This window comes from Pyrus communis, chromosome 5, assembly GCF_963583255.1.
Source record: "Pyrus communis chromosome 5, drPyrComm1.1, whole genome shotgun sequence".
Classification (NCBI taxonomy): Eukaryota; Viridiplantae; Streptophyta; class Magnoliopsida; order Rosales; family Rosaceae; genus Pyrus; species Pyrus communis.
In genome coordinates, this window is record NC_084807.1 from 24,407,855 (window position 1) to 24,475,755 (window position 67,901).

The 67,901-nt window shown below is 38.0% G+C and overlaps 11 protein-coding genes across 16 annotated transcripts; 7 read left to right on the plus strand and 4 right to left on the minus strand.

Annotated features, from left to right (window-relative positions):
* Positions 1–7,769: 7,769 nt before the first annotated feature.
* LOC137733747 (3beta,22alpha-dihydroxysteroid 3-dehydrogenase-like) lies at positions 7,770–13,213 on the plus strand. Of its 2 annotated transcripts, XM_068472921.1 has the most exons (8): positions 7,777–8,648; positions 9,937–10,086; positions 10,240–10,485; positions 11,992–12,078; positions 12,279–12,357; positions 12,444–12,550; positions 12,655–12,788; positions 13,029–13,213. In XM_068472921.1, the coding sequence occupies exons 1-8, from the start codon at positions 8,130–8,132 to the stop codon at positions 13,144–13,146; spliced, it is 1,440 nt and encodes a 479-aa protein (XP_068329022.1). In that variant the 5' UTR covers positions 7,777–8,129; the 3' UTR covers positions 13,147–13,213. The 2 variants fall into 2 exon arrangements, with proteins under 2 accessions (XP_068329023.1, XP_068329022.1); XM_068472922.1 differs by lacking the exon at positions 12,655–12,788 and having other exon boundaries at positions 7,770–8,648.
* A 1,142-nt stretch (positions 13,214–14,355) lies between these two features.
* Positions 14,356–15,349, minus strand: LOC137734461 (nuclear pore complex protein NUP88-like). The gene is made up of 2 exons (XM_068473722.1): positions 14,548–15,349; positions 14,356–14,400 (listed from the first exon to the last, which is right to left on the minus strand). Exons 1-2 carry the CDS (start codon positions 15,223–15,225, stop codon positions 14,356–14,358), a joined length of 723 nt encoding a protein of 240 aa, XP_068329823.1. The 5' UTR covers positions 15,226–15,349.
* A 2,237-nt stretch (positions 15,350–17,586) lies between these two features.
* On the minus strand, positions 17,587–20,866 carry LOC137735330 (uncharacterized). The gene is made up of 4 exons (XM_068474749.1): positions 20,395–20,866; positions 19,544–19,818; positions 18,123–18,250; positions 17,587–17,930 (listed from the first exon to the last, which is right to left on the minus strand). The coding sequence occupies exons 1-3, from the start codon at positions 20,669–20,671 to the stop codon at positions 18,185–18,187; spliced, it is 618 nt and encodes a 205-aa protein (XP_068330850.1). The 5' UTR covers positions 20,672–20,866; the 3' UTR covers positions 17,587–17,930; positions 18,123–18,184.
* Positions 20,867–29,536: 8,670 nt separating this feature from the next.
* Positions 29,537–34,649, plus strand: LOC137735123 (putative ABC1 protein At2g40090). Its single transcript, XM_068474504.1, has 12 exons — positions 29,537–29,779; positions 29,992–30,146; positions 30,262–30,387; positions 30,493–30,588; positions 30,725–30,825; positions 30,951–30,987; positions 31,275–31,493; positions 31,916–32,027; positions 32,416–32,507; positions 32,598–32,777; positions 33,029–33,142; positions 33,466–34,649. The coding sequence occupies exons 1-12, from the start codon at positions 29,599–29,601 to the stop codon at positions 33,670–33,672; spliced, it is 1,620 nt and encodes a 539-aa protein (XP_068330605.1). The 5' UTR covers positions 29,537–29,598; the 3' UTR covers positions 33,673–34,649.
* Positions 34,650–38,030: 3,381 nt separating this feature from the next.
* On the plus strand, positions 38,031–41,183 carry LOC137733286 (GDSL esterase/lipase CPRD49-like). The gene is made up of 6 exons (XM_068472440.1): positions 38,031–38,151; positions 38,292–38,369; positions 39,513–39,653; positions 39,997–40,073; positions 40,165–40,314; positions 40,877–41,183. The coding sequence occupies exons 1-6, from the start codon at positions 38,041–38,043 to the stop codon at positions 41,088–41,090; spliced, it is 771 nt and encodes a 256-aa protein (XP_068328541.1). The 5' UTR covers positions 38,031–38,040; the 3' UTR covers positions 41,091–41,183.
* Positions 41,184–43,110: 1,927 nt separating this feature from the next.
* On the plus strand, positions 43,111–43,506 carry LOC137734462 (protein EARLY FLOWERING 4-like). The gene has a single exon (XM_068473723.1). It carries the CDS (start codon positions 43,111–43,113, stop codon positions 43,504–43,506), a length of 396 nt encoding a protein of 131 aa, XP_068329824.1.
* Positions 43,507–43,736: 230 nt separating this feature from the next.
* On the minus strand, positions 43,737–45,996 carry LOC137734648 (peptidyl-prolyl cis-trans isomerase CYP20-1-like). Of its 2 annotated transcripts, none has more exons than XM_068473902.1 (8): positions 45,838–45,996; positions 45,672–45,734; positions 45,520–45,586; positions 45,131–45,178; positions 45,004–45,027; positions 44,717–44,899; positions 44,543–44,614; positions 43,737–44,069 (listed from the first exon to the last, which is right to left on the minus strand). In XM_068473902.1, exons 1-8 carry the CDS (start codon positions 45,916–45,918, stop codon positions 44,017–44,019), a joined length of 591 nt encoding a protein of 196 aa, XP_068330003.1. In that variant the 5' UTR covers positions 45,919–45,996; the 3' UTR covers positions 43,737–44,016. The 2 variants fall into 2 exon arrangements, with proteins under 2 accessions (XP_068330003.1, XP_068330002.1); XM_068473901.1 differs by having other exon boundaries at positions 44,539–44,614.
* A 709-nt stretch (positions 45,997–46,705) lies between these two features.
* Positions 46,706–50,519, plus strand: LOC137735440 (phosphoinositide phospholipase C 6-like). The gene is made up of 9 exons (XM_068474864.1): positions 46,706–47,440; positions 48,183–48,379; positions 48,491–48,626; positions 48,743–48,922; positions 49,006–49,232; positions 49,327–49,444; positions 49,569–49,721; positions 49,809–49,895; positions 49,995–50,519. The coding sequence occupies exons 1-9, from the start codon at positions 47,090–47,092 to the stop codon at positions 50,307–50,309; spliced, it is 1,764 nt and encodes a 587-aa protein (XP_068330965.1). The 5' UTR covers positions 46,706–47,089; the 3' UTR covers positions 50,310–50,519.
* Positions 50,520–53,458: 2,939 nt separating this feature from the next.
* LOC137733664 (phosphoinositide phospholipase C 2-like) lies at positions 53,459–57,468 on the plus strand. Of its 2 annotated transcripts, none has more exons than XM_068472811.1 (9): positions 53,459–53,919; positions 54,047–54,243; positions 54,735–54,870; positions 54,949–55,194; positions 55,264–55,499; positions 55,920–56,037; positions 56,423–56,575; positions 56,653–56,739; positions 56,978–57,468. In XM_068472811.1, the coding sequence occupies exons 1-9, from the start codon at positions 53,599–53,601 to the stop codon at positions 57,269–57,271; spliced, it is 1,788 nt and encodes a 595-aa protein (XP_068328912.1). In that variant the 5' UTR covers positions 53,459–53,598; the 3' UTR covers positions 57,272–57,468. The 2 variants fall into 2 exon arrangements, with proteins under 2 accessions (XP_068328912.1, XP_068328913.1); XM_068472812.1 differs by having other exon boundaries at positions 55,267–55,499.
* Positions 57,469–57,582: 114 nt separating this feature from the next.
* Positions 57,583–62,520, plus strand: LOC137734661 (NF-X1-type zinc finger protein NFXL2). Of its 3 annotated transcripts, XM_068473919.1 has the most exons (14): positions 57,584–58,793; positions 58,905–59,018; positions 59,121–59,176; positions 59,390–59,456; positions 59,754–59,846; positions 60,172–60,257; positions 60,374–60,536; positions 60,643–60,816; positions 60,986–61,176; positions 61,304–61,385; positions 61,534–61,740; positions 61,822–61,911; positions 61,998–62,174; positions 62,270–62,520. In XM_068473919.1, exons 1-13 carry the CDS (start codon positions 57,675–57,677, stop codon positions 62,151–62,153), a joined length of 2,598 nt encoding a protein of 865 aa, XP_068330020.1. In that variant the 5' UTR covers positions 57,584–57,674; the 3' UTR covers positions 62,154–62,174; positions 62,270–62,520. The 3 variants fall into 3 exon arrangements, with proteins under 3 accessions (XP_068330021.1, XP_068330020.1, XP_068330019.1); XM_068473920.1 differs by having other exon boundaries at positions 57,583–58,793; positions 61,558–61,740; positions 61,998–62,520; XM_068473918.1 differs by having other exon boundaries at positions 61,998–62,520.
* Positions 62,521–64,807: 2,287 nt separating this feature from the next.
* LOC137735109 (putative serine/threonine-protein kinase-like protein CCR3) lies at positions 64,808–67,518 on the minus strand. Its single transcript, XM_068474486.1, has one exon. The coding sequence runs from the start codon at positions 67,369–67,371 to the stop codon at positions 64,939–64,941; it is 2,433 nt and encodes an 810-aa protein (XP_068330587.1). The 5' UTR covers positions 67,372–67,518; the 3' UTR covers positions 64,808–64,938.
* Between the last annotated feature and the right edge of the window lie 383 nt (positions 67,519–67,901).

A 67,901-nucleotide genomic window follows, 5' to 3' on the forward strand; every position in this document is an offset into this window, starting at 1 on the left:
GATCACATCGTGACATTTGATTTGCAAATGGTTTGCATGGATAAGACAGCATGAAAAAAGAGCTTTTTATGGTCTCCACGTGGAAGTTTAATGAAGATTATCTGGAATGGTAATTCCAAATGCATGCATTTGGATGTGAATATAGGTCTAAACATTGCACGGTTATTTAAAATGCTATAGAAGAGTTCCATGTTCTTGTAAATTGATATGATTGCATGGTTATCATAGGTGGACGACAGTTATCAACGTGTGTTGCTCATTTGGAATAATATTCATAGGAATATTATTTATTCCGAGTGGATACTCCTAAGTTATGACAACAAATTCACAGCGTGTTCATCAAGGCACGTCCCTATAAATACAAAGCGACAGAGGACATTCGAGGAACCTCCAATTCAACACACAATTGCCCTGCGCAAACCTCTCAAACAACTTGAGATTTTTTTTATTTTCTTTTTCCGCCAACACACTTTCAGTTTGGATAAACAACATTATGAAGGCAACCGGCGAACATCTTCAGTTTGGATAAACATCATTGTTGTCGTAGAATCAGCCGACCGTGAAACACCTTCAGTTTGGATAAACAGCACTGCGTCGAGGCCGACTGGTTATTTATCCAAGTCTCGGTCGAGAAGGATTTTCGAATCCTTATTGGCAAAGGTCTTCTCATTAGCTTTCTCGGTGAAGTGAGGTGTTACCAGGTTACTACATTCGGCACCCTAAGAGCCGAATTTGATATTGAACTTCGCAGAACTAGCAGCCTTATCTTCAGGCTCAAGAATCCAAAGGCCGAGATTTGTTCCTTCCTCGACCACAGTCGTAAGATAAAGAAGTTAGCAACGCGCTCAACGCAACATCAACAAATTTTACTCCTCAGTCGAGCTCGGCCGACGAGTTGGCACGCCCCACATTCAACCGAATGACATAGTTAGCTTATTAGTTACTCGGCCTGCGTGACACATAGATTTTGTAATTTTTAGAGTCAACATTTTGGCACGCCCAATGGGACACAGTGCTAAAACTACGAAGTTCACATGATATATCAAGATTCCAATCTGGCTCAACGTAGCCTATTTTACGAGCGCCTAGAGGAATTGAAAAAACACAATGAGGAACAAAAAAGATCTTTAGAAGTGGAAAAAGTTCTTCGTGGCCATAGAGAGATGCAAAAGTCATTCGCTTACATGTTGAGAATAAAAGCTCATGTTACCCTGCAAGAGTAATGGGTAAATGAAGATAGGGCTCAATTTAAGGCATGTCTAGATGGAGAATATTTTCCTTACGTTTTCGACTGCAAATCGATTCCATTTGAGGAATGGTTGGTTGAAAAGACCGAGGGCCAATTTTCCGCTCCGGCCATAATCAGACATCGGCCTAAGAAAATTGTTAATTTGGCCAAAGAACAAAGGCCACCTATTTTTCGGTCGAGACTGATAGTGTGGTAGGACTGGAAGAAAATGTTCAAGTTTCTAAGCCAAAAATTGACTCAGAAAATGATTCGTCAGAGGAGTGTTCCATTGATAAACAAAAGCAATACACGACTTCAGACCATAAAATCACATCAATTGATATGGTAATTGGAGACATGGTTTTAGATGCCGAAACTACGCCAATTGACATGATTATTGGTGATAAAGCCGATATAGAGAAATCCCATTCGGCTAAGTTGTTTGAATTAAAAGCTGAAATTATGCATGTGGGGCATAATAATTGTTCAACACATTCGGCGGCCGAAAATGAAAAAATTTTCGCCAAGTTACAAATATTTGGAGAAAATTCTTTATTCGGCCTAGAGCGAAATCAATTTGAAAATTTTGATATAAAAAGATCTCGGCTTGGAATAAAGCATCATTGACCTCCTCCTGATTATGGTTCGGCCACTTTTATTTTCATTTGCTACTAAAATATATATATATATATATATATAATGAATAAATTATTTTCTTCAACATATGGCTATGCAAGCCGATGTAAAGAAATAAGGGAGCATTAAGTGGTGTACTCGGCTTAATCATTTAATGCATTCGCCGAGAAAAGATAGTGTGCCTACATTTTCATGGGTTTATGGCACATGAGCATGTAGGCATATCAAAACAAAAAGGTCATTCGGCCATTAAACCTTTTGGCCATGGTGCTCGGTCATGGGATTGACGTGGTAATGGTGCTCGGCCATGGGGGTTCAGTTTTTCCACTCGGCCGTACACACATTCAAGAAATCTCCTTGGAAAAAGAGACAAGTCGAAAAAAAAAAAGATATTCGTTCGTCATGGCCGAGGATTGATGTTTCAACAGGATGGATTCGACGGTTGGAGTTATTACAAAGCCTTTAGGTGAAGTGTTTGCCGAGCCTGGTATAGAAATAACGGTACCCGAATGATGGTAAGAAAGCCTAAGGGCGTCTGAAGGTACTTCTTCGCCATGGTTATTGCGTTAATGGTGTTCTAAGTCGGCTATAGAGCCGACGGTGATGTCAGCCATATAGCCGATGGTGATGTTAGTCGAAAGCTTATATGTATTAGCCCCATTCAAAGTTCCTCGTGTTGCTGAGCTACCAAGGAAAATTCGCTCTACTATAAGTGCATTCATGCTTGGAGTTAGAACTAAAAGTCGATCATAGAGGGTGCATGCATTATGGGAAACCACATATAGTTTTGCTCTGGGCCAGTTCTCAAGTCCAAGGAAATTCTACTTCGACCGAAAGAAAAGTTGTGAGTTCGACATCAGTTCAATGACCGATGGTTGTATGTCGAGGTCGATGACAGATTTCTCGGCCATGTTTTCTCGACCGATAAACTTGAAAAAGTAGGCCATCCTAATAATTTGGAAATTATTCGGCCCAGGTGAAAACTTAAGCAAGACTTACCTGGGTGTCTTCAGTGAGGAGGCTTCGGTAGTCATTTGAATTCAATATATTTTTCGATGCCGTTATGCTCGTGATCAGTTGGAGAAATTAATTTCCTTGAACATTCGGCTTACAAGCCGAAGGTCAAGGAAACTGGGGGGCAATGTTTGGATCTGATTTTACATCATCGGCCTGAGCAATCGTGGTCATTGGATGAGTAGAGTTTTAGACTGTTGGATGATAAAGTGGTTGAGATGATTTTCAATTATTATTGAGGGATAATATTGTGGTTTTAATCATAATATTATCTCTTAATATATATTAGATTATCTAAGCCTAATATTAGCTATATCTAGCTAGTTGTTTAAAGATAAGTGATGAGGCAAATCATATTTCCAACTTGGAGGTACAATTCAAACGGGTTTGGGATGTTTGTACGACTCATGCGACAATACAAATTACGAATGAATTAATTTCATTTAAAATCAATGCTTGCATTGGATAAAGGTGAAATGATGCAGTAGGTGGATGATGGTGATCAGGATCACATCGTGACATTTGATTTGCAAATGGTTTGCATGGATGAGACGGCATGAAAAAATGAGCTTTTTACGGAGTCCACATGGAAGTTTAATGAAGATTATCTGGAATGGTAATTCCAAATGCATGCACTTGGACGTGAATATGGGTCTAAACATTGCACGGTTATTTAAAATGCTATGGAAAAGTTCCATGTGCTTGTAAATTGATCTGATTGCATGGTTATCATAGGTGGACGACAGTTATCAAAGTGTGTTGCTCCTTTGGAATAATATTCATAGGAATATTATTTATTCCGATTGGATACTCCTAAGTCACGGCAACAAATTCACAGCGTGTTCATCAAGGCACGTCCCTATAAATACAAAGCGGCAGAGGACATTCGAGGGATCTCCAATTCAACACACAATTGCCCTGCGCAAACCTCTCAAACAACTTGAGATTTTTTTTATTTTCTTTTTCCGCCAACACACCTTCAGTTTGAATAAACAACACTGTGAAGGCAACCAACGAACATCTTCAGTTTGGATAAACAGCACTGTTGCTGTAGAATCAACCTACTGCGAACCACCTTCAGTTTGGATAAACAGCACTGCGTCGAGGCCGACTTGTTATCTATCCAAGTCTCGGTCGAGAAGGATTTTCGAATCCTTAATGGCAGAGGTCATCTCATTAGCCTTCTCAGCGAAGTGAGGTGTTACCAGGTTACTACATTCGGCACCCTAAAAGCCGAATTTGATGTTGAACTTCGTAGAACTAGCAGCCTTGGCTTCAGGCTTGAGAATCCAAAGGCCAAGCTTTGTTCCTTCCTCGGCCGTAGTCGCAAGATAAAGAAGTCAGCAACGCGCTCAACGCAACATCAACAAATTTTACTCCTCGGCCGAGCTCGACCGACGAGTTGGCAAGCCCTGCATTCAACCAAATGACGTAATTAGCTTATTAGTTACTCGGCATGCGCGCCACATATGTTTTGTAATTTTTAAAGTCAACAAATATATACACACTAATCAAGCTATCTATGCAGAAGATTTTGATGAGAACATGGAGAAGGTGGATCGAATTTTATTATTGAAGCACACAAATTCAACAACAAAATCCACGTTTTGCATATTTGCGCTCTGCCGTCCAATTTAGACCATCACCCACCATTTCAAAGAAAACTGCGTCACAAGTACAATTCATTGCTTTGCGGTGAAATATTGGGCTTTTATACCAGATTATGTGGTTTACTAAGTTTTATCATCATTTTATGTTTTAAGAATAATTTTGGTATTTTATTTTTCTTTATGTGAACTCCTAAAAAGTCAAGAGATAAGAGACATCATATAAGCATACTTTAGAGTGCTATGTTTAGTTATTTTTCATATTATTCAATCAATAAACCTGGAATAGGATCCTCTCCAGATCCATCTTGTGGGGATCCTAGGGATTCCCATATTCTAGTCGTTCATCGTATATCGTGCAATCAGTTTTCGTCAGGTACTATTTGTGTTTAATTTTAAATAAAAAAGGTTAAATGATTTCTGACCACACAATACACGATGAATGACTAAGATGTGAGGGTTCCTAAGATCCCCATAATTTGGATCCGGATGGGATCCCATTCCAATAAACTTTGAGGTCTTCTCGTATTTTTTAGTGGAAACCAGTTCTGTTATCCATTATATCCATTATAAGGTTATCCCTTGATACCATTTGTTTGTTATGAATTAATTACAAAACCACAATCATATAATTCAAATGTAATAATAATAGTTAAGACGTTAATCAAAATTAACATGTTGATGCACCCTCTAATATAACTATATAAGTAACTTTGTATGACCTATCAACAAATATGCCTATTTTTTAAATAGCAGTACTCATCCAATGTGATTCCATCTAGTTAATAATTGTGATCCATACAAATATTCTAAAACAACAATGATGACGATATATAGTTCATAAGGAATGACAGACGATCTCTGGAAAAGAAAGAACTGCCATGGATCTGACTACAAATATTTAAGATATATTTAAAAGTGAGAGAGCTTGCTTTGACATCGATCAAACCAATGAATTAATGGGGATTGAAGAATGTGTGTGTTGTATGGGTTCGTACAGTTGAAGTGATCACCAAAAAGAGTAGGGAAGCTGGCACAACACAAACACATGCATGATGGGATTCTGTCATGAAAATCTTGACATATACCAATATATAAAATCAGTGGTTTTGTGAGTGCTTCATAGGGATCATTATCTCATGAGTCTGTGACTTGTCCACTGGGTAAAGATCGATCGAGCCAAATGTTCCTTATGGGGACCATGTGGATTGAGTGATGTGTTATCATCACCTCATTTTTATTAAAGTCCAAACCCTATAATTGCATCATACTGATCATTATTTGTATGCACGTGTCCGCTTTATCTTTTTAGAAGCTTCATTGTGGGGTTCACACCCACCGTGGCTGCAGTCTGCCGGGAGGAGAGTTCAGATCAACTTAGTAGAGGTTTAGTATGTGTCAAACATTTGGAAGGGGTGGGACAATTAGCGTTTAGTATGATGACATCCAATTTGACAACATTAAACCTCAACTTAAGCAAATTATTAACTGATTATTTATTGCCGCATTCTATCTTCTCAGAAACTCATGTTAGTATATTACTTTAAAGATGAATAACTTTAGCAGATAAGTTCGAATCTCTTTTCTTGTAAATTAATTATAATTGCTATACAAGTAAAGGAATTTATCAAACATTTATGATAAGAATCAAGCTTGATTAATTTGGTTTCAACGTCGTCCAGTCCATCAACCCCTTGAATCTTACTATCCCTCAATCCTTTTTTTTTTTCCTACAAAAATTAGTGGCAAAACCTAAATTAAATAATATTTAATGAGAATATAATTCAATTTATTAAGTGCTATATATATATGTACTTTAATATCCTTCCTTACTTGATGTAGTATGTGTGTGTGTCTATATATATATATATATATATATATATATATATATATGGGTTGTGTAGTAAGATATGAATCAGAAAATGGTACAAACTTATTTTTGGGTAGAGAGGAGTGTTGTTCTTACACCACGGCATATGTTTGAACCTCGTTGATTCCTTAATCTAACATCTAATCTAACAAATCTATCGTTTAACGAAAAAAAAAAAAAATTGGTACAAACTTCGGATGGAGTTGGTATACTCGCAACTTGCTTATCTTCCCAACTCATAATTAGAAATAGAGTCATGCTAGGTAGATAAAATTTGCAAATCAAATGATCAATTACCAATAAAAACTAAGCAGGTTAAGCAACACTTAAGTAATAATTCAATCATTAACTTTCATGTCATTTTGTTTATAAAATTTGATCTACAAATTTAATTTTCCCAGCATTACCTTTAGAAATATTAAAAAAAATTTGCACCACATGAAAAATGATTAATGGCTAAATTAAACAAATTGAATTTGGTTTAGGAATCATACTGATGTTCAAGAAATGTTTTCTTATGTTTTATGTGCGTTGGTTTATTATTATTAGCTAGCCTTCCACATGGTTAGGAGGGTTTCTTTAACAAGCTTAATGAAAACCATTAATTTATTATTGTTTGCGAGTATATACTATGATGAGGAAGGTTTTGCGCTTAATAATTCCAAGCAGCACGCTGTGTAAATTGAAACCAATATACTTTATAGTAGAACAAATAATGTATTTTTGTGATGAGATTGATATTAGTTACGACTAGCTTCATTTTTATGGATTTTTTATTATTTCTCAACAATAAAGTGTATTTAAATTTACGTTTGGGTGATCCTGAAAACTTATAAGTCTATAATTTTAATTGGGTAGCTATATCAAAACACTCCTTTTTATTTCTCACACAATCCTTTCAAATTTTGGCATTCGAATCAAATGAACTTAAAGAGATTAATGAAAAAAAATTTTAACAAAAATATGTAGAAGGTAAAAATAGATGAATAGAACTATCCTTTTAATTTTTCTCCTAATACTTAATAGACAAGGATTGTCTGCCCTCCACTTCCGGTGCCCTCCCGTTCTCTCTTGTTTGTGTGGTCACAATTAAACCACGTTAACATTTTATATTACTATTCATTTTTATCTTATTATATCTATAAGAAAAACAATATAAAATATTGATATAACTTAACAATAACCACATAAAACAGAAGGGCACGGAAAATAAAAGGCAGACAATCCTTGTCCATACTTAATCCTTAGATCACCTTCTTTTGTCGCTAATCCATTCTCCCAATCAAACGGCCAAGACAAGACATGGACACTGCAACGCGTTCACACCGTACCGATCACCACATGAAGCACGCTGCAACTAACAACCCTCTCCTTTTCCCACCCCATACTTTCCCCAACAAAGTCTCGCGACTCTTATCCCGCAGAGACACAGAAGGGGAACGATATCGTTTTATGAAGAAAAAAAGGAAATAAACTGTAAAAAGCTGTCAGATGCTAAAATATCCTACATTAATTTCTTTCTCTCCTCTCTTCCCCTCCTTTAGATTCTTATTTCGAAATCAGATCCATCGATCCATTTGTCGATTCTCGAAACCATCCGTGTGCTTCCGCCACCACCCTCCATCTCTTTCCATACCCCCCACTCTTTCCTTTTTCTATATATGCCCGCCTCCCATTCCCAAATATATACATACAAATATATATACACACAATTTGAGCTTGTAGAGAGAGATAGAGAGCGACTGTGTGTGTCTACCCAAGTATTAAAAACTCCATGGATTTCCTCTTCTCATTTTTCTTGGTTTTCTCTCTCCTTTCAACCCTAGTTTTTATATTTCTCAGAAAGTCTAGGTGCCGGAGGCTGAGGCTGCCTCCGGGGAATCTAGGGTTACCATTTATAGGGGAGACTCTGCAGCTCATCTCAGCCTACAAGACTGAGAACCCCGAACCGTTCATCGACGAGCGCGTGAACCGGTTCGGACCCTTATTCACAACTCACGTGTTTGGAGAGCCGACCGTGTTCTCCACCGACCCGGAGACCAATCGGTTCATCTTGCAGAACGAAGGGAAGCTGTTCGAGTGCAGCTACCCGGGCTCCATAACCAACCTTATGGGGAAGCACTCTTTGCTGCTGATGAAGGGCAGCCTCCATAAACGGATGCATTCTCTGACCATGAGCTTTGCAAACTCTTCGATCATTAGGGACCACCTTTTGGACGACATAGACCGGTTGATCCGGCTCAACATGGATTCCTGGGCCGACCGGATCTTTCTCATGGAGGAGGCCAAAAAGGTAGGGTACAAGCTTTTCTTTTTAAGATAGGATTAGGGCATGTTCGGAATTCGAAATTAAGACCTTAAAAGATAAAGGATTAATTTTCTTCACCAAGTTAGAAATAGAAAATGGTGTTTTCTTTTTACATGTTAAATATGGGAGGTATTTCAGTTCAGAACAGAGACACATATGTTCATGGTCTAAACGAATAGCGTACAGCTTAGTATTCTGGACGATTAAAAAAAATCTCCCGTTAAATAGCGGAGTTGGTGAACTTTTCTTGCTTTTGTTCTTGTTGTCGTTTATTGAGTTAAATACAAAGATGATATCTGGACACTTAAAATCGATACACTTATTAATTAATTAGTATAGATGGAGATCACGTATAATTATATGAGGAAAATCCTTTTTCTAGGAATTTCGTGATCTGACCGTTCATCGTACATCGTGCAATTAATTTTCATTAGATATTATTTATATTTAATTTTAAATTTTAAAATAATTTCTGATTGCAAGATGTACGATAAAAAATCCCGATCACGGGATTCCTAGGATCCGTAGTAAAAGGATCCGGTGAGAATCCATTTTCATTATATGATATGAGTGATTCATACTAGAGAATTTTTTAGATTAAAGAAGCAACAGTTCGAACTTACTCGTAGTGCAAGAGCAACATTTTTCTTTACCACTATAATAGAAGGATACTTGCAGATAATTTGTTTGAGAATTTGTCAATTTCGTGCATCCGAATAGTTTTATTATAAATGCAAAAGTGATATTTGACGAACTTGTTTTTTTCTTATTCCTCAAAAAGTAAAGGACAAAGGTAAAGTTTGTTTAGAATGTTTTAATAAAAAGTGATTTTCAGAACTAATTGTATCACATTGGTTGGTTTAATTTGATTAATTAATTTATAATGGTTATGCTTGGGTTCACCGTTCATGTCAAAGAGAAATGGAGGTAACCAGATCCAATGAAGAGATTTTTCATTATGCTCAGAACACAAAGCGCTACACCATATGTTATTATATAATTAGAGAAATACTTGGAAAAAAAAAATTGAATCGGATGATGACATTTAGTATACCGTTCGTGTTCCGAACACATTAAAAAATTTCTCGATCCCTTAGATTGGGTTAGATACATGCAAGTGAAATTAAGTAAACGGCTGCGAAGAAAAATAAAACCGTTCCCTTGAGCCATCATTTTCATGCTAGCTCATATACTTCTTGATTTATATTTTTTATATCCTTTATTAATTATAGTTTACGTTAGTTAATTAATTATTTAATTAAATTACGTGCAGATAACTTTTGAACTAGCAGTGAAGCAACTCATGAGCTTTGATCCAAATGAATGGACCGAGAGTCTAAGAAAGGAGTACGTCCTACTAATCGAAGGCTTCTTCTCCGTTCCTTTGCCTCTAGTTTCCACCACCTACCGCCGGGCCATTACTGTAATTTCCTCTCTTTTTCTTGCGCGTTGATTTATTGCGTAAATAGAGTAATGCTATTTGAAAACACATTTAGAGTATGTTAGCAAGTGCATCAAATTAATATTATTGTAATTAATACTAATTAGTTAATCAAATGGGAATTTGAACTTGAAGGCTAGGACAAAGGTGGCGGAAGCGTTGAGCTTGATAGTGAGGCAGAGGAGGGAGGAGAGCGAAGCCGGGAAGAGAAAAGAGGACATGTTAGGCGCACTTTTGGGCGGAGACACCGCATTCTCCGACGAGGAGATTGTGGATTTCTTGCTTGCTTTGCTGGTGGCCGGCTACGAAACCACTTCAACAATCATGACACTTGCCGTCAAGTTCTTAACGGAGACACCTCTGGCCCATGCTCAACTCAAGGTGCCATTCTACCCACATCCTTTTTCTTTCTTCACTTTATTTGCCTAGTGGGGACTGCCAGTCTTGCAACTCCTATCATATGTTCGTGTTACTATGTTAGGCATTTCAACATCCACATTTTTCTTATCTAAATCCTTAACCATTCACATTGTTTGGATTAGTTATTTTAGATAACTATGGATGTGTAATTGATTAGATCCGTATTTACGTACTTATAATTATGTAACTTAATAACGTATCCTCGTAGTCACTTAGTACTACAGTCTAGTCGTATTCTTCTTCACTTGTAAGTAAGAGGTCTTATATTTGAATCTCGCCAAATGTGAGTTTAAACCATATCATTGCTAACCTATTGTGAGACTAAATTCACTCCCTTCCCTTTAGTATAAATAATATTATTTGTTAAAAAAATAAAACATATCCTCGTAAATATTTAAACTAAAAAGATTGTCGCATGTGATGTGTATTATTTGTTAAAAAAATAAAACATATTCTCGTAAATATGTAAACTAAAAAGATTGTCGCATGTGATGTGTGTGCATAAAATTAACAGATGAACCTTAGTCAGTCGCTCTACTACCAATGCATGTATTACTCATTTCTTACATAATGTACCATAAATTCAGGATGGTGAAATATTTACTCTCGTTTTCTACTTCAGCATTCTTCCTCATGTTGGTATCTATTCAATTTATTCAATCTCAGGACAACGAATTAAAAAAAAGTGTCCGACCGTGAGGAGAAGTTCAAAAATTACTTTCCTAATTTTAATCCTATAATGACGAGATTGCCCTAGCGAAATGAAGGAAAATGTAGCGTAAAGTGTTGGTAGGTTGTCAAAAAATAAAGTAAAAGTAGAGAATGTAAAAGTCAGACAACATTCTGATAAAACCAACGGACAAAATGATGGCATGTCCTTTCCCTTCCCTCCCTTACAAACTGCACACTTCACTGTGCTGTAAATATTGTCGGATTCTCGTCAGATTCGGTCTTTTGACCACATCGCCTCTTTGCTTCAGGTGCACCAGGTTTGGGAGGGTGTTTCGTCATTTTACTTTCTCCTACCTTATGGCTTTTAGACCCTAGGGTCCCAAAGCTGGGCCATTGGGAATCGGGTGGTTCTGATTTCTAGGACCTCAAAAATCCAACGGTGTAAAGAGTGGTAGGGGGTTGGTAGTAATGGAGTCAGCACACTAGCTTTGTTACCATTTTTCGATTCCTAGGATTGTTTTGGTGTCTCTGCACTCGTGTGATGTTCCAAGCTCCACCTTCGGATTGTGTCCTTACCCGAAAGTTCTAGTGTGGACCGGCTCATAGTCTGGACTAAGATCTAGAACAGTGACAAAAAATTTAACGTTGAAGTATCTTAATTCGTGCTATGCGCCGGTCCATACTAGATAAACTGGTCATTATCTTTCTTGAATAGACGAAGTATTTTTATTTCATTATATATTTTCGGTGAAAAGTATGTTAAATTGCTAATGAAGTTTTGAATCCACGTTGCAGGAAGAACATGAGCAAATTAGGGCGAAAAAGTTGTTGTCAAAGCCTCTGGAATGGAGTGATTATAAGGCAATGCCATTCACTCAATGTGTAAGTACTGTTAATTCTAATATCTAGAAATTACGCTTCGTTTAAACTCTTCAGTAAGTTGAGGTACAACGTCGGATTTTAATAACGAACTATTAAATCGCATGAGGTTGTTGTTTAGATCCATACAATGTGCCAAACGTATTTATGACTTGCGGGACTCTAATTCTTCAAAGTTGATCGACTTTTTTGTCTATGTTTAGGTTGTCAACGAGACATTGCGAGTTGCAAACATAATTAGCGGGATATTTAGGCGGGCAATGACGGACGTTCACATTAAAGGTAACAACCTTCGTACCACGTAAACAACTTGCATTCGAAACTAAATATTTTACAAGTTCTTAATCGGTGGAAAATACTAAAAACAGGATACACAATCCCTAAAGGATGGAAGGTATTTGCATCGTTTCGTGCTGTACATCTAGACCAAGATCACTTCAAGGACGCTCGAACTTTTAATCCATGGAGGTGGCAGGTACTTAATTATACATCTTTGCCTCTAATAATTATGTTTACTCATGCTTTTATTTATTTACTTTTTTCAATTTCTAATTAATTATCATAAACATGATTTTGTAGAACAAATCTGGTCCGACCACAAGCCCACCAAATGTGTTCACACCATTTGGAGGAGGGCCAAGGCTGTGCCCCGGCTATGAGCTTGCTAGAGTAGAAATCTCCGTCTTCCTTCATCACTTAGTCACTCGTTTTAGGTATGCAAAGTACAACGTAAACCACATAAATAGAATCAGTAACAAATTTTTACTCAGAAGTAAAACTTCAGGGACACTAAAATGGTAATAAAGCGGCATGAAACAGTGTTTTTTTGTATACGGGTTATTGTCTGTTTAGTTTTCCCGGTTCTAGTTTTGAGTAAACATTTGCAGCTAGTTGTATTTGCGCATATTTCCCGTCAAACTAACTATGCTAATTGTTCATGTTAATTTTGGCAGTTGGGTTCCTGCCGAGGAAGATAAGCTGGTGTTTTTTCCGACGACGAGGACGCAGAAGAGGTACCCGATCAATGTGCAGCGGAGGAACAATGTGTCATATGGGCAATGTAAAGAGTAAAGTAGTAGTAGAGCTGTAATAACCCTTGATCTCCAACCCAATAAAATTTAGAGAGTTTTAACGAAAAGCCACGGTACTGTTTACTTTAACGAAAAACCACATTTTTACACTAAAAAGTCAAACCTGATGCTATTCATTTTACCCTTTATTTTGCCCTTATCATTAAAACTCAAAATTTTCAAGTTCTTTTCATTAGTTTTTCTTAAAATTTATTTAATTAATTAATTTATGGATTAGTTTGTAATAACCTTTAGGTTTAGTAGGTGTTGATTGGAGAATTTGCAGGTCTTTTAGGTTTTAGCCTATCTTAACGCGCTTTAATTATTAAAAAGGAAAAAGATAATCGACACAAAAACTATCCATGAATAAGTGTAAAATCCACGCGAACTTTCCTCTTCGATCCCTTCTTCTGCTTGTGCCTGGCACACCAGCGAGAGATTTTTTCAAGCTTCAAAATTATTACACTTGGCGTGCCGAGCAATACCGTTCAAAATGGCACCGTCTTTAATAAAAGGACATACCGTGCACCGCCATAGGTTCAAAACGTACATCCGGGTTACCATAGCTTAATCACAGATTCAGAAACAAAGTAGGTCTCAGCATCTTTTCGAATTTTCAATTGAGCAGTGAAAGTTTCTCAAGTGAGGATTTCAGATGGGAGACTTGAGATTCTTGCACAGGATCTTTCCTCCTTGCTATCGGCCGACGTTGGTTTGATGCATTGCTTTTCGGCGATTGTGTGTGCCTTCTCAACCTTGCAGTTACAGCGTTGATGGAAGAACGTAATTCATCCAATTCAACTCCTGAGAAGTGGTTTGCTTAGCAACAAAAAATGTATGTTAAAAGTGAACAAGTAGTGCTGGCCATGCAAGATATGAAACCACCAGAACCAAAAATGTATAGGCTAATAACTTAAACAGGAGTGAATCATGACGATTTGGGGAACCTGTAAAATGGGAAAACAGAAAATTACTGACTACGAACTAGTGCATAACTCCTAAGCTCATTTGTTATGGAAAAAGCTATATCAGTACAGTAATTGTTGAAGAACAGGTGATTACCAAGCTCCGACTTCAACTCCCGCTCAGCTCTCGATGGTGGTTTCTTATGAGGCCCAGGCAAGTTCCTCAAACGTTTCAAGTGCTCCTCCAGAAGATTGTGCATCTGGATTGCACTATCAATTCTGTCCTTCAGTTTTGATTGTTTCTCCTAAACTTGCGAAAGCCTCTGTTGTGCATCACCTAGGCGAGCATGCTGGTCATCAATTATCGTCTTCAAGATGGGTCCAGAAAATTGGAGGAAAAGTTCATAAAGCAACAAAAAAGGAACCATTTCCCGAAAGAAGGTAGTTTTGACACAACTAAACATGGTTTGTATGTGTGTTGCTTGGCATCTTCTTACCTTATGTGCATACTCTGCATAATATTCATGAAAGCTTCTGAAGTACTCATGAAGCTTTGGTCGACCTTCAATAGAATCAGCAGAAAGAGAACGCAACCTTGGTGAGCTCTGAGGAAGAAGAACCACCTTAAGTCCAACTAGGAGTTCTTTGCTTATAAGATTTGGCATATATTTCTCGTTTGGTCCTTCAAGGCAAAGAAAATTGTTCTCCATATCGACTTGAAGAGGAAGCAATAGGTACCAAGCCTTCACCTCCAGCACTATAAATTCTTGCAAAACAGTGAGTCCCACAATCCATGAACAGCCAAATGAATCTGATAATGACACAAAACCTGATAGCGGAGATTGCGAGGGGTCGTCTCCCTGGCATGTGCTTAGAACAGGATGCACTGAAGGAGTTCTCATGGTCTGGTTCTTGCCACTAATATGACTTGTAAACGGAAGATAATGCAACACTATTGAATCTAACCCTCCATCATGAAGGGTGTTAATTCTTTCCAACATCAGGGGATAAGTAAACATCCTAATAAGAGAACCACTCTTTGCTTTCCTAGGCAGAGCCAGATCCACAGTAGCCAATCTCGACAGAAGGGGAGGAAGCCCCAACCAAAGAGTACTATCAAGAGGTTGATCAAGTTCACAGGTGATAGCAAGGGAAGGGGGAGATAACTTTGACATCGAGGGAAGGGAACACAGGCTAGCACATGAATTTCCAGAGCAAGTACTCGGATAAAAGGCACAAACTTGTCATCAAAATCTAAAATAAAAAATCAGGATGATAACTTTGATAGCGAGGGAAGGGGAGATGGGAACAAAATAAATAATATTGTGTTCCAAGAGAAAGATCAGAAAGAGGACTCCCAATATTTTGCGCCTTACTATATTTTTTTTCTTTCTTTCTAAAAGTTTCCATACTCTCTAAGTGCAGGTATTGCAAAAGAAGTTAATACATAAATTAAGCATGATTGAACATGTCAATATATAGTCTAAACCACCATGACAATTTATTCCTAGCTAAAGCTGCTTTCTAAGACAACCCAAAGAACGTGTTTTAAGATGAAAATGAAAAATAATAACGTATTGCCATCTTCCGATAATACCTGCAAATGGTTGCAATGCCTTTGTTGGAAGTCCGCCCATAAGGGTACATAACTGATAGACCACTCGAACCAGAAAGGAGCAATGCTGATTCATCCCTATTGATCGATATTTTATGAACCGCAAAGTCGAGGTTTACATCCGGTTGCAGTACCTATCAAATTACGAGCATCATCAACAATGCATTTAAAAATAAGTAAGAAACATATCTCGCAATCATCTTTAAGAGCAATTCCACCTCCTAAAGATTTTGCGCCAGCACCCAGCCCATTTATCCACTCAGTGAACAGTAATATACCCCAATGAACAATAATAGGCTAAAACATCTTCACCCCTAAAAAAAATGCGCTGGCACAAACAATCTTCACACCTAGAAAATGAGCTGGCACCCAACCCATTTAAAATATTTTAAATTTTTTTATAAAAGAATAAATAAATAAAATAGTTTTAATTTCGGATAAGATTTGGGGGAAAAACCTGGACCGTTAATCTGTGATCGAATGGTACAAATCAAAACTGAAATTCAATTTTTTTACCGTTGGAAATCCAACGGTCTAGAAAAACTAGCCGTTGGAAATCCAACGGCAAACAGTGGGCCACATCGCCACCCAGGGTGAGATGTGAGTGCGCCTCCGCCACGAGCCCCCCCTCTGAACAGCTGTCAGGTACTCGCGGCCGCGTGAACGCCACGCGCCAGGCGCAAAACAAAAAAGGGGCCAGTCCCTCGGTCAGTCAAGTTTGGGTTGGGCCTGGAGACCCGCTTGGGCTGGGTGCCAGGCAAGTTTGTGGGTTGGAGTGGATTGACTGAGTCCAGCCTGGTTTTTTATCTGGGTGCCGGCCTAATGTGCCTCCGATGGAAGTGCTCTAAAAGAATTCTCTTTTCAACTATTTTTCAATTCTTATACAAAATATAGGTTCAAAATCATCACTTTCTGTTATCATCAAATCCAAGCAAGGAAAGTAATTGCAATTGCTTTCTTATCCTTCAATTTTCTCAGTAACCAAACAGAATATAATAAATTGAAGTTTAAAAAAAATGAGGGAAATAGAGGAAACCTTGGAAGGCGAAGCAGCGCTGACGGAAGTCGGGTCTGGTTCGCCGAATGGATATCCGATGAAGGCATAGCTTATCGGTGTCCCAGAAGTAAAGCCGAGACGCTCCGTCCCAGGCCAAGAGATTTCTGGGCGCCCGAGCCGCGGTCGAGTCGTGGACCGGAGAGGATGAGCAGACCGGGTGGTTCTGCAGCGGGACCCACTCCACTTCGTCTCTTCGGGGCGTCGGAGACCGGCCCGTCTCCGGTTCCGTCGCCCGCAGGTCGAAGTTGTACCTCATTTTCTATCAGTCCCTTTCTTTCGAGCTCTGGAGTCGCGGAGGCTCTTTTCGCACTGGTTTTGCTTCAAAAAACTACGACACGGGGTTAAACAGAGAGAAAGACGTCGTTTGTTTTGCAGTGCACGCCCGGGTGGGGGTGGGGGTGGGGTGGGGGGCGGGCAATATAGAAGGACGTCGTTTGTTTTGCAGTGCACGCCCGGGTGGGTTGCCCGGGGGGGGGGGGGGGGGGGGGGGGCAATATAGAAGCACGCTCTTCATTTATAACGCGCCACCCGCCACACGAGCCGCGCGCGGCACTAATAAAAAAACACAAACACACTATACATTTTGGAATTTGAATTTAAAATCTATCTCAACGTTGAGAAGAAAAATATCATTAAGTCGAGTTTTAATAAAAAAAATTTAGATTGTCAAATATTAGAATTGGAGAAATGCAAGAGACTCTCTGCTATTTTATAATTTAACGTCAATTCTCATGTCAACATTATAAAACATAGTACTAAAAACATAATGTAACAAAGAGTTTTACTTTTGAAATAGTCTCCTTAACATTTCTCTTAGAATTGATATCCATAGTAGATTTTGAGAACGATAAATGATTGGGGCTTCTTCAAAACCCATGTTTGTAGAGAAACATATGTATTGATAACTTATGTTTTAAAGACGATTTTTCGAAACCATGCTGAAAATTCATAGGCCAATTCATGATTTGGGTATGCTACGGTTAGGCACTTGCACGAACATCACAAACTTCGGCTAGTTTCATAAATATTATGTCTTTTACATACAAATGTAACTGTACAATTGTTGAATGTAAAGAACAAAAAAAAAATGATGTATTTGCTGCGGTGGAAACCACCTCTATACTCTCTCTACGCACAACCTCCATTTGCACAACATGATGTTGATTGAAGGGGCTGCTTCTATACCTTCTCCTATTTAATTAACAAATCTGCACCAAAACAAAAGCCACATAGATGAGAAGAGAACATAACACAGGGAAACGGAAAGGAAAACGTCACGAGAACCACCTCTGGTCACACGTGTTTTTATTATAAGCGTTTTTTGTTATCTCGGAAGTTCAAAACTCTTTTAGCCGTTATAAAACACTTTCGAAAATTAACCGCTGCAAAGTGAAATTTACCTGTAGCTGAATGACCCGTAAGATTGGGATTGGCTAAAAATAACTTCACATGTCGTGTGAATTTACTTCACCCTTTCTTCTTTCAGAAGCTTCTGGTACCTTGGGAACCCATTTTTGCAAGCTGAAACCTGCAAACACATGGCAATTTTCACATCAGCATGTGATAAATCATGAACGTTTAATACTTAATCATGTTTAATTATGGATTAATTGGCGATTAGCAGAAAGCACATGAATTAGGGAAGATTCTGATGGCCGAAAGTAGTTTATTCTGATGAGACAAAATATTTGGCAGAGTTGCTGCAAATGGCATGTGGTCAACAATTCAAATACAAAGGCAAAGCTGCCCATCTGTGTAAACGGCCACCCATCACGGATTCTTCCTCGAATACAGGACTCACTAATATATTTTAACAATTCGCAGAGAAAACTTAAAAAAATTTCTGTTTTGCAAGGGTTGGGGAACGTTTATTGTAAGCAGCTTTATTTTTATTTTGTGAAAAGACTTTTTACGATTAGAATTTGTAACGTTTTGGGTACAAATGAGCAACATTTCCTTCACCTCATGTCTCGCCCGTAAGAATAGTAAAATTAAAAAAGAAAAAATGGAAAATACAGGGATTATGGACAAAGATTAGTATTAATATGGTAACAGGGAAGTATCCTAAACGTTTTCAATGCTGCCTTGAGGAAAAAGAACATGAATATTGACCTTTCCAGAAGATTAGAAATTTAAAATTCAAAGTATTCAACCCTTTCATTATCATTAATTAAATTATTGGTCAAAACAATCAAATTGAAACTTTTAAGCGAATTTCTATGGTAGTGGTTGAACCACAAACATCCCAATTGACTCAAAGGCTTATGCCCAAATAACTCAATTAAAAATGCTATTTTATAATAAAAATACTTAAAACTTCGTTTTTGTAATACAATATTTTTCATAAAGGGGTGGGCGAATAATATGATGGCAAAATCGTCATTTTAGAAATTTGATCATAATACCTTTTATTTACACATAAAAAAAAACATCACTAGATCGATTGTTATTGCCCTACGAGTGAAGGTTTTTAATGTGAACTTTGAAAGGGATGGAGAGAATTTGAACTCAAGGCGAAAGGGACGGAGAAATAAAACTAACCCACCCAACTTTTCGTCTGCTTTTTTTATTTAAGCATTCCATATCTTCCAATTAAAGTGCAAACTTATAGCCCTAAAATTGATATGATTTCATTTGAGAAAACAGAAAACTAACGAAAAATTCAAATTTTTTTTAATTTTAATGAAAAATAACAAATAAATGTGTAGTAAATAGTATCAAGGAAAGGTAAAAATATGATTTTTCGTTAAAAATGAATAGTATTGGAAGTGTTTCGTTAAAAACCCCTTGAGAAAATGGAGATTAGAGAGCAAGGACTTACAGCTTCAATGTCAATTTTGTACACCCAAAGCTTCCTTCTTTCTCTGCAACTTGTTCTATACGCCACCACAATATGCCCAACAGCCAAAGCCAGAGAGCAGATGAACAGAGCAATATCTGTTGCTCTCACATACTCCGCCCTCTCCACACCAGAAGCCCCAAACACATACGAAGCCTTCAATGAAACAAACACCAGGGACAGCACAGAACACATGGTGGTGATCCCCAAATACGGTCCGTGTGATAGCCTTGGTCCATCACAGAAGCTGTAAACGCCTGCAGATCAAAAAATAAAAAATAAAAACCAATTCAAATTAATTTCAACATAATCAGATTAGTCGCGAAATCTAATCTACGAGGAGGTGATTCAAACTCGGGCTGCGGTAAAACTCGTTATCTTGCCCAGTTGACCTGACTCATGTTTACCATCCTAAAACATATCTCAGGTGACATGACATGCTGACCTTACCAACTAACTTACCTTATGTCTAAAAGCATACGCTTTTTGAACTAGGATTTAAACTCCGGTGTAACGCAACAGGATCAACTGCTATGGTTAATTTACCTAACTGACGCCTGCAATCTCGAAGCATATGCTTTTTGAGATTCAAACCCGGGTGAAAAGCAACAGGACTGTCCTGGCCGTCCTACCTAGCTATCCTAACTCATTTCTGCAATCCCAATACAAACGTGATCGGTTGGACGGCAGACCAACCGACCTAACTCACGTCTCAAAGCATGCTACCTAACTCACTTCTGTTGTCCAAAGACATAGTTTTGTGCTAGAAATTGAAAGAAAAACAAGTAGTTCCAAAAAAATAAGCAACAAAAAGAGTAAGGATTAAGACTTACAGAATATGACAGCTGATCTGATGATAGAAATCAACGGAATATCGACGAGGGAGGATCGAAAATCGTAGTTATTGAAATGGGACGACAGCGCTTCAAGAGAAATCAAAGAAGAAGACGAAGAGGCAGAAAGTATAGCCGAAGGGAGAAGCGTATCGGCAATCACAAGCAGAATCGGAGCCGAAAACAGCAGCAGAGAAATCAACATAGTAATCAAGAAAAACACAGTCTTAACCCCCCTCAGAACCCTCTTGGACTTCTCCTCCTTCAAAAAACCCATGTCTTGATTTTCGACTTCGAGTTCTGGGTACGAAGAATAATCGGAGGCTCTTCGACCGACACCGAGAGAGGGAGAAAGAAGGTAATAAAAAGGGGTGGGAAGGAGGGGAAGGTGCGCAGCGTAGGCGTTGGGCGTAATGTTTTGACTGGACTCGTTTCTTGCTTGATGACAAAGATTGGAACTTGGTTGGGACGTAGCCGGTTAAATGGACGAGTCCTCTCTTCTCTTTCTCGGTATTTATCTCGTCGCAAGGTTAACGGCAATACCTAAATGCCCCAAAAACGACAAGCAATGACATATTTCCTTTCTTTTTTATTAAGAAAATGGGTCCATTGGGAAATCATCATGTGTGCCTGCATGTAATTTGCCACAGATAGTTTTTTTTACGCATGTTAGCGAATTTTGACTGTTGATCCATCGAAAATCTTAAATTATTTGAAATTACATAGATGTATGTGCATTACACGATAATTTTATCACTGACGGTCTCTTACTCACGTGAACAAATTGTGATCATTGATAATTGCAGGTCTCAAATTTTTCACGTGCACAATAACTTTCGTTTACGTTCGTGATTGAGTATTGATCCTTTAGGCATTGTGAGTCTTTAATCATTCGAATTTGTGTTTATGCATATTTAATAAACTTGTCATAATCTGTTTCACATGCGTGCATAATTCTTGTTACATTATAAGCTCTATATAAATCAATCATCAAGAATCGATAATACTCGCGTGAACGATTAGCTGTAACATACTTTGTACTCACGATTTTAAACTTTATTGCTATAGGGTTTTGCCACGTGTCTCATTTGTGGGTCAGTTGTCTAGAAGGATTTAGGCTGTACAATGTGGATAAATCTTATCAAATGGGGAAAAGCCGCCTAACCGAAAGTTTTTCTATTTTTTATTTTTTCAAAAAATTTGTTCACTTCACTATTTAAAGAACTGCCAATCAATTGAACCGGGTATGGTGGAACCGACCGATTCGAGACCATGTGACCACATGGAACAATTTGCCATTGCGAATCGAGGGTTTTTAATAATTTTTTGGTTTGTGTATATTTGGGGTTAAATATATTTTTTTAACAAACAATATAATCTACACTAAATGGTAAGAATTGGCTAAATCTTATAATGATCTAATAATAATGTAGTTTAAATTTGTTTTCGACAAAAATCGAACCTAAAATACAAATGAAAAAGAATACCATTAAACTTTAATATTAAATAACTGAGAGCAAAATACTTTACAATTGTATAATAATTTTCTAATGACCCATAAAATATGGGATTGTTACTTTGGCATTGGAAACTTTGGTGAAGAAATTAAAAATCCATGGGACTGACCCAGATAATCCATCGGCAGCAATCATGCACCTAATCTGTATGTAGTCAGCAGTGATACGACGTCCCTATGTGGCCTGGCACGTTGGTGATACTAATGGGAGATGGATTATCTGCCCTCTCATTTTCATACTTTCTTTATACTCTTCTATGATGTGTGATCACGATTAAGTTATGTCAATATTTTATATTAATTTTTTATAGAAATAATAAAACAAAAAGTAATAGGAATATAAAATGTTGACATGGTTTAACCGTGACCATACAAGCAGGAGGGTATGGGGAGAGTATGGAAATGGAAGGGTTGACAATCCACCTCAGATACTAATGAGATTTTTCATACAACGGCCGCAATGATACGTGGCGTTCAATTATTATCTATGTGGGCGTCAAGTCACGCGTTTGGAAGTTTTGAGAGAAAACCTAACATAAGCATGAAAATATCCTATATTTAATTGGGTGTTACATAACTTCATGAGCTGGATAATAAGAGATTATATGTGTTGTTTGAGAAAATTTAGGGTAGGATTGTCTTATTATGACAATATTCTCATCCAATAAGACCAAAACACGTACTCTCATATTATTGCATGATATGTCTTTTCTATATTCTCGTGTAAATGGTGATATTCTCTTGTAGAACTTTAATCAAATGATAAGAGTTGTAGACATGTATAATTATATTTCAAGTTGTATGTAATCATCTTTTTCTAAAGGAGCGTATATATGGCCTGCAAAGTTGGAGAAGACACCGAGATCAATTGAAGTTTTGTCCTCCAGCTGTTTGTAAAGATGCTAACGTGCTTCTCCGGCAGATTTGTGTTATCAAACACACCACATATGCCAGGCTATGCCAGCTTTGAGCTTTGTTTATCAACGGGATCCAAAATGTGCGTGAGAGCAACCTAACAACACCACCAAACTACAAATACAACAACAACGTGCTTAATTGTTTCGAATCGGTGGCTTAATCGTAATTAGTGGTTAAAATACTACTGTAATAGCTAGTGAGTGGTGAGTCATGAGTCCTATTTGTAGGTTCATTTTGTTGACTGGTGTTTTACCGCATGCAGAAAGTTCTTCCTAACTTGACGTCAGTGACGGTTTCGGACATGTGCAATAGGTGTCTTTGCACGGGACCCCAATCTTAAAGGGTTCCTCAAACAGTGTGTATAAACCAACTATATCTTACATCAAAATGCAATATTGAAAACTAAAACCAAGGCTTGACTTGTAATCTGGCACAAAACGTACATAAAACCAAAGGAACGAGACATTGCTAAAAAAACACAATCGAATGTAATTATAATACAGTTAAATATTTAGGTCTGTTGGAATAAACAAAAACTTATATGCAACCTGTTTCACACCATCTTTTCACACGTTAGAATTTATGCATGGTAAAAAAAGTGCAAAACAAGTCGCATGCAAAATTCTAGTTCGATTGAAGATAACCATGGCAAAAGAAGTTAAAGAACGTTACGCTTTCACTTTTAATCTTGACGTCCACATATCTAGGTGACAGAACATTTCTTTCATGGCCTTTTGAATGCGTGGAATCACGTCGGATTCCACTCTCACGGCGCAGTCTGCTCCCAGCCTCCCAATATAGTCAAAAGAAAATCATATCAAAGTCATTACCTTTTGACATAGATGGGATGGTGATTATATTTACAAAATATATAATCGTATGTGTGAAACTGTGAATCTTGACCAAAGCTCTTTTACGTAATAAGCCAAATTAAAATTGTCTGTCTTCAGCTTGGAAGACTAGCCAAAGCGGCCTCAATTTTGTTTTTCTGTCAAATGCTTAAGAAGTTGGTTCAAATTTAATAAAATCGAATCCGTTTTTCTCACTTCCTAACCCAAGGTAATCATTATCCCATTCAAATTATAGAGATATTTTTTAATGTGACTGGAATACAAGACAAAACACAACATGTCATTATGCAGTTGGCGAGACATTTGAAAAAAAAAAACAAAAACATTTCTCCGATTATATAATAACATATGGTTTATCGCCTCGTGTCTTGAACATATTGAAATCTCTCCAAACTATGGTTAGTCTATACTCATTTTTTTTTTTTAAACAAACGATATTATCTACACTAAAAGGGATGATGTGGACTTAGCCTCAAAATGAGTTAGTAATAATATGGTTCAAATTCGCATTTGGCGAGAATCGAATCTCAAAGCTCTCACTTACAAGTGAAGAGGAATACCACTAGAAGTAATACTAAGTAGCTGATTATATTAGTACCCCACAAAATGTTGAATGTACCCCACATTAAAATTTAATATTAAATAACTTAATTATCCTATTATGCAATGGCAATTTTGACTTTATAAGGTTAAAAAAAATAAAAAATTCTATATACACCCCAATTCACTTTTTAGGTATTATTTATCTTCTTCAACTATCAAAACCCCTTCAACCCTCCATTATTGAACAAAACCCTAACCAATGAAACTACAAACATGTTAATTGAGAAAAATTATTTTTGACGAATGAAATACGAAATCGATGTTTCAGAAACTTCACATAAGGTCAGACTTCATATTATTTATTGTTTTAGTAATTTTGACGACATCGATAATTATTTAATCTTGCTTTTGATGCGTTATTCAAGCTTCTATGTTCGTATTGATCTTTTAAGGATCACAAGGATCACATGAAGAATTAAACACTTAAAATTACCACAAAATATTAAAAACAAACGACATGAGTTTTAATAATGGAATTGAAATCAACTCACATATACTTTAAATCCTAGACAGTATATTTTGTCAAAATTTTAGTCGGCATTATTTGTCCAAATTAAAAGCTTTATAAGATTTGAGAAATTGGTGTATGGAAAATATGGGGTGCATATAGAAAATGTAAAGTGTATATTAAGAATGTGGGGTGTGAGGGTGTTATGAGGAAGTAAATGGAATGTATTAAGTATATGAGATTTATTCAACAATTTGTAGGGTGCTAAAATAATAAACCATATCAATTGCCTTAAATCAATTAAGAAAAAAAAAAGCCTTCCTATTTATTGTCCCTCATTTAATAATTGATTGATATTGACGTCGTTCAATCGTAAATGATAAGTTTAATTATAGGCATAAAATATTTAATTCGTAAGTTTTATTTCGTTTAATTTTTTTCATAGGGATAAGCAATCATGTTCAGTTAAATAGACATGTGGTGCAAATCTGGACGAGATTCAATGGTTCCTTTGGGGCTTGGGTTAACGAGAGATTTTTTAATATTATCAGAATAAAAGCACATACGTCATAAATCATTATATAAGTAGAAAAAAATATATCTTTTTATTTGCGTAATGATATATAATGTATGTATCTGTATTTCAAAAATATTAAAAAATCTCTTTTAAATTTAGAAAAACTAATGAAAAAGGCTTGAAAACTTTGCGTTTTAATGATAAGGACAAAATAAAGGGTAAAGTGAATAGTACCAGGATTGACTTTTTAATGTAAAAATATAATTTTTCGTTAAAATAAACAGTACCGTGAACTTTTCGTTAAAACTCGCTTTAAATTTAGGGAGTGAACAAAAATAGACTCAATAAAGTGTTTTGGGTTCGTTGGGGGAAGGAGATATCTAACTTGTCGTCTAAGGAGAAGCAGGGGGAAGTTGTCAAAGTATGACAAGAATTAGTTTGACAAAACAAAAAAAATAAAAAATTGGAATTATAAGTGAACGACATTTGTAAGCAAAGCCGCCTTTTATTGATTATTATTAGTGAGTCAAATCCCAGAAAAATCATTGGCCGTGATTCTAGAACTACATCATGGGAGGCCCTTAAAGACGGAATTGGATTCTCTCCGAGGCAATGCCTTGGGATCTAACTGACCGGATAACATAGACCGTTGAATTTTGATATAACGACTACAATTATTATAACTTTTAAATTGATCTCTTGTTTGTAATCGTTGGATCAAAATCCAACACCCATGTTGTCTGATCGGTAAGATCCCGAGGCATTGCCTCAGAGAGGATCCAATTCCCTTGAAGACAACATGGCATGTGACATTTGGTGCTTAATTATAAGATTTATCATATTAATGCTAAATTATGGTTGTACTAAATAAATCATATTCTCTATAAATTAAGCATTTTTTCTACATACAATGATACTTCCATTAGTTGATAATTTGAGCTGATTCAGCTTCATAATAGTTTAGTTACAATGAAGAAAAATAGCACTTAATCATAATTTTACTGACAAATTAAACACATTTTTTATTCCACTTGTATTTTCATTTCAAGAATATAATGTGCGCGAGGCTGTGAAGAATATATTAGGAAATCTTGCATATGAACTTAATAAGAGTTGGGTCACTCCCTATTGCTAATTGGTAACTAAGTCGAATCTCAAATATTTATAGAATCAGGTTCGCTGCGTATAAAGTCCAACGATCATATATATGCTCCATACCCTCAAGTTAAATTTTCTACGTGGTTAGTTGAGTAATGATCTCCATTGCCCATTAATTGTGAGATAAAACCTTACACTTGAGGGACTCGCCTAAGCATTCATCAAACTTTTTCTTTGTACAATCAGAGAAATTTTTTAATGTGTCAGTATACCACATAACCATTTATATTGTGAAGCTTAATTTATTTGATCGTGTTCTCGACACACGGTTTCGTACTCATTGTTATTTGGTTAGATAATTTATTGGGCCATGTTATCGATACACTGTCTCGTACTCATTGTTACTTGGTTACATAACCGCTTTTTAGCCCTTCTATTGACATTTCATGAAAATGCACGAGACAACGTATGGAATCTGATTCCAAGAAACTCCATGCTTGTGCACTAAAAAACAAAACGGGGACTTTCCACCTAAAAGATTGGGAATTGAATTGTATTGCCACAATTACAATGAATGGATGAATGAGACTGAGATAGACAGATCACAGGATCAACATTGTTCCCGAAGGAATCGCAACGCAGGAAATTACCATGGGATACCTTACAAATGATACCATAAACAAGAACAGAAAAATTGACTTTGTTAGATGCCGTAAGATTCTTGGCCTAATCACAATTGTATGGTCCTTTAGGCTTTTCACACTGTGATTGGCTGAGCGGTATCTAGTGATATGAGTTGTGTAAGTATCAGTCGTGCGTAGTTTTGTGGTTGGATGTCAACTATTGATTTATGTGGTTGTGTTAAACAATCAAACATACGGTGTCATGTAGAAAAATTGAACACACATCATTGTTTTATGTAAATAAAATTGTAGCAATAGTCCCTCAATTAAAAATATGTGACCATTGCTTCTTAACTCATTAAAATGTGCATTTATGGTTATTTTTTGACAACTCTATCAGAACTTCCGTCAAAGTGAGTCATGTTGGAATGACCATTGCTACAATTGGGTTAAAGTTGAAGGATCATTGCTCAAATTGGGTTAAACTTGAGGAACCGTTTCTCTAATTGGGTTACAGTTGAGGGACCACTACTATAATTTTCTCATTGGTTTTCCACAATTTCCTCTTGATTCGCCCTCACGTGCATGACACGTGACTCATTTTAATGGAAATTCTAATAGAGTTTACAAAAAGAACCATAGCTGCACGATTTTATGAGTTAAGCGACCAACGATCATATATTTTTAGTTAAATGACCATTATTCGGATTAGATTAAAATTGAAAGATCCTGTACAATTTCCTCAATTTCCTCTTTTATGTAGTCCTTATCCTTCTCCATAGTGTGGGTGTCATGGGACACGTACCAAACTCGGAATTGTGTATAAACACGCAAAGAGAATGAAGGAAAAGTAGAAAAAGAAAGGAAGAACTTGTCTCCCCCTAGAAGGGATGAGGGTGGCCCTTCACTTAGTATTGAAGGGAACAAAGATGGGCATTTAGATTATGCACATACGCGTACACCACGCGGGAGAAATTGATTAATATTAAAAGCTTTCTAGAAAGCAAAGTGGATGATGTAAATAAATTGTCACACAATTTAAATTTTCTTCTCGAAACATTTGTTGTTAATTTATTATGGAAAAGGGCATGTCATTGGCACGCATGGGACACGGATTTTAGTATGGATATGAACGCGTACGACTCATAGAAATACCATGGGGAATGACTTTTACAATATGAGAATATTGTTATCGTAGTGTTTCGTGTTATAATATAAATATATGTGTAGATTTTTTTTAATTTAAAATTATATTATTAATACGGAATATCAAGTGATCATAGTTTACTCGCACAATATAAATTGTTCTTGTATTCATAAGTCATGAAAAATATGTGGCATGTTACAAGGTGGATGGACATTGGGACCAATGTGGTTCTAAGACCACCTAGAGTTCGAAAAAATGTATATGTCAAAGTCTTTCTAGGATTCTTCAAATGATTGATAGGGGTCCCTTTTGTGCCTACCAAGTGATTCATGTAATGTCTGCTTACTATATCTCAACAAGTTGTTTTGACAACCTCGACAAATTTTCTCTATATCCTCACCATATTGCTTCGGGATATGTCATGTATGTTGACATGCGCACAACATAGTTTGACTGACAACAAAATACCTACCAAGTTTTCGAGGAAATGCCTATTGAATAAACGGAAATTTTTTTTACACACTTCACGTTTTTTTTTTTTTTCTATGATTCTATCTGAAAACTTGTATGTAACATTGGAACCTCCCAAATTATGAAACCTGAATCTGCCACTGGCATGTTACGTTGTTATATGAACCTTTGCATTTTTAAAAGTATGATGGCAAAGATAAGATTTTGGAAAAGACTCACCTGGCTGACTCTTGTCATGCCCCCTTTGTCATTCACAAATATAGTATGCTAGCTGTGCAAACACAATAATTTTGGAGGGAGATGTTTTCAAATTAATTAAATTCCAAATAATGGAGTGCGTTCAATTTTGTATTGTTCTTTCAATGAGGGAGAACAACCAAGACTCATCCAACTAATGAGGAGGAGCCACCCCCATCCATCCACATAATCATATCTTATCACACTTCAAAGCAAAACTATTCATAATTCAAAAGAAAGAGAATTGTATACCAATAACAAATTTGTTCATCGAATGACGTGACAGTGTTTGATTGATTAAATTTGAGTGCAGTTTAAAACGTATATATTACTAACTTGACAAACAAAAAAAACCGTGTATATTATTAACAATAAATGAGATCTCACATACATTGACACATCATTTGTTAAACATGTTTTACCAATAAATTTGGCCAGTCCAACATCACTGTCTCTTTAAATTGAGAATTTCACTAATTGTGTATAAATTGGGGAAAAAAAAGAACAGAAGAAAAGAAGTGTTTATACAAAATGAAGCAAGCCCAGCCCAAAATTGACCCAAAGTCAACCAAACCCAGCCCACTAAGTTTGGATTATGTCAAATCAAACCCGGCCCATCCCAATAGCTGGATTTAAACAACCGCTTCACGAAACCAATAAAATAATAAAAAACTAAAGACTTATAAACTCATGAAACGTCACCGTCGCGAGCCTTTTATATTGATTTCCCTCGCATCCTTCGCCCCCTATTTTGCAACGCAACGTGCCCAACCACATGGCCACGCGATCCTTGTGGAGAGCCACGAAGCTCGCACTGTCGGCGACCGCCATCGTCGGCGGTGGTGCGGCGGCGAATGCCGCCACCTCCGAAGACCCCGGCATGACTTTCAAGCTCTACACCACCATTCCCCCACGCCTTGTTCGCGACGCCGTGACAGCCGCCGCCATCGCCTTCGGTAAGTCCCACTCCCACTCCGCCTCTTAAACTCTCCGTTGTCTCCAAGCAATGTCAATTCTAGGGTTTAGGGTTTACAATACGTCGCCGTTTCAAAGTTGTAATCAGTAAATCGAGCATTAGTAACGCAGCTTTAGCTTAATTAATCAGATTTGTTAAGTTTAATTGAAAATTTGATTCGAATGGAGCCTGAAATCGCTTGTATGTAATCAGATTACGAGTATTCACTGCTGGGACTTCCTGAAGGAAGCAGTGAGAGGGCAAAAGCTAAGCATGAAGTTCACCTTAGGTCTGCACTTAAACTTCAAGAATTGTGTTTCAAAAATGGAGGAATATATATCAAGCTCGGTCAGCATATCGGGCAGCTGGTAAACTTTCGAATTTGAATTCGAAATGATCAATCTGAATTTGGAACATTATGCGTTGATTGAAAGCAATGGAGCTGATTATTTTTGGGTTAATTTGATTTTGTAATTTGTACAGGAATACTTGGTACCTCAAGAGTATGTCCAGACAATGAGGGAGTCCATGTTGAACAAATGTCCGGTTTCTTCATACGAACAAGTGTGTGAAGTCATCAAGAAAGAACTTGGAGATACGCCCGATAAAGTATGTGATTTTGGTTGTATGGGTTTAAGATTAAGCTCTCTTAAATGCTCGATTCTCTATTAGCTTACATTTAGGTTTTGATTATTTTTGCTTTGCTGAATGCAGATTTTTTCTGAATTTGATCCTGTTCCAATAGCAAGTGCTTCCCTTGCACAAGTCCATGTTGCTCGCAATCATAATGGCGAAAAAGTGGCTGTGAAGGTCCCCATTGTCAATTTTATAAGGGTTTTTACTGCTAGGTGCAATCAAGTAGTCTTTCAGATTTATTCAACTTTTGAAACATGCGTCTTTCTTATCAGAGTTTTCTTTCTTGGCCCAAATAATTTTCAATTTTCAGGTTCAGCACACTCACATGACAGATACTGCAGCTGCAGACTGTGCTACTGTGAACTTTATTGTGAACACCCTGCACCAGATTTTTCCTTCTTTTGATTACAGGTAGTTCTACTAAACCTGTTGTACTTGTTTAGTTTCTCATCTAGTTACTAGTTGATAAGATGATGAACACCATGATAATCTTGCTGTACTGATTGCTGTATTTTCATTCTTGCTTTCATTAACAGGTGGTTGATCGAGGAGATGCGGGAAAGTTTACCCAAGGTAATTTGTTTTAATTTCTAGATCCCTTGATTGTCTTCTTCATAAACTTGTAGAAATATATTTCTACAGTATGTCTAATTGTCTATTAGTAACTTTTATATGTTCATAAAATCTTTTTGGCACGAAATGTTTGTTTCCTTCCTAATATGCCACTGTAGTGATAAAAAAGATGTGGAGTTTGGACCTTAGCTAGACATTTGTAGTTATTCTCTCTCATACAAATATGTGCTGCCTAGTATTTTCAATAGATGTGTTGTCATTTGTTTGCATGTGATTGTGAAAATCAGGAACTAGATTTTATAAATGAGGCCAGGAACAGTGAGAAATGCTTGGAAAACTTTCAGAAGTTCTCTCCTCATATTGCGGCTTATGTATATGCACCAAAGGTATATTGGAGTTTAAGTACCTCAAAGTTGTTGACCATGGAATATATAGATGGCGCACAAGTAAATGATGTGAAGACCATCAAAAGACTTGGAATTCGCCCTGATGAAGTTGCAAGACTAGTAAGTCTATGAGCATCATGTCATGTTTCTACAATCTATATTTACAATCATGTTGTAAAAGTATTGATTGCCCCCATTCAAAATTACAGACTCGTTCTAAAGGATCCCATTGACCATAAGTTTACCACAGAAGTAGGTCCATTATATGACTGCACATTGATTTGACTGCAAAATGAATTAGGGTTTTAGGACATTGGAACCACAGCTTTATGGTTTAAGGTTGAAGCTAAAATATAGACCCTCCACAAAGGCTGGTTTTGGACGCCTGTTCCCCTGTGTGATTCATTACTTTGGTTACGTGTTAAGGATATCAAACAATGGACCACAAAAAGGAAAATAACTTGTGCTTCATCTCTCTTATAAAGATGTAATGTTAGCAATTTAGTGAGAAAAAAGAAGTAAGATTGATGTACTTTTTGCAGGTTAGTGAATCTTTTGCAGAAATGATGTTCAAACACGGGTTTGTGCATTGTGACCCCCATGCTGCCAACTTGTTAGTTCGTCCTCTGCCTGGTAGTGGAAAGAGCTTTCTAGGTGAGAATCTACTTTGTTGCAGAGGCTATCATTTGAGAATTTTATAGTAGTTTTCTTTCTATAGTAAGCACAACTAGAACTAAACTGTGATCTAGCTCAATGGTATTGTGCTGTCCCACCCCATTTGTTTGAGAGCTAGTTGGTTTGTCATATTCATGATATTTTATCATGCTAAGCTTCTGGATCACAAGGATGACTGTAATGCTACTGATGAACTGTTTAGTTATATTTGTGTATTTCTCAATCATATTTGGGGTCTTCAAGACTCACACTATTGATTATAATGTGTCACAAAGTTGCTGTGTACTTGCAGTCATAATAGTAAAATATAATATATGTAGATATTCAAGACTCATTCAATTATTTTCCCCCGACTTCTCGTGTACAGGGAAGAAAGAGCCACAGTTGATACTTCTAGACCACGGTCTGTATAAAGATCTTGACCCCGAGACCAGAACTAACTATGCTGCACTGTGGAAGGTACACCTTTGCTTTTATTGAACTAGTTTTTTTTCCATATTGTAGCAACTTTCTTTACCATGCTTTCTTTTTCATTATGATTTGTTGCAGGCGTTGATTTTTTCTGATGCCAATGCAATAAAAGATTATAGTGCAAAGTTAGGTGCTGGAGAGGACTTGTATGCATTATTTGCAGGGATTCTTACTATGAGGCCTTGGAATAGGGTCATTGACCCAGCTGTTGATCATTTGATTATACAAGGCACTGAAAGTGACCGTTCAGAACTGCAGGTGAGCTCTTGCAATTGCATAAGTGCTTCGCATTACTTTGTAATTATTTGAGACCTGAGTTATGTACTGTTACTGTGTTGCTGTTAAATTCTTGTGTGTATTAGGACCTTTCACTGACAAAAAAGCAACTCACTTTGGAGATTTGTACTTCTTGTAATTAAATTCTTGTGTTATGTGATTGATGTGGATGATATATAAATCATAACTTACAACTATCACTGCTTGAACGTCCTTCAATGTTTCATTTGCAGATGTATGCTTCTCAGTACTTCTCTCAAATATCAGAGCTTTTGAGGAGGCTTCCGCGCGAGATTCTTTTAATGCTGAAAACAAATGATTGTTTGCGATCAGTTAGCAATGCTCTGGTATTACTTTGTTGTTATTTATATTGCTGATACCTTTGAAAACCTGATTATAGTAAGATGAACCTGCTTTTCAACTAGCTGCTGGTGAGTACATGTAGCCTTTTTTGCCGTCTGCAATAAGCTGCATGTATGTCAAATGTCCTTACCATGCAGCTGTTGTGTTTAACCATATGGCTTTCTAAATTTACATCAAATTCTGTCAAATTTTGTGAGTCGGATTTCAGTGGTTGTAGAAGAATAAAATTAAGCATCTATTATAAGGGATCTGTCTTCTATTTTAATAATTAGTATTTGAGCTCAAACCTGAAATGCTTCTCAAACAGTTGCAGGTACCTTCTCTTGAGACATTCATGATCATTGGAAGGGTTTCTTCTGAAGCTATCATTGAGGCAAAACTATCACAAAAGAGGTCCTTCCTACGCTGGTTGAGTGCTTGGTTAGACAAAATCATATTAGAAGTTCGACTTTTTACAATGCAAGCAGCGTTGTGGCTTATACAGGGAAGGAAAGCTGTAGCTTGGCAAAACTGAAAAGATACTGCACAAACACAATTTCTATGACTCGCAAACTCAGGAAACCCAAAGATTGGTGAAACAAACTATAGTTACTTCTTCATTCGTTACCCAAAAATGGGCATACACATTCTTTGTCTCCATAGATCAAGCCACTTCGTCTATAAGCAGGGTCTCTGATAATAGATTGACAGGTGATTTTTTATCGCAATGGGAAGGAATAAATGATTTGTATTTATCAATTTGTTTTATATATAATTGTTCGCAATGTCCTCTGGCAAGACTAACAAGCGAGAAATCTGACTTGGAGAAAAAAAATCTGATCTCTGTGTAGAAACCCTTGAAAGGAGAACTGTATATTGGAAGCAGATTATTTGCTAGAGATATTAGTTATATACTTTATCTGCACAGAGGTATATGCACAGAGAGATTTTAGACTTTTGAATTGATTCTTTCACAGAAGAATTGTACATTACATTCTTATTTGGGTAATAAAGCTTCTTGAGTTACTCTTATGAGTTATATCTTGACCTCATCCCTATTCTTCTTGTCGAAAACACACTTGAATCAGGTGTTCTATGCAGTGTGCCCCAATCCCTTGCTTCACAACATGCTTCTTAAAAGCGAAGGCTCTGTGGCGAAGGGCTTGATTGGCTGCAGACTGAGGTAAGCCTCTTGAATGCCTAGCATGTGAGTAGTGCTCGGATTTGACAATGCTAGGATCAGTCGACCGAGTGTGCGCTGAACCTGGTCATTCATGCTTGTTGGATCCACAAAGCAGGAACGGCCAGAATCAACGCACATATGCGACTGATCTTAAGCACAATAGCAGTCCTCACCCTAACATTGAACAACTTTCCATTGACGGACCAACTGGTTGGTTTTATTTATTTTTCAGCAGAGTCCTTGTTATTTAGGAATGGTAACGAATAGGGACCAGTTCTGGTAGTGGTTGGTTATTAATTCTGGAATAGGATCCTATCCAGATCTTCTTTGTGAGGATCCCGAGGATCACTTCATCGTGTCAGTTCATCTGTCATCTTGGGGCTAGAAATCATTTTGAATTTTTATTATTTAAAATTAAACACAAACAGTATCTAATGAAAATTGGGTGCATGATGTACGATCAGACACGATGAAGTGATCCCCGAGATCCTCACAAAGAGTATCTAATGAAAATTGGGCACATGATGTACGATCAGACACGATGAAGTGATCCCCGAGGTCCTCACCAAGAGGATCCGGAGAGGATCCTCATCCACTGTTTCTGGTAGGCTTTATTGCCCCTTTTTCCCAATCGTCGTCCATTCAACTAAAGTATTGTCGATTGCTACTTTCATTTGCTTATAAGTATTTTGATTGAGTGTGAATTATAAACCCTTTTGGATTATGAACATTGTCTACGACAGCTGCACACTTTTTGCTTCACCTTTCCATGTAAGTGTTACATCCAATGGAATTCGTGTCGGAATTGCTTTTGCAAGATCAAGGGCCAGGGCACAAGGGTCCTGGTACTATCCAGGTGAGAAGAAGCGGAGGTGACTGCAATGATCAGAAATCTCCCTCACCTGAACGACGACCAAAGACTCGAATGCGAGACCTTACACTGAAAATTTTCACTTCTGTTGAGCACCGTTAGAAGTGCTTTCAAATTATTCAAAACGTACCATCTCCAATTCGGGTCCTGATCGTTTCCATCTAACTTTAACCTAGTAGAGAAGTAAGAGGTCTGTGACTGGTTGATATCGGACGGTGGGTGTTGAAGGGCGGTATAAAAGGATGATCAAATCTTTGTTTTAGTTGATTGGCTGGTTGTAGTTAGTATTTGTTTGAAATTGACTGTTACAACATACTCAAGTACCCCATAACAGAAACAGATGATAGGAAAGAAGATAAACTAGTCATAAGGGCAAAATTAAGAGCATCTCCACCTGTTAGTGGTAGGCAAAGGCAAGGGCATGTAAGTTGCTCTTGCTATTCAATTTGAATAGTACTTGTTTTTGTGCAACTTCACATGTTTGGAAATCCACGATTCGGCCATGTGTCCTTGTCGTTGAAAACAAATGAGTGCTCTGTTGCAGTAGGCTTCACCGCTGCAGTGTTGAAGGGGCTACTGGGCGAGCAATGCTTAGCCCACCACTTCCCTTGGTTTAATGGACTGCGGGAGGTGTTTTTTGGGCTGGAGGGCAACACGGTTGCCTTTGCCGTTACCTTCCACCAACGGATGGAAATGCTCCAACCAGGAAGGGCTGGTTGGTCGGCCCAGTTTGATGGCCTATTTTAGTATTTACCAGCTTCACATTCTTCTACGTACCTACGCCCCCTCTCTCCTTGTAACACCGCTTATTGCTTTTATTTTCATTGTTTTTAGATTTCCTCTAGTTATAAGCGTTTTCTAACAACTAATGTTGATATTGTATATTTTAGATAGAACTTTAGATGTGTTTCAGCTCTTAAAAAGCAATTTCTAAACAAATACGGGCTTGTCTAGAAGTATTATTAAAATGACTGGAAGGTGAAAGTGTTTTGAGTTTTCAAAAGCACTTGAAGTGCATTTTGAAACAAATACCAATTATGTGTTTTTTGACGGAAACACTTTAAGTGTTTTTTTTTTCTTCAGAATTTACTTGCATTTTTATTAAGTAAAATGCTTTCTAAAATTTTAAGAGTCAAATTACAATTGATGGCTGATGTGGCAATTTGAAGCCTTATGTCAAATTTTATACTTCTCCAACCGAATTGTCAAATATTATTTTGCGGAATAAGGGACCTACTATTAAAATGAATTAAAAATAAATTTGACATCAAATCACTAAGCCTTCAAATCCAGTCAGCAAATAACAATTCGGTTGGAGAAACTTTTGAAATCAAATATGTACAGTAGCATTTCAACTAGGATTTTGATCTCTCTTTTGGAGATGCTCTAAAGAATCAAAAGAAGCCCTAATAATTTTCTTGTATTAGCCAAGGGCCAAGACATATATTTATTTTGTAAGTCTTTTCCTAAAGTGGGTTTGGCTTGATGACTGTAGTTCTAGATGACTAGAAAATTTGGTTAAAGGTTACATGATTCCTAGTGCTGGTTGGCTGGCTCTATAAATAATAAGTAATAAATAGGTCAAATCATATTAAGACAATAATTAGCAAACAGAAGAGGATCTTTTCCAGATTCATTTTGTGGGGATTCTACAAATCTTCACATCCTAATTGTTCATCGTACATCGTGTAGTTAGTTTTTGTCAGGTACTATTAGTGTTTAATTTTAAATAAAAAAATCAAATAATTTTTGACCGCACGATGCACGATAAATGACTAAGATGTGAAAATTCTTAAGATCTCATAATTTGAATCCGGATGTAATCCAAATCGTTAGCAAACAATGAGAAGATTAATCCTAATTATGGAAGTTTGATGTTTCTGTAAATATTTTTTTAAAAAAAGTTGTCGAGGATAACGTATATAATAAGGATAGGGAAAGTGACCTGGAGAAGGAAAGTGACTTGTATGGGCAGTCTCTTGCCAAACTAGTCATTTTCGTACGAGGGAATGCATAGTGTCAATACTAGTTAACTATTTTCGACGGAAAACTACTCTAGAAACATGACGAAAAAAATAAATAAATAATCACCTTATGAATCTCGTTTCAGAGTTGTTGAAGTTTCAAATTCAATAATCATCTCATGAATTTTGTCTCAAAGTTGTTGGAAGTTTCTTATGAGGGTATTATCTTCAATTTCTATTTTTTTTTCTGCATTTAAAGTTTTAAATTCAATAATCACCTTATGAATTTCATTTCAGCCATATAGTATTGTTTCGCAGGCTAAAACCGTATTGTAAATTTCTCCTTATTCAATACTTTTTTATTGCAAAACGCTATGATTCAGTACTTTTTAAAGAGTGAAAAGTGAATATTAGTTATAAAATACTCTTGAGTACTTTTTTAACGAGTTTATAGACCACTTTTAGCACGAAGTTGTACAAAATTCATTTCCGTTCAAGAATACAAATGAATATGCTAAAAACAATCAAGAGTAAATTTAGCCAAGGACTGAATACATATAACAAGCCCTCTAGCCCCTCGTCAGGTCCCAACATGCGCATCCCAAACTAATACGAAAAGATTTAGTCAGATAAAAAAATTTAACCCTTCAATATTCTTTTTTTTTTTTTCAGCTCATATTAAATGTATTCAAAGTCGAACGTCAACTCCCGCCTGAGTGGCCAATACATAAAATAACCGAGTGTGCAAACCCAAACCAAACCGAACCAATTCAGAGTAAACTCGGAGGTCGTCCTAGCCCTCCAACTGCTTTCTACTCATCCGACCATTTCCTCGTCTTCTTCCTCCTTGTACACTTCGTGATTTTAGAGAGTTTAGAGAGAGAGATGGTCGGACCGACTAGGCCTGTGTTTGTTCTGTTCGGATCCTCCATTGTTCAGATGAGCTACGACAGAAGCGGTTGGGGCGCCATTCTTGCCGACATCTACTCTCGTAGAGTTCTGTTTCTCTCACTCTCTCCACCTGTTTTTCTGATTTGGGTCGTCAACTTTTCACTGCGACAATTAAGAAACAAGTCTGAAGTTGCAATCTTTGGGGTTCATTTTTAGTTATTGGGTTTGTGATCTTTCTTCTGCAGGCTGACATATTGTTGCGTGGTTACCTGGGTTGGAACTCACGGCGTGCTGTAAATGTCCTTGACCAAATTTTTCCCAAGGTAATTATGCTTTTAGCTGAAAAGTTAACCATTTTTTAGATATGTGCTTGTAATTTAGTGATTTTAAGACTTTAGTCCCTGCCCTCATTGTAGGGGTGGGTTCAAAAAATCGAAAACTAAAAAAAAAGAACCGAACACCAAACCAAAACCTAAAACCGAAAACCGAAAAAAAGAAAAACCGAATCAAACCGAACTTCCTTAGTTTGGTTTTGGAGGTTCAGAGACCGAATCGAACCGAACCAAACCAAATCCCTTTACACTTTATAAATGTAGGCCCATAATGTTTCTTTTGTGAAACTTTAGTGCCAAGTTTGAAACTAAGCCTAGGGATTTTTCAAGGAGCATATTTGGTTCAATTAGGGAGGATATTCCATTGGTTATGGAGGAAAGTTATGGAAGGCTTTGGAACTCGAAAAAGCTTTTTTATTTGTTTGCTTTTTAAATGGATACGGTGATAATTTTTTTTGCAATTGAGGTTGTTGATAGAATATGATTGGTTTATATGATCTTGTATATGTACAACTACCTTCCCACTTTTCCTATTTTCTTATTATTAGTCTACCAATGCAAGCCTCTTTTCTAAATTCCATAATAAAAAAAGAACAAGTTTTATAAAATGAAAAAACCGAAACCGAACAGAACAAAAAAAAACCGAAAGAAAATTGAACCGAACTGACTTGAAGTTTTATTTTGGTTTCGGTTTTAGCAAAAAACAAAACCGAATAAAACTAAACCCACCCCTTTGTGAGTGCTGAGTGCAGAAAAAATTCTAAAATATTTGATTTGGATTGTACCCGATCAAAAATGGAGTGCGGGAATAACTACTCTTTTGAGAATAATGACCAACAAAAAATATTTGTCAAAAGAAGCGTTATATGGGTTTGTGTTGAGCAGTAGATTAGAATAGTGTGCCCTCATCTTTGCATCCAAGTTCGGATTCCCTTTCTATACATATTAGAGTAATTTGGAAAACCCTTGTAAAAAGGAACATGTGTGACGAAGACTAATTTGTTTGTTTGTTTGTACTCATATCTTAACAAGTGGCATGTTTTGGGGGGAATTGTTAGATTACAAAACTCAGATATTCTCTTGCGTATATTACAGTACCCTTGCTCCAATGTTGAATTACTGTTCTTGTTCTAGGATGCTGCTGTAAAACCTTCTTTGGTGATAGTTTATTTTGGTGGTAATGATTCTATGGGGCCTCATCCATCCGGGCTCGGCCCTCATGTCCCGCTTCCTGAATATATCGAGAACATGAGAAAGATTGCTAGTCATCTGAAGGTGCTTTCTTCATCTATGTTAAGATGCATGCCTTTGAATTATTGAACCATCTGTTACATACATTCCATTTCGGCATCAACTGTTTTTCTCATGCAAATGGAGGCTTAAACAAGTAGCAAATTTGTTTTCAGGAAACAAAAGGTGTTGATTTTTGAACACTTGAAAACAAATTTGATTAATTATCCAGAATCATGTATCTTTTTATGTGGTTGCAGTAATTCGATTCTGGTTTTGTTGCATATATGTTTCCCGTCAGTGTCATCCTCAAACGAGAGAATATTGTGCTTGCATATATCCAAGTGAAAATTATGATGCATTCTAACACACTATATTTGAAAACCAGAGCCTTTCAGATTCAACGCGGATCATCTTTCTTAGTTGCCCTCCAGTGAACGAGGCCGTAATAAATGGAAACATAAGGTACTCAGATGCAACTCTTGTTTCTATAGTTATCCTTATCATATGTCTATGGCAGTGTCCCTTATATATCACTTTTCCTCTTTAAAAGGAGCGGGACTTTCAGCGAGATGATAAGAACCAACGAGTTATGCCAACAGTATTCAGAAGCTTGTATAAAGCTTTGCCAGGAAATCAATGTCACATCTGTTGATCTTTTCACTGCATTTCAGAGAAAAGATGACTGGATGAATACTTGTTTTATGTAAGTTGGCATTTATTTTCGCGCTCTCGCTTTTGCCAATACCATCTGTTGACATTTGTATCGTTTGCATTTAAACCATCAATTTCCCTGTTTAATATCTTAGCATCCTCATTTACCGGATGGTTATATACTTTGCTTATAATATTTTTGCTAGTAAGGTCGTAGGTAATGGAGCGATGAATATATAGACGATTAGGCATAACCTGTACGGTTGATTTGCTATCACGCCTTCATGCGCCTTGCTGCAGGTGTGCTTTTCAGCGCACATATTCAAACCCCTTAAGTAAACTTTTAGCCCCTCTTGGATTCAGCTGTGAAGATTTTTTTTTTCCAGTTAATAGCTCATACACTACCGAATCCATATATTTGGGCAAAAATTTGCTTAATATCATCTCTTCAGAGAGAAGGTTTCATTCCGTCATCCATCACAGGTAAATGTTTCGATGATTTTGTCATACGATAGTGATATGAACGAATACAAAGTAGGGATCAAATATCATGAACACTGTTCGGATATCTGCTTGAGATGTATGTCAACGTATCTTCTCTTATCTTTTTGCAGAGATGGGATTCATTTTTCTGCTGAAGGGAGCAAAATAGTGGTGGAAGAGATACTCAAGGTACTGAGAGAAGCTGACTGGAAGCCAAGTTTACACTGGAAATCCATGCCAATAGAATTTTCAGAGGATTCACCATATGATATTGCTGCTGCTGACGGAAAGACAACGTTCAATCCCTCCAGCTCGACTTTTTATTGGGAGATTCAGTGGGACTAATTTGCAGATGTGGAATGATTTCCGCACTCCTCCCTTTTCCTTAGCCTTGTCTTGCAAAATTGTTCACACTTTTTTATTTTTATGTTTTATCCAATGTGGGATTCATATATCGAATCGTTCTCACGTACTATTTTTCTTTTTCAGCATACCCTTGTTTATTTCTATATGTTGGTTTTGTTCAAGTACTAGAAATATACATATCTAGAGAAAGAAATGGCGCATGAAAATTACTTTGCAGGTGTTACAACTACACAACTTCTTTTGCTGAAAAAGAATCGAAAGATGCTTCATCCAAAATGAATGGAACATCGTGAAGTTAATATAACATAGCTCAAAAGATCTATCTAAAACGTGAAAAATCAGAAATAAATTCTATTTTATTGTGTTTTTGAAAAAATAGTCTTACACGCCAATTAGTACTACGTCTAGTGGTATTCCTCTTCGTTTGTAAGTGAGAGGTCTTATGTTCGATTCTCGTCAAAAGCGAATTTGAACCACATTATTGCTAGTCCATTATGAGGCTTAACCCACTCCCCCACTCCCTAGTGTGTACAATATTGTTTGTTAAAATAAATAAAAAATGGTCTGAATACATTTTGGTGGTTCGTGAGATGAGAAGTTTGGAAAGTTCAGTTAGGGATTTGATGTGAAAACAGAGTGCAGGCTATCGACTATCTGACACATATTTCGTCTTTTTTATTCGAGTTTGAGACCGACAATGTAAGATAGACTTACACACTCAGAAACACTGTTCATAATCACAATGTGTTTCCTGTTTTACCCCTGATAAGTTGGCATTACTACATTTTTCACTGAGACAAAAATGCCCCGCACTCATCGCTTTCCTCTAGATTTCTTCCAATTGAAAATCTTGTGCGACTTGTCCTCACCAAGCAGCCACTTTGCTCCAGATCTTTCAAATTGATTCTGATTCAAGCTTTCCAACGGTAATTGGACGATTCGTCCGATGCCAGCCATCAAGGTTAGTCTGAAACAATTCCTACCTTATTGACCTATTGCATGTCAAAATCTATTTCAAATTTGTGATTTAAAATAATTGGGCTTTAGAAACAAATAGATTCTTTTTAATCTTAATTTAGAAAATTATATTCGAATTTGTTTTACATCTGATTTGGTTGGATTTAGGGGTTGTGTTTTAGTGTTTCTGGCCTGAGTTGTATATAATAATAATAATAAAAAAGTGATTTTTTGTGTCCAAAAGAGTTCAGCATGGTTATAGACATGAGTCTGATATTATCAAGTAAGATGCCGAGTCCTCTTGCTTTCATATAATTACATTTGTGAGCTGCTTTTCTGTGTTTTTGTTGATTTGTTTGCTTATCTGGTATATACAGCAAGAGATGATGACATCGCCACCAACATTATCAATTTATGCATAAAAACGTAAATCACATCAGCAAAATAATAAAACATATGATAGCGGGGTTTTTTCAAGTCAATTTTTGTTGGCATGTTGTTGTTCATGTAAGTGTTGATTTGATAAATGCAAGTGCTTTTGGCATTTTATGACAAAGAAGAAGAATGGTATGTATGTTATAACATTACGAGTCTGAGAAAGTGTATGGAGGTAAGCAATAGTTATGTGAATTGTATCGATGTAAGCAAGAGTTGTGTGAGATGTGGATTGTATGGAGGTAAGCAACTGTTTTTTTGCTAAAAATATGACTTTTTGATATATTATTCATTACGAAACAAGAAGGAATAGGAAGAAAGTGTAATATACGATCTCTAACTATTTGACTTTGTTCCAAGCAATATTGTTTGGTGAAGTAGATATGTGAAGATATTGAAGAAAATTAAAAATATTTAAAATTCATTTTGAGGAGGTTCTCATTCTCCAAGTGAAATTCGGATACCAATTCTCAAGATTAATGGTCCCACAAAGTGGCATATGAAGCAGACCTCTTGTGTGGTACATATTTGTAATTTCATTGTCCCAAAACAAGAAACAACAAACGACAAACAACAGAGCCGAGTAGAGCGCGCATTTTTCGCACACATGACCACCCGTGACTCATCCTCCGGAGCCGAATCGAGCATGGAGTACTTCAACCACGAATCCCCAACCGAACGCACCGGTTCGGTCACCGCCGTCTTCAATCAAGACGAGGAAGCGTACGATTCGGAGGTGTGGGACCAGTTCAACCGCAGGTTCCGCGAGGTCCAGTCCGTACTGGATCGCAACCGCTCCCTGATCCAGCAGGTCAACGACAACCACCGATCTCGGGTCGCCGACAACATGGTGAAGAACGTGGCGCTTATCCAGGAGATAAACCTCAACATCTCCAAGATCGTTTCACTTTACTCCGACCTTTCATCCAATTTTTCCACCTTCTTTCACCACCACAACGCCGGCGGAATCGCCAAGGACGGCGGCGCCAAGCCCGATAATTAGTGCCATTTTTAATAATCCAGCTAGGTTTTTGTAGTGTTATTACTTGTTAGTGTTTTTATTTTTAAAGTTATTTTCCTCATTTGGTCAATAAATCAATGAACCATTAAGACAACTTGTTTAATTTTACTAAAAATACTTGGCTCGTTACATGACAGTCCAATTTGTCCTCGTACATGCATAAATTTTTCTTTTTGTGATTCTAACGAGTTACACGTGCACGTGTCAATCTATAATTTAAAAATATGGAGAAATTGCTCCTTACACATAAGGAGCCGAGATTCGAATACAGACTAGAAGTAACTGAATCGAAACTTGTTTTAGTGATGCATTTATCAGTCATGTGCAACATAAGCATATAGTATGTTGTAATACTTTTTCACAGGGAGGAGAATCCGGTTGCTGTTCGTATGAAAGGTTAGTGTAGTTACATTGGAAGTTCGCCACTGTTGGTGATGACAACCTTGCTCCTAGGTACCCCATCCTTGCCTCCTACTTCTTCGACTTTGGACACTACGTCCATCCCGGAAAGCACCTTGCCAAATACAACATGCCGCCCATCCAACCTTTCAAGAAAAGCAGAGCGAAATGCAGGCATGTCAGTTTACAAAACATTCTGTTCAGTCTCCGAATCAAAATATGCATGCCAAAATCATAACCTAGTTCATAATCGTATGACAGGATTGATCTTGTTTCAGTTGTAGGAAAGGATTCTTCTTCGGGAGTTTTAACGAAAAGCCTGTGCTACTGTTCACTTTAACGAAAAACCACATTTTTACACTAAAAAGGCAAACCTGTACTATTCATTTTACCCTTTATTTTGTCCTTATCATTAAAACTCAAAGTTTTTAAGCTCTTTTCATTAGTTTTCATTTCTTCTAATGGGAATGGAAACTAGTTGGCACTTGAGAAAAACTTAACAAAATTGATCTCTCCTAACCATGACTTACTTGAGAAACACTGCGTTTAGAAATTTAGCAATGCTGAATATCTAAAACTGCAGGTATTCCTAGAAACGTCGAAAGGGAAACCTACCAACCGGTTTTGACTGTTGTGATGAAGAATTGCGATCCGTTGGTGTCTGGCCCAGCATTTGCCATAGAAAGAACACCTGTTTTTCAGGCAGAAAGTCGAATTCAGATGAGTAGCAATACACTTCCGACATTTACATTTAAACTTCACTTAAATGAGAACTTTAGCAGACTTTACTTGCCTGGCCCAGTGTGCCGTAGTTTGAAGTTTTCATCTGCAAACTTATCACCGTATATTGATTCTCCACCTCGTCCATCACCGAGGGTGAAATCACCTCCCTGTATCATAAAGGTGGGGATAATCCTATGAAATGTACTGCCTTTGTAGTGAAGAGGCTTCCTACTCGTTCCAGTTCCTTTTTCCCCTGAAAAGCGAGGAGGACTCATTAAACTCGAAAACACAAAATCTGTAGCTTCCATGCAAATGATCACAAGATCACAGACAAGGGAGCTAAAGTTACTCGTCTACCAGTGCAAAGCGCTCGAAAATTCTCTGCATTTGAAACAGAAACTTCGGTTAATTCTTTCCACAGAAATATATCTCAATGAAGAATGAACATATAAACACAATGCTTGCACTTTACTGGGGTACCAACCTATGGTTTTAGGAACTGTTTTTCCAAAGAGACCCATCACAATGCGACCTGAAAGAAAACAAAACATGAATAAGTAAAATCTACAGCAGCTGATGAACAAAACACAAAGTTCTTATCTTTAATTTAATTTGATCAAATATTGGAGGAAATTAACAACTACCCAGAAATTTTTGCTCGAAACTAATTGATAATATGAATAATTTCAATTAAGCAACATTTATCTGCCAAGTGATTTACAACAGCTGATGAACAAAACCCAAATTTCTTAACTTAATTTAACCATACCATTTAATTGGAAGAAATTAAAAATTACCCAGAAATGTTTGCACATAATTAATTGATGAAATGACCAATTGGGCAATCAAATTTTCCAGATGAAGAAATCATACCAATGGGTTTCCCATTAATTTCAATGTCGAAGTACACTTTGTGAGTCACTTGCTCCAAATCGTTCTCCTGCCAAAAACAGAAACAAACACAAAAATAAGCAGCTCTGTTGGTTCCCAAAGAAAACTGGCGGGTGAGATTATCAAATCCCCACCTCATGGAGCTCGCTTTTGACAACATTCGGCTTGTTCAGAGCTCCGTCGTCGCCGAGTCGAGTCTGAAATCGAATCGCAAAACAAATTCAAAAAACAATCTGGAGAGAAGAGAAAGCTGCAGAGATTGATTTATGCAGTTGGGAGAAAGAGTGGTGGAGTTTGTACCAGGATGAAGGCCAAAGTGCCGAAGAGGAGTAGGACCCACAAGAGAGCCGCCGCCGAAACCAGCCTTCTTCCGGTCGCCATCTCGGCGTTTCTTGTTTCTCAGTGCTTCCGGCGGTTGTGGACTTGTGAGCTGCGGGTGACTGGGACTTGTGAGCTGCGGGTGACTGTGAGTGGGACTGGATGTGTGGGCCTGTCATCTGGACTAAATTTTTGTTTGGGCCCAACTAAGCAAACATTTTATGGCCGGCCACCCAAGAGTGTATTTTAAGACACCACCTATGTCCAAAACTGTCAATTTCATTCTTTTTGTAATAACTTCCATACACTTGGTACGTCGTTGTAGTAGTATTCTAAAATATAAGCGCAATGTAGTGTGTTATAACCCTTCTTTGCATCATCTCACATGACTTTTTTGTAACATGTTTCATACTTCGTATCTCTGTATTATCACTCCATTGTAACAGTATTCCAACATTATTCCAAGAGAAATGCTAATAGGATTTTCTTAAAAATGAGAGAGAATCTTCATAAACTTTCTATCACATCATATTTTTTACACAATATTAAGGTTAAACTATAAGCTGATAGAAAATTCATAAAAAATCTCACATTTTAAAGAGTTTCCTTAGCATTTTTCTTATTTCAATGTCACATTTTAAAGAATTCCACGTTAAATTTGCAAATTAGTAAAAATGGCTTTTTTCGTTGCCTTGTTATTATTAGAATCGGATATAATTCTTTCATGACCAACGTGTAAAATGAAATCATATATGTTTTTGGAACCCGTAAAAAATGACAACGACAGAATTAGAGCCATTCGAACCTTAGTGTCCAAAGTTCAAAGGTCCAAAAATATGAACCACGCAAATCGAATTCAATGATTTTAATTTATTCACTCAGTTGGCTCATCCCACACAAATAACGATGCTGATTTTTTTTTCACATAAATCAAACGCCCGGACACTACCGTCCAAAGTGCATCGAATTCCGACGACAACTCGTCTGGCTTTTTATGTTAGTTTGTGGGCACGTCAGGGGAGAAGCTTTTGGAGTTGGAACGAATAGTTGATTGGTCGGTTAATCTCTAACGATCCAGCTGATTTCTAGGCCCCCCTCTCGTCTTCCTTCATCACTCCCTCCTCTCACTTTTTCCCCTCCTTTTTCTCATTTCATTTTCCAGGGAACCAAACAGAAAACTGAGAAAACCAAAAGGAAAAGTCGATCGAATCGGAATCCGAATTGGAGTTTTTCAATGGGTGACAGCAATGCGCCGCACCACAATTACACGATGTTCAAGTGCTTCAACCGGAAGTTCAAGGCCAGTGTGGCCGGCCCGCCGCCCGACGTCAAGGCGGTGTTCTCGAAGTTTGCCCAGGGCGGGGACCACATGTCCATCGACCAGTTCCGGAGCTTCCTGGTCGAGCAGCAGGGCGAGTTGGCTGAGGCCCTCACTATCTCCGACGCCCACACTATCCTCCTCGACTTCACGACCCACCACCTGGGAGAAGCCGCGCACCACAAGAAGCTCGTGGGCGGTCTCACTCTCGAGGATTTCTTTCATTTCTTGTTTCTTGAAGAATTCAACAGTCCAATTAGAAGACAGGTCAAATTTCGTCACTCCCAGCACATCGATTTTGATTTTGTTTTTGTTAGATGTTATCGGCACTCTAAAAATTCACTTGGTACTCTGATAACAATGTGATAGAACATTGTTATCAGAGCAATCATGTTGACGCGTGCAAGTTCACAATCGGTTAACATAAGTCGAACGAGAAAACAATTTTTTTTTTTTTTTTTAATTTCAAATGTATGATGCAGTGATGATTTGAAATGTTTACGGAGCATTACGTGAGTTTAGATGATTGGTCAAGTTAATTCTTGTTAAGATACGTGTTCAAAATTCAAAGTCTAGCATGATGAGTTGATAACATAAGTTTGACAAGAAAACGTAATCTGCATCTTTTTGTTTTGAAGTTTTTTCAGTGAGTAATGTTACACTTGCTACATAATTGTTCCATCATTTGTACCGTCTATCTAATAGAGATAGGGCCTGCCAACGCATGTAGGTCCATCTCTACTAGATGATGTACAAATGATGGTATAACTAGATGGTATAACTAGCATTTTTGTTTTTTAATTATATATGATATAGGGATGCTTTGAACAAGTGAAATAGAGGCGAGAACCTTCGATAGTGAGACCTAATTACATAAAGTTTTTATGTTTTCATGAGAGTTGCTTTTCAGATGACGTAGTCAGGCTACTCTACTGAAGATTTTTCTCGGAATAGAGGGGCCATATTAGGTTTGTTGTTGGCTAACATACATGTGAATTTGTAATTACAGGTACACCATGATATGAATGCTCCAATATCACATTACTTCATATATACAGGGCATAATTCCTATCTTACTGGGAATCAACTCAGTAGTGACTGCAGTGATGTCCCAATCATCACGGCATTGCAAAAGGGTGTTAAAGTAATCGAACTCGATTTGTGGCCAAACTCTGCAAAAGATGATGTTCAAGTTTATCATGGAAGGTATTTACCTAGCTGTTAGCTCAGTTGATCATCTTAAATTATGTTTCGATTGTAGGTTCATAGTTAGCGATGACGATTGAACCAAAAATGAACACATTCTGTATAATGTAGGACCTTGACCGCTCCTGTGACGCTAATCAAATGCTTGAAGTCGATAAAAGAACATGCTTTTGATAAATCTCCATACCCTGTTGTTATAACTTTTGAAGATCACCTTACTCCCAAACTTCAGGCAAAAGTTGCAGAGGTTAGCTTTCATGTTCGAATCTTGTGTGTAAAGGTTTAGATTTCAGTTGAACTTTGCATCTGTTGCTTTCACATCGTTGTTTTCTGACCTCAAGTTTGTGATTTTGCATAATGTAGATGGTTATCCAAACATTTGGAGACACGCTGTATTATCCGGGCGCAGAAGACCAGATGGTAGAGTTCCCATCGCCCGAATCTTTAAAAAACCGAATTATTATCTCAACAAAACCGCCAAAAGAACACAGCGAATCAAAGAGTTCAAAGGACAAGGGTGGTGGAAGGTCTTCATCTGAAGAGGTCAGCTGATAATTGCAATTAATTTATCTCCCAATTTGGTTACGGGTTTGCTTCTTTTACATTACTTCTTTTACTGGGTTCAGAGTGGGAGTGATCAAGAGGGTGAGGCTATCAACAATGCCAATGCAGCTGAAGCTAAATCATTCCAACAATCAGCGCCCGAGTACAAGCGTCTCATAACTATCCATGCTGGAAAACCGTCGGGTGAATTAAAGGATGCACTAGCGGTTGGTGATAAAGTTAGACGTCTAAGTTTGAGTGAACAGAAACTTGAAAAGGCGGCTGAAGATCATGGAGCTGATGTCGTAAGGTAATAACTGCAAGAAGTTAGCTTATCCTTTTGTTATCCGTGTTCTTCTCAGTACTAACAGTTCTGTTACTTCTTGTTGTGTTATGCTCTCTAGGTTCACACAGAAGAATGTTCTAAGGGTGTACCCGAAAGGAACAAGATTCAACTCCTCAAATTACGAACCACATGTTGGGTGGATGCATGGAGCTCAAATGGTTGCATTTAATATGCAGGTTAGTTTCAAGCTTTTCTTTTTGTCATCAGAGATTAGCTTCGAGTTCAAGGTTTCAAGAAAAACATGATTCGATCTCTGTGGGAGATATAGAAACTAGCTAACATGTCAAAATTCTTTAACAGGGAAATGACAAATACAATTGGTTGATGCATGGGATGTTTAGAGCCAACGGGGGGTGCGGTTATCTAAAGAAGCCCGACTTTTTGATGTACAAGGGTCCGAATGGTGAGGTTTTTGATCCTAAAAAGACCTTAACCGTGGTAAAGACGTTGAAGGTGAGTACATTTTGTTTCAACTTAAAAGTGAAGTTCATAGTTGGAGTTCTGAAATGGTCTCATGCATACATGGATGTTAATTGACAGGTGAAAGTATACATGGGAAACGGATGGCACTTGGATTTTAGCCGGACGCACTTTGATTCCTTCTCCCCTCCGGATTTCTACACAAAGGTTAGATGAATTATACTTTCTATCAACCGAATTACGCGTTTATTTGTTTCATACGAATGTTCAACTCGAAAACTGGGAGTGTTTTGTGGATTATGGCAGGTTTTTATTGTTGGAGTGCCAGCAGATTGTGGTAAGTTCAAAACAAAGATACTTGAGGATGATTGGATACCTGTATGGGATGAAGAGTTTACATTCCCTATGACAGTTCCCGAGCTTGCCATACTCCGTTTAGAAGTCCGAGAGTATAACAGGTCCGAGAAAGACGGTTTTGGCGGGCAAACGTGTCTGCCCGTCTCCGAGTTAAAACCCGGGATCAGGGCAGTCCCCTTGTATGATGAAAAGGGGGAGAAACTCAAATCTGTAAAGCTTCTAATAAGGTTTCAATTCGAGAACGCACTCTCCCTTACAACATAATTGAGAGCTCGATTGGATGTACTATTCTATAAAATGCTTTTAGTCACTAGTACATTCTAACAAGCCCTAAGCGGCATGCAAGTGTGTATGTAATTAGTGATATTGTTAATTATGTTTCCGATTTTGACTTGTATTGAGGCCGTGACTTTGACTCATGAGTTTTGCTAGTGGGATCATATTTTATAAACATATAAATTATAAATTAACTTTTAATCGTCGCTTGCTAATCATCTTATGAGATTGTTTAATGCTTAATCAAGTTTTAAGTCAAATCAGTTGGGTAGTGTTTGACTTGCTATATATTATTAGATGTGTCCAATGTGCTGTTCTACGAGCATTCACGAGAGCAAATTATAAATTAATTACATTATAATGATTCTCGTTATCTTGGTCATTTACCGTTAAATTTGATATTAAGGTTGGAGATTAAGACACTAAAATATTTATGTATTGTCATTATAGCTTTTGAGATCTTTTATTAAAACACTTGTAGTTTTAATTTCGGTAATTGGAGTTTCGTAGTTTACTTAAATTTTAATTTAGGAGAACCCGTTAAATCAACAAACCTAATTTGACGTATTTGTCATGCAATAAAACAAGCAGAGAGGAAAAATTGGCCTTTTGAAACTTGGCAGGTCTAATTTTCTTAAATTTGCACCTCAAGATCCAAATTACACTCAAACGTTGAAATTCACGATTTCTCCCAAAAGTGCTTTCGTCTAAAAGATCTTATAAGCGGCAGCCCCCTCAACTTGTTTATGATTTGACAAAAACGGTAATTTCTATTCGTTGATTTTACGTATTATCTTTGATAGAAATCTTATCAAACTACATAAATTTATAGATAATGAACCTTTATTGTCCAAATATCATAATCAAAATCTTTCATTCTTTTTATCAATATTTAAATATCATATGTGCAAAAATTATTCAATTTGAAGATCTTTTATTCATTTATATGCATAAAGAAATTGACAGAAAAGAAAAATAAATAAAAATAAAAATAATGCCAATTCAAAATAATAAAAGAATTTTTAACGAAAAGTTCATTATACATTAAAAAATCAAATCTAATATTATTCATTTTATTTTTACCGTTAAAATTTAAAAATTTTAAACAATTTTTATTAGTGTTTCTAAGAATAAAAGGTTGTCGACAAGAAATGACAGTAATTAATGATGATTGTAGGGACATGGAAGTCGAAGGATCATCCCAATATTTTAAAAGTTGATGACTTGATGACGGATCCATCCATGTCGACGTTGGTGGTGATGTCGTTTTCTTTCTGCATGATCCCACTGAGCTGGAACCCATTGACAATTTTCTCTCTCATTTAATTATTTTCAAGGTACCACTAATCCACTACTGCTCCAATCCAATCCTATGAACCTAAAAAAATGACTCTAAAAAGCATGATTTATTTAATTCGACGATTGAAAATTAAAAATGATATATGAGAAATAAAAATAAGTATGTAGATAACATTAATTTTTTTCACTACAGATTGATTCCAATTTTTATTTCATAAAAAACGTTTTCAATTATTTTAAAATACATACAAACCTAAGTTTACAAGTAAAACAATAACATTCTTTTATATGTTCATTAAGTGCAAATTACTCTTTTAAATTTTTTTTAGTACATTGATATTTTTACATTAAGTGGAGGAGGGGTTTGGTTTAGCCATACAATAGGCAATCTAATTTGGTATCGAATTCGTCATTCAAAAGATTCGAACGTAAGACCTCTCACTTGTAGAAGAATACTATCAGACCATAGTACTAAACAATAAGTGCAAGTTACTCTTTTAAGTATTAAAAAAACCACATGAAATACGAACACAAGAAAATGAAATAAGCATTTCTAAATAGGAATTTTAACGAAAAACTCTCTGTAATGTTAATTTTAACGAAAAATCATATTTTTACATTAAAAATTAAATCTTGGTACTATTCATTTTATCATTTATTTTATCTTTATAGTTAAAACTCAAAATTTATAAACATTTTTTTTATTGGTTTTCCTTTTCTAAATACCCGAGCGAGAATGTTGGATGCTTCGGATTATGTTTTAATTTGCTGTATATCCCAATAAAGTTAATAAACTAACACGCAATGTTTATCCATTTATTCAGAAGCTCGAAAAGGCAACAAAGCCCACCTTATCTCACCTATAATTAATGCAAATAAACAATAAAAATAAAAAATAAAAAATAAAAACACATAAACAATGTTTTATTTAAAGGATAATACACATAAAACAATGTTAAGTCAACATTTTTGTTTCGTCAACATAAAATAATTTTAAGTATTGATTAAAATATTTTTATTTTTTTTATATACTTTAATATGCGAACATCCTTTCTTATAACATTTCCGTCCACTCGCATATCATTTGTTAATAGTTGACATTCAAACTTTAGCATCAACAGTTCAACAGTTAAGCGAGTTAATTCACAAAGTTGATGTTTAAAAGGTATTTTAGGTAAAATAATTTATGAGGTTAAATTACTCTTTATTTTGGTTTTGAGATTATTGTCTTTCGTCAAATATTTTGATAATTTCGTGAAATTTTTTTCTAAAATAAGACCAAACGACAAAAATTACTCTCATATATGTCCAAACAATTAGGAAAACTAATGAAAATGACTTGAAAACTTTGAGTTTTAACAATAAATACAAAATAAAAGGTAAAGTTAATAGTACTATGATTGACTTTTTAGTATAAAAATGTAGTTTTTTGTTAAAATAAACAGTATCGGAAACTTTTCGTTAAAGTTTCAAAAACAATTTGACCAATTGTTTATTAAATTAAAAGCATTTTTGTTATTCTAAACTTTGTTTAAATTACAAAATGATCAAAATAATTAATAATAGACAAATTTAAAAATTACTTTTATCGATTTAAAATCTCAAAAAATTAAAAAAAAAAAAAAAAAAAAAAAGAGTTGTGCCGTTTTTAAGAACTATTTTTCCAAAAATGCCTAATTAAAATGTAAGAGAAAGTAGGCAATTTTATAAAGAAAGACTGAGAAAATACGACAAAAAGTCCAATCGAAAAGGACCGCAACGTCACCATATTGAAGGTCCGCAACGTCACGTCATTAAATTTACTCACCAATCCACAACGTGGGGTGGTGGGTCCCCCCCTGCGTTCCATTCCTTCTGGAGTTACTTCACTCTCCCCACCCTCTCTCTATTCCCCAACCAACCAGACACCGACGCGGGAAAGGCAAATTCCCTCCAAATCCTCCGGCTCCGGATTCCGATCCAAGCAAGGCGATCCTCCATGTCCAAACAGACCTACAGAGTCTGCTTCTGCTTCCAGCGGCGCTTCAAGCTCGCCGTCTCGGAAGCACCGCCGGAGGTCAGGGCCTTTTTCGTTCAGTACTCGGAGAACGGCATCATGACCGCCGATCACTTCCACCGCTTCCTGAAGGAATTCCAGAAGGAGGAGAGCGCCACCAAGGAGTTAGCTCAGGCCCTTATCGAACAGAGCCTCGCCGAGTTCAAACACCTCAACATCTTCCACCGCAAGGTCTTCAATCTCGAAGCATTCTTCAAGTACCTCTTCGGCGACATCAACCCCCCAATCTCTCCAGCTCTCGGGGTACACATCATTTTAACTTTACTTTTAATTTAACAATGGAATTAATTTTTGGTAATTTAGTTGTTTTTGTTTATTTTTTGGTATGATTTATTTTTTTATTTTTTATTTTTTGTTTGTTTGTTTGTAGGTGCACCATGATATGAGTGCGCCATTGTCGCATTATTTCATACACACAGGGCACAACTCTTATCTGACCGGGAACCAGCTGAGCAGTCACTGCAGTGACGTTCCGATTATAGAAGCTCTTCGCAGAGGAGTGAAGGTGATTGAGCTGGATATTTGGCCTAATTCGAACAAAGACGATGTCGATGTGCTTCACGGAGGGTATGGTTACTGTCAAATTTGCAATCTTTTTGCTCTAATTTTGTTACCCATTTGGACAAATATACTAAAACAAGTAACGTATTGGTGGAATATGCCCTAATTTTGTTACCCATTTTGGACAAATTTTCGATCTTTGACCTGTAATTTTGTTACTCATTTCGACAAATATGTTAAATCTAGTAACAGAACAGTGAAACTATGTATGTAGTTCGGTTTTGTGCCGAACTTGAGACGAAAATCGGTTTTGTTTTATTAGGACATTGACGAGACCAGTGAAGCTTATCTTTGTGCTGTAATTTACCTGTTTGGACAAATATGTTAAAAGCTAGTAATGGAATAGTGAATTATATGTACGCTATTAATTTGCGATCTTTGTTCTGTAATTTTGTTACCTAACTGGAGAAATTTGCTATACCTAGTAACGGAATAGTGAAACTATGTAGTTTGATTTTGTACCGAATTGAGACAAAAGTCGGTTTGTTTTGTTATAGGACATTGACTACGCCGGTGGAACTTATCAAGTGTTTGAGGTCTATCAAGGAATATGCCTTTGCTGCCTCTGAATACCCTGTTGTGATTACTTTAGAAGACCACCTTACCCCTGATCTTCAAGCCAAAGTCGCTCAGGTTGGTATTTGCAATCGCGTTATTAGGATTTTAAACTCGAATGGTCTGGTATTTATTGTTTTGTCAACCGTTTTCTAGATGCTCACTGAAACATTTGGGGACGTACTGTTTCATCCTGGCTCGGAGTGTTTGAAAGAATTTCCATCTCCAGCGTCGCTAAAGAAAAGGATTATTATTTCAACCAAGCCGCCTAAGAAATATCCTGAGGCTAAGAATGCTGTGCAAGGAGAAAGTGATCCAAAGAGTGCAAAGACTCCAGCTGATGAGGAAGCGTGGGGTAAAGAAGTTCCGGACGCCAAAGGTGCAACTGTGGCAAATGACAAGGTGTGGGGATTTTTTTAGTGTAACTGCTTTGTTTATTTTATTTAATTTTTAACTTCAGTTGTGTTTTAGCAGGATGAATTGGATAAAGAAGATAGCAATGAGGAGGAAGATATTGATTATGGTGGTTCCAAGTCCGAGCAAAATGTAGCACCTGAATATAAGCATTTAATTGCCATTCATGCTGGGAAACCTAAAGGTGGATTAGCAGAGTGTCTCAAAGTAGATGCAGATAAAGTGCGGCGTATAAGCTTAAGTGAGCAACAGCTCGAGAAGGCAGTAGTAACGTACGGAAAGGAAATTATCAGGTATTTGACTCACATCTTTTATGAACTGTGTTGTTAAGGGATCCTCTTCCCATCTATAACTTGCGCTCACATGCCATTAACTCTTACTAAAATAAGAATGTAGCACCAGTGAGACAATCATATCGTGTCATGTGAGTTCAAGTTTCATTTGAGTACTGGTTAACCTTAAAACAACGCACTTACTGTTCAGTGCTAATTACATTACAATTATTTGATAGACTTTACATTATTGTCCTGGATAGATCTTATTAAGCCGGTGCAGGCGTACCGCCTACCATCACTTCTGTTATGCCTGTAGAGTCATGCATTTAGCCATTTTCTTGTCCAGTACACTAACGTGTATTTAGGAATCATAATGTATACTTGCATCTTGATTATTAGAAGAAAAAACTTTCCACACTGACGACTGGTTTCATATAGGTTTACTCAGAGGAATATTCTGAGGGTGTACCCAAAGGGCATACGTGTGGACTCATCAAATTACAACCCAATGATTGGGTGGTCGTATGGGGCTCAAATGGTTGCATTTAATATGCAGGTATAATTTTTGTGTATTTAAAGGTCTAATTTTCACCAGTTGTGGGATAGGCCAGTTGGCAGGGGGGCAAACTGCCTGCCCCCTTGCACCTGAGTTTGAAATTCCCATCCCCTTAAATTAGAGTAGTTTAGAATATCGTCTTGCCAGAAAGGTCTATTTTTCCATATGGGTAGTGCTTAATTATTATCCATTGTGTTAATTAAGTATTATTTTTGTTTCCTCCCCTTACATGGGAAATGGTTGGCGTTGTCTAGTGGTCCCAATATTGGTTTGAGGGTCAATGGAGGATCACTTAGGTTCTATGGCTTTCGAAATAGAGATAAATAAATGAATAATTTCTTGGCTTACCTCTTGCAAATACTTATAGCGGGTTTCCTTGTGACAGGGATATGGAAGACCATTGTGGGTGATGCAGGGAATGTTTAGAGCCAATGGCAGGTGCGGCTATGTGAAAAAACCGGATTTTCTTTTGAAGAGTGGTCCACAAAATGAGGTGTTTGATCCTAAAAATGGTTTACCAGTGAAAAAAACTTTGAAGGTGAGCACCGTATTGCTAGGCTTCTGACTGTCGTCACTTGTTTTGTCGTAGCTAATGGTTATTCTTTTGTTTTCTAGGTAAAAGTATATATGGGAGAAGGATGGTACTATGATTTCAAGCACACACACTTCGATGCGTATTCTCCTCCGGATTTTTATGCAAGGGTAAGTTGAAGCAGTCTACATCATCGTTATCACTTCTCGTATTTGGGAATGTTTGTGTACATTGTTGTTGTCTCGCGGGTTTTAGCTGTTTCCTTGTGATTTCACCCGTGCATTTTTACCACTCCCGTTTTCCAGTGCTGTTGGTTTTGTCTGCATGCTTTTACTAGCATGTTTCGGGAACTCCCGGATCATGTATACCAAAGAATCGAAAATGTGATATCAACTTTGTGACGTTCAGGTAGGAATTGCTGGAGTTGCTGATGATAGCGTGATGAAAAGGACAAAGGCCCTAGAGGACAATTGGGTTCCGGCCTGGAACGAAGAATTCGAATTCCCATTAACCGTTCCAGAACTAGCTGTGCTCCGCATTGAAGTTCATGAGTACGACATGTCAGAGAAGGACGACTTTGGAGGCCAAACCTGCCTGCCGGTGTCTGAGCTACGAAGAGGGATTCGAGCAGTTCCCTTACACTGCCCCAAGGGAGAGAGGTACAAATCGGTGAAGCTTCTTATGCACTTCGATTTTGTTTGAAAAAAAAACCCGGTTCTCATGTTGTGTCGCCGGAGAAGAAGAGAACACTACAATAATGTAAAGCCTTTTGTTGTATTTGGTTATACGTTATTTAGTCCTGTGTGAGATTTATGTCATACGACGTCGTGTACCTGGAAGTTATGTCATTGTAACAGTTTTAACTTTTTCTTCCTCAATAAAATTTGCAAGCTTTTGCATCATTTAGTATTTTATTTTATTTTATTAGGGCCTCGTGGGCCGGGCCAAATAGTAAATGGACTTTAGCTATTCGCAGGCCCATCAATAATCCGACCAATTTAGAGACTTTCCATGTGCCGACGTGCCGTGGCGCTCAAAATCTCCGAAATCTGCCGCGCTCTGTGAAACAAGGAAAAGATCGACTCTTGGCCCCGAAATTCCCAAAATGCCCTCGAACCACTCGGACTCCGACACCGACTCCGACCAGAGCCAATCCGGCTCCGGACCGGTTCGCCACTCGGATCTCTCCGACTCCATTTTCCGAACCTACTTGGAATTCACAGGAAAATCAACAGCGACCACCGCCGACCTCTCCAAGATCCAATCTTTCCTGACGTCATCGTCCTCCGGCGCTCTGTCATGCCTGATATGCCTGGAGCGGATCCGGCCCGCCGACCCGACCTGGTCCTGCACCTCCGTCTGTTTCTCCGTCTTCCACCTGATCTGCATCCAGAGCTGGGCGCGCCAGGCATCCGATTTGTCCGCCTTGCGGGCCTCCACGCGCCTCCCCATTTCCGCCCAGAAAGCCGCCGAGGTATCAGTCTGGAACTGCCCCAAATGTAGGATAGAGTACCCCCATTCCCAAATCCCCAAGAATTATTACTGCTTCTGTGGAAAGCTCGAGAACCCACCGAGCGATGACCCGTGGGTTCTGCCGCATTCGTGCGGCGAGGTCTGCAATCGGCCGCTGAAGCACGGCTGCGGCCACCATTGCTTGCTTCTTTGCCACCCGGGTCCCTGCCCGTCCTGCCCGAAGCTCGTAGAATCTCGGTGCTTTTGTGGGTCTGTGAAGGACGTCCGGCGATGTGGGTTTAAGCATTTCTCTTGTAACAATGCTTGTAAGAAGGTATTGGCTTGTGGGATCCACCGGTGCTCGGAGATTTGCCACCAGGGGCCCTGCTCGCCGTGCCGGGTGCGGGGAGTGTACCGGTGCCAATGTGGGAAGAAGGAGGAGGAGAAGGAGTGTTGTGAGCGGCTTGATTTTAGGTGTGAGGAGCCGTGCGAGAAGGTGCTTGGCTGTGGGCAGCATAAGTGTACCAAAGGGTGTCATTTGGGGGAGTGCGGGCCGTGCCCGTCCCAGGGCAAGAGGACATGCCCCTGTGGAAAGAGAATGCATGAGGGATTGTCTTGCAAAGCCTCTGTGCCTTTGTGTGGTTCAACTTGTGATAAGATGCTCAGTTGTGGCTACCATAGGTGCCCGGAGAGGTGTCATCGTGGGGAGTGCATTGAGACTTGCAGAACAGTTGTCATCAAGTCGTGCCGGTGTGGGAGCTTGAAAAAGGAGGTATGACGTTTGCTATTTTGCTCAAATTTAGAATCTTTCGATCAAAGAGGGATTGATTCACTTGTTAGCTTATGAGTTCACTAAAAGATAGTGTAATTGGATCTAGAATAGGTTCCTTGCCATCAAGATTTAGCATGCGAAAGGAAGTGCCAGAGACTAAGGGACTGTGGGCGGCATGCTTGTAAGCGCCGGTGCTGTGATGGGGACTGCCCACCGTGCTCAGAGGTTTGTGTTCCTGGTTCAGCTTCTGATTTTAGGTCTATACTGGTAAAATTCTGATTTTAGGTCTATAATCGTTTGTGTTTGTATTGATTTTTGAACTTTTAGATTTGTGGACGAAAGCTACGATGTAGGAACCACAAGTGCCCATCTCCATGCCATCGGTATGTTTCCCTATCCCGTGGCAGATCTGTAGTCACATTAGTTGAGCTGGAACATTCTGTTATTCAATAGTGTGGATATAATATGTATATTATTCAAGAGAAATCTTCAGAGTTAAAGTGATGAACAGTTTTTCTTTTCAAATAGTTTGAAGCTTTAGATGAAAATGAAAAGGTTTTAGTTGCAAATTATGAAGTACAGTTTTGTTCCTGCAGAGGTGCTTGTGCTCCGTGCCCAGTGATGGTGACAATTACATGTGCATGCGGTCAGACACACTTTGAGGTGCAGGTTTTGGCCATTGTAGTTCATCTCTATATACTTGGTGGGATTTAAATTGTCTCGTTAGGATAAACATGTATACTAACAGAGGTGTTGCTTGTGACTGCTGCAAAAGGATTGCAATTTTTGTTCTTTGAGTGAACATCTTCTCTGATATTTTTTTTTAAACTTTCCGGGTTAATATCGTTAGAAAAGCAGACCTGGTTCATAGCATGTTGCACAACAAAAGTTTTCTTATGTTCCTTTGCCAAATTGGTCTGAAGATGTATTTTCCACTTTCCAAATGGATTTTGTATACAGGTTCCTTGCGGTACTGAGATGGATCAAAAGCCTCCCAGATGTCGTAAGCCATGCCCTATTACTCCTTTATGCAGGCATGGACCAAATTCCAAGGTACGGTTGGTTGGTTTGGCCTAGTTTGTCTCAAGGTTTGTGTCAAGGATCTACACTTGAGCTTTATTGGAACATACATGTAGGTTCTTAAAATTATAGCATGACCATTATCATGAATGTGCAGTTAATAGATACCTAGGAGTTAGGACTGTTGTCGAAGTGTAGTTTTAGTAATATCTGATTCTTCCAAAATTTGAGTGTCTTTTAGTTTTGTTATATCCTAATGTTCTTTATTTTTTATTTTATTAGGGACAAGAAAAATGCTACCCCTATTTAACAGTGCCTTGTGTTATGGTAATGACAATTATTTTTGTTCTTTCCCCAGCCACATAAGTGCCATTATGGAGCCTGCCACCCGTGTAGATTACTTTGTGAGGAAGAATACGCATGTGGCCACAAGTGCAAGCTAAGGTTTGCTGGATTTTTTCAATGCATTATTTCAATTTTTAGCTATTCTCTGGAAAATATCTCTAACATACTTCCTTTATACAACTAATTTCAGTAAATTCATTTATTTTAATCTTCAGGTGTCATGGTCCTAAACCTCCTCCGAATCCGGAATTTACGTTGAAACCTAAGAAGAAGAAGTCCTTTCATCATAGTGAATCTACTCCAGGATCTCCATGCCCTCCATGCCCAGAACTTGTTTGGAGGTCATGTGTTGGCCAGCACATTGGAGCAGATAAAATGGTGTGTTTGATACCACAGAATTTCAACTAAAACTACTTGACTTAGTTGTATCAACTTGGCCTCATATTTTCTCCTGAATTCCACTTTTGTTTGTGCCTTGGATCAGATGGTCTGCTCAGATAACACACTATTTTCCTGCGAAAACTTGTGCGGAAATCCTCTACCTTGTGGTAATCACTTTTGCACAAAAACTTGTCACCCCCTCAAGAATCAAACGGTGCCATCAGTCCGGCAAGCAAGAAGTGAGCCTTGTGAGAAGTGTCAACTTCCTTGCAAAAAGGTGTTACTAATTCCTTCATATTAGACTGCTCTGATGATTCTCTTTAGGATCCTCCACCTTCCATGAAAACTGATCTTTACCTCAATTTTAGTAAAATTATTATCTTCGACTTTCTTTTAGTACTTTTGAAACTAAATGTTGCATGATTGCTGAAAATGTGTTCATTCAGGAGAGGGAGCCTGCATGTCCTCATCCTTGCCCCTTGCCATGTCATCCTGGAGACTGCCCTCCTTGCAAGGTGCTTGTAAAGCGATCGTGTCACTGTGGTTCCATGGTTCATGTTTTTGAGTGCATATATTTTAACAGCTTGTCCGAAAAGGAGCAAATGACTGCTCGTTCATGTAAGGGGCCTTGTCACAGGTAATACAAATACATGTTTTCTTTTGTTTGTTCAGTTGTACACCTTAAAATATTATTCCAGTTCTCTCTACTATTTGCTTCCCTTTTGAATTAAGAGAGGATCTTAGTGGTGCTGTTCATTATGCAGAAAGTTGCCGTATTGTACTCATCTGTGCCCAGAGATTTGTCATCCTGGTCAATGTTCCTCACCCGAAAAGTGCTCTAAAAAGGTTATAATTCTTGTATTACCATAAAATATAAGTTTTATTGAAAATTTTCGTGTTTGTTAGCTCAGGGAAAAGAAAGTGAAGTTATTGCATGAATTATCGTTTCACGCAGTCTTTGGCTTTCTGACTTGATTCTATTTTATATGCAAAGGTTACCATCCGTTGTGGATGCCAGAGCTTGAAAAAGGAGTGGTTATGTCACAATGTTCAGGCAGCCTATCGCGATGCTGGTTCTGATCCCAAAGATGCATCTAAGAATCAATTTGGACTTGGACTCATTCCTTGCAATTCCGACTGCAAAAGCAAACAAAAGGTTAATGATTCAGAATTACAGTTGCGTAGACCTAAATCCGTGGAGGTAAGATCTTGAAATTCAAACAGACTTTTGTGATTTGAAACTTGCTGCTGTCATTCTAATGCCATTTTTTGTGTCTTGAAGGTGAAGGAATCAGATTATGATAGGCAAGGACCAAAGCGGAAGAAAAGGCGTGAGCGGGTGCAACAAGTGACACAAACCTCGACACTGCAAGTACGTATTTCCTTGAAAGAAAAAACTGAGCACTTTGAACTGCCTCGTTATTCACTTGCTAACTGTAACTCTTCATTTTCAAACAGAAAATTATTTCCAACGTGAAACGGTGTCTTCTAGTTTTCACCCTCCTGGTGGTTTTAGCTGCTGTATCATACTACGGATACATGGGTCTCCTCCGACTTAATGATTGGATGAATGAAGTTGAAGAGAATCGACAAAGAAGATACCCCCGAATCTAACCAAGGAAAACCTCGATGAAGGTAATACATTATACGCCAATACCCGATTTGAGTGGTCAGCCTACGTTCTCTTTCCTCACGATCAAGAAAATGGCCTCACCAAGTGCTTTCTGCAGAATGTAGCCGGAATTTTGGCCTTGTTTGTACTAATATGAGTCCTTCAAGCCGATAAACTTGACGATCTCAACGACGCTGACATTCAAACAGTAATCGGAGTGATGGCTCATTTTCACAAGCTTGATTTGGTCCTCTGTTGCTTAGGAAATAAGAATTACAAGGAGAAAAATGAACCCTTCTTACAACATGTGGAATGTATGTTGAACCTTTTTTTTAGTCAAATTTGGGCATCGGTTCTTGGATGTTGATTGAATTGGAGCTGTGGCCATTGAATTAAGAATCCGATGCAATGAAACTTCCAGTCCTTATTGGCACTCTAAAACCCTTTATTATGGATGAAAAACTAATGGCGTTGCTCAAACCAATGGAGTTCGATTCTCTCTTCTTCAAATTTCTTTCCCTCTCGTTTTCTCTCACTTTATTTTTTGTCTCTCTATAGAGGAGTCAACATAAAATGCTGACGTGATTTAATCATGAATCTTCAAATAAAAAGGTACTGGAGGAGACCGCGGAAGAGGAGAGAATTAACATCATAAAATATAAAAATAATTTATATTTTATCTAATTATTTTTTTCCTTTTGTATTAATTAAAACAAAAAAAAAATGATGGAAAAGGGGAATGAATTTTCTGGAAATTATCGTGCTCCCTCAGTGGGCCTAATTACTCAATTTTGTTTGAAAGTGTATGTCACCCTCATTAACATAGACGTATTTAGGCACCACCAATCCAACTGCTCCCAACTCCCAACTCCCATGGCCATACACGAGAGAGTTAGTAAATCTTGACTTTTTTCCCGCATCCACTGCTAATCAATCTTTCAAATTTGGTATGCTTTTGAGTGTTATCTTCTAATCATTTGATTGAATAAATGAAAAGAAAGCTAAAGAACATAAACAAGCGGATGAGTGCATAATATGACAACGGAAATGCAAAAATGAATGATGTGTAGGACGAGAGATTTTCAAGTACCTAGTATTTCAGGCTAAATCAGTTAAAATTGTCATACAAAACATTAAACAAATGGATTGAAGGTGCACTTTTTTTTTTCTTCTTAAGTACATCGATATTTTTACACTAAGAGTCCTAGTTCGGTTAAGCCACACAATGGGCAGCCTAATTTGGTATCAAATTTAGCATCTAAGATATTCGAACCTAAGACCTCTCACTTCCAAGTGAAGAAGAGTATTACCAGACCATAGTTCTGAATGACGGATTGAAGATGCACTTACATGAGCATTACGAAGCCAATAAACAAAAGATTGTCAATGACTCCATTCAATTATGTTTGCATCTAATCACTTTCAAATCCCTTTGTCTCATATAGCCTAAATCATGTGGTACTTAAAATTACGTCGTCCAAACACCTCCTAATCACTTTCAAATCCCTTTGTCTCATATAGCCTAAATCCTGTGGTACTTAAAATTACGTCGTCCAAACACCTCCTAATATTATTTATTATCATAAAGATGTTCATGGTTATTTGACGTGACTGGCTGCATTGATAACATATTTATTGCCTACAAAAATAACAGCAGCATGCACATATTAATCAATAAATGTTATGCTTTCATATCAAAGCGTAGAATTTGCTTCTTCGGGTTTTTCTTTAGCTTAGGTTTGTAGAGAGACTTACACTGGAAAAATCATTGTAGTAGTATCTTAAACCAGCAATGCTTTTGACATATTAAAAAGTTAAAACACAAACTCATGCATTGGTGGTTTGCAATGCTGCAATAGTGGCATCTCATATATGAAAAAAAAAAAAAAAAAAAAAAACATGCATTACAAACCCTACACGTGTCGAACATCTAAGAGACACTTGGGCGTATCCAATTTGGCAAGTGTCTCCCCAGTTTGGCAGCCTTGCTAGAATTTCCGAGTCAAACTGGCGGACATGTAAACTGTGATTCAAAGTTACAGGCTCTGGTAATAATATTTTCTAATTTTTCTAATAATATTTGGCGACGCTGCGGGCTCTACTTGTAGCGGCTACTGCTCTCAAGTACAAACCGCAGGCTTTGTAATCTTTGGATCACTTCACAAAAAGCAGAAAAAAAGCACTTTTATAATTTATCATGAGAATCCCTATGGTTTTTTGGGAAGCCAAACTTTTGTGTCACATTCTTTGACTGTCATTTGCCCACTCATATACCAAACAACACTGTCATGCGACTTTGTGTCAACAAGGACACCCACCTAAATGAATTATTCTTTGTTCAATCACATCACAAATATTTAGGTTAGACTATCTGATTAGCTGGCTGATATCGAACATCAACAAATCATTCATATTACAGACACTACTAAACTTATGTGGCAAATAACTGACGGCGTAGCAATATTTGATTGATTCCATTGACGATCTAACCCTAGTTAAATGCATTGGCACACAAAGAAGAAGTAAAATGTAGGAAAGAGAGAAAAGTTAGGCAACACTAGAAAATTGCAAGCAAAGGCTGCATATTTCTAGCTTTTGGCGTTTACAAAATGTTACACTACAGCAAGGTTAGATGGAAACCCCTAAATCTTTAGTCTTTTTACACCCCCAATGGTAAATCTTTTATTTAAATCCATCCAATTTATCCCCAAAAATTTGACAAAAATTGAAGAAATAATTCAACTTTTCTTTTCTAATCTTTCTTTAACGGGAAGGAAGCACATTTTACTACTCTGCTGAGACAATGGAGATTGCACCACTTGAGATGCTGCCAGGGCTTTCATCGCAGAGAGCATACGCCCTCTCCAAGTTCGCCACAATGTCCGCCATAGTCGGCCTATCTTTCCCTTCCAAACTCACACAATGCATTGCTGTATATGCCACCAGCTCAACCGCTTCCGATTCATTCACTTCCGGCGGCCCAACCCTCTTGTCCAAAAGCCTCACCAACTCCCCTTTCATAATCGCCGGCACTGCAAAATCCACCACGCTTATAGGCGTCCCCCCATCCTTCCCATCCTTAAATATTGCCCTCTTCCCCGTCAGAAGCTCCAATAGCACCACGCCGAGTCCATAGACATCACTCTTTGCGGTCAACAAGTTGAGTCCGTAGTACTCCGGATCAATGTAGCCAACGGTCCCTGCCGCATTCGTTGGCCTAAAATCCACCTCTGACTCCGGCCCCATCAACGACAACCCAAAATCAGACACCCTCGCGGTCCAATTCGCGTCAAGCAAGATGTTCGATGACTTTATATCTCGATGAATGATAGGCGGCACGGCATAATTGTGCAGATACTCAATGCCTCTAGAGGCATCCAATGCAACCTTGATCCTCATTTTCCACGAATTTAACAAACTACTGCTTCTCTCCACATTGTTCTTGTCATGCAAGTGATCATAAAGTGCACCGTTTTTCATGTGCTCGTACACCAAAAGCCTCTCGTCCCTCTCTTGGCAATATCCGACAAGCCTCACGAGATGCTTGTGATGAACTCTCGACAAGAACGCAAGTTCCGAATCGAATGCGCTCTCCTTCTCCTGATACTTCTTCATCTTCGAGGCGGTTTCGCCTCTCTTAATCGCAACTTCCCGGCCGTCAGGCAGTTTGCCTCTATATACAACTCCGAAGCTACCGGCGCCAATCTTGTTCTCCATTGAGAAGTCATTGGTGGCAGCCGCGAGCTCGGACAGGGAAAACTCCTCCGCCCTGTCTGCGTGCTTCGAGGATGTTCCGCTCCTCTGCCGCCTCATGATCCTCGAGCCCTGGCGGCGGATGGTGGAGGATCTCGACGGGGGACTATTGTTTGACGTTATCCCATTGCCATTGTTTGAGCTAGCATCTCTAGTAATTGTCGGCTGAACTGAATTGTGAATCTTGTTGTCCCCAAAACAACCGCCGGTCCACAAACAATAAATAACAGTACAAATAACTGCAAAAGCTCCGACACAACCCACAATGGCAAACACCAATAAACCCGTCGTCAATGCCGCGGGCCGCGGCCTTGACGCCAGTGGCGGTGGAGGTGGCTGCGGAGGTGGCGGCGATGGAAATGCTGGTGGTGGCAATGAAATTTGAGGCAAACAGGGCTTGCAAATGTTATCTGTACCAAAACAGAGCCTTTGGGACTGAGGGTAAATTCCACATTCACCGCAGGACGAATTGACACAAGAACCGGGAAGAATTTCGGGCAATTCGAGCTCCTCCCCTGATTTCAAACCGGAGAGATTGGGCCAGCCCGGACCCCAACAAACAATCGAAAAATTCCTGGTGGTTAATCCACAAACGAAATCCGACCCAGAAGCAATTACTTCAAAAGACACCCCATTTGTTTGGTTAATTGCAAATTGGCCTCCTCCTCCCCAACAGATGACAGTTTGATTTGAAGTTCTGATTGCGCAGCTGTGGTTTACTCCGAGGGACAGAGCAGAGAACTCGAAAGGCGAGCCGGAAGGGACGTTCCATTGGCCGGCGCCATTGCTTCCCCGGCAGACTATAAGCCCGGTGGTGTTGATCCCGCACACGTGCGAGCCGCCGGCTGTGATGGTCGCCATTGTCATGTTTCCGAACCCGGTTTGTATTTCTTCCGCCATTGAAGTTGCTCTGCCCCAGCATTGAACCCGGAGGGTGGTTTTGGAAATTCCGCAAGAGAAACCCGACCCCGATGAAATCGAGGAGAATTGGTCCGACCCAGATGGCAATTCGGACACGTCGTCGACCCGCCAGCATTTTATGGTGCCTGTGACGACAGTTCTGGCGCAGATATGGTCGTCGCCGACTGAGAGATTTTCCAACGTAACGGTTCTGTTGAAGTAAAGACGTTTGGATTGGAAGGTGTTGTTTTGTGAGGCGATGTCGTCCCAGCAGAGGAGGCTGTATCCGCCAGAGCGAAGGCCGCAGAGAGAGGTCCGTCCGCCGGAGATGGTGGAGAAGGAGATGTTGGGCTCGACTGCGACGGTTTGTCCGCGGCGGTAGCAGACGATGCGCTGCCGCGGTTGGTCTGACACGACACCGCAGACGGTGCCGGAGGCGGAGATAACGGCAAGGGTGGAGCCGGAACCGAAGGCATGAGCTGGTGGTGGTATAACGACGAAGAGGATGGTGGCGGTGATGATGATGAAGGTGGCGGTGGTAAGGGAGGAGAAGGGTCGTTTCGTCATAGAAAGGAGTGGGGATTGACGGCATGGGTGGTGGGTTGGCGTGCTCTGGTCTGCTTCATTGGAGGAGCTCTTTCGGGGTTTGCAGGCACGCAGACAGACACAGAAGAAGACGCGAGAGAGAGAGATTGAGAGAGAGATCCAAGTAGATTTTGGGGAGTTCAGAAACTGATGAAAGACGATGAGGTTGTTTCACAGCATTTATATATAATTCGTTTCTTTTCTTCTTCTTATTTTTTTCCCTTTTTGGTTGTTACTTTTTCAAAACTGGCTATTTTTCTTAATAAGTCATTTTTAATAATTTTTGAATTTCAAAAACCATCGGATTTTTGGAATTTAAAGTAAATTTTTTTTTAGAATTGGTAAAGTATTTTGTGAAGAGGCCTTTCACATCTCGAAAATGTGTATGGTTATCTTTTGAACCCTTGAGTAATGCTTGAATTCCTTCATAACGAGTTTTGATTCAATTTGCAGATATGAACTTTCTCTGAATTCGATGAAGTGTATTTGGAACAAAATATTTTATCTCAAAT

Coding starts and splice junctions, on each gene's coding strand:
- LOC137733747 (XM_068472921.1), top strand. CDS start 8,130: ATGGATTTCCTCTTCTCATTTTTCTTGGTTTTCTCTCTCCTTTCAACC. Junction 12,079..12,278: donor CAATGCCATTCACTCAATGT/GTAAGTACTGTT, acceptor GTCTATGTTTAG/GTTGTCAACGAGACATTGCG. Junction 12,358..12,443: donor GACGGACGTTCACATTAAAG/GTAACAACCTTC, acceptor TACTAAAAACAG/GATACACAATCCCTAAAGGA.
- LOC137734461 (XM_068473722.1), bottom strand. CDS start 15,225: ATGTCAAAGTTATCTCCCCCTTCCCTTGCTATCACCTGTGAACTTGAT. Junction 14,401..14,547: donor ATGCAGAGTATGCACATAAG/GTAAGAAGATGC, acceptor ATTGATGACCAG/CATGCTCGCCTAGGTGATGC.
- LOC137735330 (XM_068474749.1), bottom strand. CDS start 20,671: ATGGGTTTTTTGAAGGAGGAGAAGTCCAAGAGGGTTCTGAGGGGGGTT. Junction 19,819..20,394: donor CAGATCAGCTGTCATATTCT/GTAAGTCTTAAT, acceptor TTTGATCTGCAG/GCGTTTACAGCTTCTGTGAT. Junction 18,251..19,543: donor ACAAAATTGACATTGAAGCT/GTAAGTCCTTGC, acceptor ATGTGTTTGCAG/GTTTCAGCTTGCAAAAATGG.
- LOC137735123 (XM_068474504.1), top strand. CDS start 29,599: ATGGCCACGCGATCCTTGTGGAGAGCCACGAAGCTCGCACTGTCGGCG. Junction 32,028..32,415: donor TAGTGGAAAGAGCTTTCTAG/GTGAGAATCTAC, acceptor TCTCGTGTACAG/GGAAGAAAGAGCCACAGTTG. Junction 32,508..32,597: donor ACTATGCTGCACTGTGGAAG/GTACACCTTTGC, acceptor GATTTGTTGCAG/GCGTTGATTTTTTCTGATGC.
- LOC137733286 (XM_068472440.1), top strand. CDS start 38,041: ATGGTCGGACCGACTAGGCCTGTGTTTGTTCTGTTCGGATCCTCCATT. Junction 38,152..38,291: donor CCGACATCTACTCTCGTAGA/GTTCTGTTTCTC, acceptor TTTCTTCTGCAG/GCTGACATATTGTTGCGTGG. Junction 38,370..39,512: donor TTGACCAAATTTTTCCCAAG/GTAATTATGCTT, acceptor TTCTTGTTCTAG/GATGCTGCTGTAAAACCTTC.
- LOC137734462 (XM_068473723.1), top strand. CDS start 43,111: ATGACCACCCGTGACTCATCCTCCGGAGCCGAATCGAGCATGGAGTAC.
- LOC137734648 (XM_068473901.1), bottom strand. CDS start 45,918: ATGGCGACCGGAAGAAGGCTGGTTTCGGCGGCGGCTCTCTTGTGGGTC. Junction 45,179..45,519: donor AATTAATGGGAAACCCATTG/GTATGATTTCTT, acceptor GTTTTCTTTCAG/GTCGCATTGTGATGGGTCTC. Junction 44,615..44,716: donor ACTACGGCACACTGGGCCAG/GCAAGTAAAGTC, acceptor CCTGAAAAACAG/GTGTTCTTTCTATGGCAAAT.
- LOC137735440 (XM_068474864.1), top strand. CDS start 47,090: ATGGGTGACAGCAATGCGCCGCACCACAATTACACGATGTTCAAGTGC. Junction 47,441..48,182: donor ACAGTCCAATTAGAAGACAG/GTCAAATTTCGT, acceptor TTGTAATTACAG/GTACACCATGATATGAATGC. Junction 49,722..49,808: donor CCGTGGTAAAGACGTTGAAG/GTGAGTACATTT, acceptor GTTAATTGACAG/GTGAAAGTATACATGGGAAA.
- LOC137733664 (XM_068472811.1), top strand. CDS start 53,599: ATGTCCAAACAGACCTACAGAGTCTGCTTCTGCTTCCAGCGGCGCTTC. Junction 55,500..55,919: donor TACGGAAAGGAAATTATCAG/GTATTTGACTCA, acceptor GGTTTCATATAG/GTTTACTCAGAGGAATATTC. Junction 56,740..56,977: donor CTCCGGATTTTTATGCAAGG/GTAAGTTGAAGC, acceptor TGTGACGTTCAG/GTAGGAATTGCTGGAGTTGC.
- LOC137734661 (XM_068473918.1), top strand. CDS start 57,675: ATGCCCTCGAACCACTCGGACTCCGACACCGACTCCGACCAGAGCCAA. Junction 60,537..60,642: donor ACATTGGAGCAGATAAAATG/GTGTGTTTGATA, acceptor GCCTTGGATCAG/ATGGTCTGCTCAGATAACAC. Junction 61,177..61,303: donor TGTAAGGGGCCTTGTCACAG/GTAATACAAATA, acceptor TTCATTATGCAG/AAAGTTGCCGTATTGTACTC.
- LOC137735109 (XM_068474486.1), bottom strand. CDS start 67,371: ATGACGAAACGACCCTTCTCCTCCCTTACCACCGCCACCTTCATCATC.